The following is a 70,129-nucleotide window of genomic DNA, read 5'->3' on the forward strand; positions in this document are numbered from 1 at the left end:
CTAATCAATGAGTCACAATTGGGGACTGCTTACATGAGTACAGATGGGATTGGTACCAGTCAGTCCTTTTGAGGTGTGTTTGTATTATGAAGCTTTAAAAAAAACATGAACTTACATTCTGGTGGTGCAAAATAACTGTCACATATAATTGATATATTTGCTGAGATTACAGGCTTGTTGGTTAATACTTGTGACTCAACATTTTCTTTTGCCATGAGCCAAGATCTCCTAGTTTCAAAACTCTCTTTAGAACATCCTGGAACAAAGAAAATGTATTTCAAGACACTCCCTTACACTGACAGCAGTGTGTCACTGAGATAAGCAAGTACAAACCTCTCACTACAGTTTCATTTCATTAGGCCAACACTTGCTGTATCTGTTGGGGCACACACTGTTGGCTTGGTGTCAAGGTTGCGAGAGATCACAACCGCCAGATGTGGTTTGGTTTGTCCACTGCCCACATAGGCCGCTCCATCACCTGTGACTCATCACTGAAGTGCGTTATCCATGCTGGGCGTTATCCATGTTGGGTCTGGTATCGGGCTTGTAAGCAGCAATGTGTCCCTTCGTGAAATGATGGACAACATTAATAGAGCTGAAGAAAGACACCTTTTAGTAACACACTCATTTGCTGCAAAGCTTCTGCTCACCACCATCTCAGTTATGTATTCCAATGAAACGACACGAATATGATGAATGAATTAGAGTCCTATTTAGTCATTACAGAAACAGAAGTTAACTTCAGTGTAACACTCAGCAAGCTCTATATAATTTAAGCATGATTCAGACTTATCATGTGTGATGAAAATCGACGCTGAATTATGAATCAAAACCAAACTCTGGTATCAATCTTATGAGGATGTCGACCCCCTTTGCGTTTGCTTTATTAGTGAAATCCAATTAACACGTCGCGTTTCTCACTCTGGATGCGGCCACAGCTGGGTTTCTAGTGTCGTTAATTGTCTTGTTACGTGTCTTTCCTGCTCTGCCCCTCCCTACCCCGTTCGACCCCACCCACAGACCGGCCTTATCAAGGGGCAGCGGTTCCTCGTAATCAAGGCGCTGTGTTATCCAGATAAAATGTGTCCCTCATTCTGTTTGATAGCTCTGCCAGAAGGAAGGTGGTGAGAAGAGAGCGGGGGGGCACTGCACCAGCAATAAGGGATGCGTAACCTTTGCGTCGTCTCACCGAAGCAAACTCTTCTCTCAGTCAGGTGGTTGAGGTAGCACCTTGGGGAGTTACAGTCAATATAAGGAAGAGAATAAAATAACAAGAAATTGAGAGTCAAACCTCCCACATCCTTCCCTCCCTCTGTCAGATTGGGGGAAGCGAAGACAGACGAGGTATGAGTCACCAGCACAGCCCCCACCTCGGCTCCTCTGGGGGATTGTTAAAGAAAGGTATTGAAAGAGGAAATGTCAAAGCCCAGCTGACTGTCACTGTGCCTGCCTGAACCCACCACCAGCTCCAGTGTACCACCTCACATCAGCTTAATCAGAACCATCATTATGACAAACGGCCCTCATAATAGATGTACTGTATATATATGTGTGTGTGTTTGAGCGGGGCATCGCTGTGGCAATGACATTACACAATGCTTTCCCACCTACTGACAACCTGTCATAGAGTATTATGACATATTAAGTAAGTGAAATGTGGTTTTTCCTTTCTATTCACAAAATCGCTGCGTGAATGGTTTATTGATATATGTTTTAGGCCCCAAATGCAGTAGGTGGCATTAGATGTTTTTAAAAGCAGTCGCCAATATTTAATGTCAGCTTCTAAACACCGACATAGTAATTTGTGCCGTTACTAATTTTACTATTCCCCTTGACGGAAGGTCCATTAGGTAGCGTTTTGTTTTTTACATGGTAACACTTTCATATGCAAACAAACAACCCTAATCCTCTAGAAGGAAAAAATCCACCCTAAGACTACTGAAAAACTACTTTAGGTAATGCACCTTACATTTTTCTTTCCATTTTCTTGTTGTGTGTTGTTCGGCACCTGCTCCCAATGAACGTGTGTATTTATACAATGCTGTGTGTGACAGTAATGTCTATATAGGCCACCTACTTCATATGACGTGGGCACTCCCCAGTCGCCACCCGCTCCCAGCCCTCCTATCTATTACATCTTTCCATCTCTGCCTCTGTCTTTCCATCTGCTGAGTGGGAGAGCGTCTGTGTCAGTGTGTGAAGTGTGTGTGTGTGTGTGTGTGTGTGTGTGTGTGTGTGTGTGTGTGTGTGTGTGTGTGTGTGTGTGTGTGTGTGTGTGTGTGTGTGTGTGTGTGTGTGTGTGTGTGTGTGATTAAAGCGGAGCAGTGCAATCTGTAAGGTTCCAGTGAGTTTAATTCCAGCTGAGTGGATTTGGCTTTGTGCCTCCCACACAGGTGATGAGAGGGGAGGACGGGGAAACGGGGCTGGACAACAGGGGGATGAGAGAAGAGGGTGGAAGTGAAACAAAGACAGAGGGGGAGAGGGGGACAGACAGACAGAGGGGGGAGGGGTTGGAGTAGGCATGACTCTTAAGTTCCGGTCTTAAATAAATGAAAGAAAAAAAGAAATTCCCTTATCTCAGTGCATCTGTGCGGGGGAGGATTTCTGTCATGGCTTCTCATGAAGGTCACAAACTATTTGTTTCCACGATGAGCCATAGTCCTATTTATTATGTATAGATTGTGAGGTAAAACCCCACCGTGCACAGCTGGTTTGCAGCCACAAACTTGTATTTTCCCAGAGGACTAATGTCCACATTTAGCTACTATTCTTGATTTCAAGAGGTTGCATATTTAAATATTTGTTTTCTCAGTGTTGTATTTGTTGTATAATATACTTCTTGCCGTCTTTATATCGCATTCTTCTCTGTGCAATGCAGCACTATATTATCTCCATTGGTATTAAGATACATCCTGTATTGGACTGTTGAGGTGGTGAACCACATTAATGTCTGAAATACAAACAGTCTTGTTTACTGTAAACGCTCAGTGCTGATATGGCTTTCATCGCGCTGCACTTGCTGAGTCAGGTGTTCAATTGTGAAAGCGACAGGCTTTGTAATTTCAGGTGATCGCCCGCCAAATGACTGCACAACTGAATGTATGTTTCAATAGTTTGCAAGATATTTCTTCATGTGGATGCTACAATCACCTTACTGCTGCAAACTTTCACCTTTATGACACACACACACACACACAGCTGCAGATACAAACATTCGATTGTCTACAGGAATGTTTTTGAGCTTGCGAGAGAGCTTACTTCCTTGAACAACAAAGGCCGGTTTACCAGGCATCGGGAAATGTTCAGCAGAAGCCGAAGGCTGTTTTGACTGTAAATCAGTTTTTGCTTTGTGACAATGCCTGCAAAGTTATGAAAGAAGGAAATAATGTGAAACAAGCTCTCTAACCCTGCGGCTTAGTGAAAGTCCTGGGACTTTCGCAAACGTAACTACTTAAACTTGTTTTGCATTGTTTCCTGTATCCTGCATTAGTATATTCAACAACTATGTCGGTGACAAAGGTGACCTGGGACAAAGTTGTGTTCCATGATATTAAAAGCGTCAGTCTGCATTTAAACGTCCCGGATTATTTTGTCCTTCATGCAGAAAAGCTTGACGTACACAATCATACTAAGAGCATGTCAGGATTTACTCTGCAGGGCTCTGAGGTTGATGATCCATTGGCTGACTCACCGCCAAAGGCTTAAAGTGATATTCATTGCCTCCTCAGAGTAACATTAACACCCTCGGAGAGGCAAACGCCGCGCGGCACTGTCAGTGCTGCCCCTGCATGTATTTATCCTCTGGCTTCCTTCCTCGCTCTCCGCTGTGATCCACTGAAGTGAAGACGGAAAACAATATCGTGACATATATGTGTATTTATAGGCACTAAAATGAGTTAGAGAGCAAAGTGGAAAGCACATTGTTATATACAGTATAATGCTGTATGTAGAATAATGCAGCGCAGCAGGGTGATAGTACGTAAGGAGCTTATTCAGGCTTTTACCTTGATTGATTACGGAGGCTGTTTTCAGGTTGAATTTATTTATCCTGCTGGAAAAAAAGAGAACATGTGAACTATGTAGCACAAAAAAGATTACATCTGTAGCTAATGTCTGTGTTGCAAAAACACAGACATGTGAAATGTAGAAAAGAATAAAGAAACTAAATAAAAGAAATAAGCAGATGGAAGACAAAGACATTTCTATTAATGGTAATCTCACAAACATCAATGGGCAAAGAGAGAGATTTTATACTTTCCCATAATACAAAATAACCTCTGAAGCAGCCCAGTACCTGAAGGGGTTTGATAGCAATATTGATTAATACCAATTATAGCTCTTGTCTAAAAGATATAAAGATAAGGCTGTTGCCATATTTTTCTACATATTCCACATATACTTTCTGACTTCCTCCTGCCTGTGACACTCAGCCACAAGCCCATTTGCTCCCACACACATTTGTTAAAAAAAGCAAGTAACAAATACATAGTTTTCTTTTATAATAATTCTGTAGTTTTCAGCAAACGTTACCAAAATCGGAGTAAACGGTGCATTTTGTTGGGGAGTATTTTCAGCTGCGGATTAACACACACTGCTCTCGTGAATATTTCTGGCATCGGGAATGGGACTTAAAATAAACTACAGTGTCCATGTTCATGAAGGAATGTGTCACCCAGTGTCACGACGTGGCTCATTGGTGTGTTTTTAATACTTTTTGGACAACAGTGAAGTCCATGTGACATATATGAATATGATAAGGCTTTGGATAAACAGAAAGTATTTCTTACAAGGATCAATTAACTGTTGATCTTTTGTCTTGATCTTTTCAATCGATTTGTTGACAGTAAATACAGAATATCATCTGCCTCGTCCTTTAACGCTGCTTGTTTTGTCTTGGAACAAAGAGTAGCCATCGACTGGCCCTTCAAGACACTTTCTGCAGCCCTGCTCTCAATAGTAATAGAGCTCACTGCAGTGAGTAGTATCAGTATTGCAACACATTTTAGTGGCAAAAAGCCAAATATTGTTGTTGGCGAGCCAAATCAGGAAGTGTCCTCATTATTTTCTGCAGTGATTTATTATTTTACGACATTTCTGTTGGATCTCTGCAATGAATAACTTCCTTTTTTTCTGAGTAAGGGGCAGGAAGAAAGAACACAGAGTTCTTAAAGCAGTGATACATTTATGAGTTCACGAGCAGCTCTGACGGTAACACAGAACTGAGCGGCTTCCAGATGTAGAAGTGTGTGAGTGTGACTGCGAAGCAGCTGAAGAGCATGTAGTCACCTCTCCTAGATTGTCGTCCGTCGTGATGGTATACTCGTGGTATTTTAAGAGATGTAAACAAGACTCTTGCATAAAACTCCTCTATGATAACCAGGCCATGTTGTGGTTCACGGTACAGCACACAATGTTACTCGGCTCTCCTCGGAGTTACAGCGTCTCATCAACCGTGAATGATGTCTGTCTCGTGGAACAGCTGGACACACAATGACACCGTGGGTAAAAGCAATAACCAGATGTGTATGTAGTTCTTTATAGTTTACACGTCACAGAGGAGCACGGCGACGCCTCGAGCTCCACGGTGAATTCCCACGGCGCTCTCGCCTCTGCGGCATTAAACAGAGCAAGCCGCATTTATCACCACCTGAGGCCTCGACTATTTCTATGCGATGGAAAGTTCCCGCAGAGACCCAGGGTGAGTTTTCCTTTTGCTGGGCTCAGTTTAATCTCTCTCTCTCTCTCTCGCCCTCTCTCGCCTAAGAGTTTGCCTCAAAGCGTCCTGACATGACGGCGAGCGGTGGGTGGGAATCGTGGGGCGAGTCAAGCCTTTGAGGCGTTTTTGTGTGTAGCCTGTGTGTGTGTCTGTGTCTGAGTGTGTGTTCAGCATGTGTCATCTGGGCCGTCGTATCATGACTTGAGCTCAGGAATGCCAAACATCGCTGCTCCACATTGAATTTGGCCGCCACAGGTCGACTGGTGCTGTGGATGTGACATGAGGTGAGCGTGTGGTTACTCACAACGCTGACGTTTGTTTGTTGCTGTCTCTGCTCATAAACATAAATCGTGTGACTACACACCCTGAAATACTTCTACGACTTATTATTGTCTTGTGTGCTTCATTTAACGTTGTACTTGATTTTCTCCATATTGTAATTCTGTGACTTATATCAAACTTAAACTTTTTTTTCCCTATCGCTAATATTCTGTCATAGCGCTGTATTAAAGGACTAAAAGCTGATCTGTTCATTTGAGGGAACATTTTTACACTTTAATGTAATATTATCTGAAAGACTTTTAATAATAATTAGCTTAGCTGATTGTACTAATAAAACAGAAGACTGAGGCGGCACTAGCTCAGTCCGTGGGGACTTTTAATCGCCAGATTAAAGTCCCAACATGGACCAAGTCCAGGGTATGGAGAAATCGTGGAGACAGGAAAAAAATGTGTCAAACTTTTTCAAACTGGTAACACAGTTCAGAGGCTATTGGTTAATCAGTTTCTTTTGATGATTTTCCTTTGAATTCAGTAGGGGACATGCAAACTAGGAATTGTTGCTCAACACTGAAACTCCTTTGCGACATTTCTGGTGTACTCGGTGGTTACTGAGGTGAGATGAGTAATGTGGGCCTTATTAGGACACAGGGTCATCATCTGGAGGCTCAGTCAGCAAATCAGGAAACACCTGTGCTGCTGAGGGGGAAGGGAGGGAGATGTGGGGGGGGGGGGGCGTGTTACATGTCCCAGTGAAGGCAACCTATTGTGTTTTTGGAGCTTTTTATAAGTCACGTGGAAAAAAGGGGACATTCTGGGCAGGAAGTGACATGACGCACGTACATACCATAGCTAATGCAGTTTGGTCAACAGTAGTTGTCTGGTGCGAATAAAAAAATGAGTTACATGCATGCGGCACAAACAGACACATAACGATGGCTGCAGTATAAACTACTCTGCCTACAAATAATGTAAACATGCAAATAGTACGTTGTAACGGTTGGAGTGATCCCTCAGAATAAAAGACAGAGTGGTTCTTTCTAGATCCGCCATTTTAGATCCGTGTTCAATTACGAAACAGCAAGAAATCAATTATAGATGAAACAAAAGAATGGTTAGACCGGAAAACAGAACAAGACTTGAGTTTCTGTGTCTGTGAGTCATTGACAGTTAAAGGGGGTAGTTCTTCAAAAAGCAAATAGGAAATTGCAAAACGTTTTACTTGGAAATGGACAAAGCAGGTCAATTGAAAGCAGGCCCCAAACCAAACAACTAAACTGCAACATTTCACATAATAAAACTCTTGGAAAGCACTAATCATCACATATTACTGACGTTACTCACACTTTCTTGCGTCCATGCTCCTTTGTGAACATTCTCAAACTCATCCATCCTGCTGCTATTTTTATTCCCTGGAGGAGTGAGAACTGTCCTTCCATGTTATGTTGATGAGAACAGTAGCGCAGGTGAAAACAACAGTCCGTGATGTTGTGACTCAGATGGAATAATTATGTAAGATCTCTTCAGCACATGATGTGGAGTTGATATATGTCGCATACATTCCCACAGAATGTGGATATAATCCACAGTTAAATCAGGATCATTCTTACGTGTTACTAAACACGTGGTTAACATAAAAAGTTGACCTGATTCTATAACGAGGATCACATGAGTCTCACATGTTTAACAGTACTTTCCTCCCTTCAAGGCTGTAGCTAATCATTATTTTCATCATTGATGAATCGTTACCTATACAGAATGTCAGCAAAGAGGAAAAAAATGGCCATCATTTACACAAGTTCCCAGAGCCCATAGTGATGTCAGTCCAAAACCCAAAGATATTCAAAATACATCCAAATTGACCTGTTGCACTTGTGACCCGATGACATCACCACACAGATGACACACGTTGCGAACACACCGCGTTTGACACCAGTTGCGGCCCGAGACAACAGTCCTAGTAGCCGACCAGCTGACTGCAGGACGCTGCGCAAGCAGGATTGTGGCCGGCTTAAAAACCGCCTGCCTGCTTCCTAAATATATCAGCAACACTACAGAGCCGCTGATACACTGAGGCCGTCCTGTTAGAGAGACACGCGTGGGCTCAAACCAGTAATGTTAGAGCGGAGAAGGGGAGCAATGGGAGGAAAGAGAGATAGAAAAAGAGGGCAGATATTTAGAAATAAACGACTGGAGTGAGAAGCCAGTTGGACATCTTGTTTGTCTGGCTCATCTGGGCCTACTGTTATTATTTACTGCTGACACTAACAAACCCTATAATTAAATGAGGGCTAGGAAACGGATGGGCCTCCCCGCTCATCAGCCATGATGTCACAAACCCAGATTAGACTGGACCATATGACACGCTGGCTGCTGTCCCTCTAATCCTCAGCCACCGTCCACTGCCAGGCATCTACTGTATCCGTCTATCTCTCTGTCTGTCTTTTCTGTCGGGGCTTTTTTGTGCGTGTTTTCTTTTGTCTGGTCTCTTTCCATCTGTGTCTGTCACTGTGTTTGTCTCGCTTTCTATCCATTTGTCACAACTCTGCTCTGTTGTTCAGTGCCTCTCTCACTCTGTTCTGCTCTTATCGTTCCCACGCATTCATGCAGCACAAACAACGTGACGTAACACATTATATGTTGGACTCAGTTCACCAAACAGGCTTTCAGGGCCTTTTGTTTACACTATGTTTCGGCTACATTTTAAGCGTGGTTTGACCTTTGAACCTTGATCTTTCGTCACACTCGAAGTAGGAAACCCTACCAGTAAAACCAAAATAATTTCAGTACATATATGGGTCAGTGATTGACATGAACAGTAACAGTCAAATCATCTAATGAGCGAGGAGTCCCAGGAGCGACTGTAATGGCTGCTTCACTAAGTTCAGTACGCAGCCAATCTCATTAAAATACATTAATGTTAGCACGGTCAACATTTTAGGGAATACGCTTTGCTTTCTTGCTAAAAGTTAGATGAGAATATTGATACCGCTCTCTTGCTCTTTTGGGTGAGTTCAAAATGGTTTCAGTTGGATTAAGAGCTAAAGTTACATATTTACAGTGAATCCTAACAGCACCCAAACACAGTCCCGCACTGCGTGTTAGGATCGACTGCACCTCGTGTGAGAACACGCAGTGTGACGTTTAAACCTGTTAATTCATTTGGGGGATTAGGCTTACACGCTGAGTGATATAAGGCCGGTTCACTGGGCTATACATGGGATGCGGAAGTTAGAGGTTGCTTTTGTCAGCTACTTGTCGTCCAGCCAATGAGTTCTCCCTGAAAGTCCCCACAATACTGAGTACTACATGCAAGAATATTCATAAGTAGCCTTAGTAAAAAAGAAAACACCTTTAGGGATTTACAGTACTCAGAGTGTGGTACTTACTATGTGAACAAAACATTATATGGCATTTTTATTTGCTATTATATCATTGGGAGTGTTGTTCCTGAAAGACCTGCAGTTTATCATGGGGGCTGTGTACATTTGTGTGTTGGTGTACGGTGCGTTTGCGTGTATGACGCACAATAATATGATTATATACAACAATTAGTTGATTAATTGATTGAAAGACGGGTAACATTAGCCCCTAGACGTAGGCATAATCAGCAACTATTCCAATAATTAATTAATTGTTTCATGAAAAACATTCCCATGTTTCCTTCTTCTTAATTGGGAAGGTTTTAAGCTTCCCTCTGTTTTGTCTCATTACAAATTTGAATCATATTTCACTATCTTCTGACGTTTTCAGTACCAATAATCCGAGAGTCAGCAGATAAATCAATATAAAAAATCAATGGGGTCCATTTCAGTCCTATTTCATGTGGTAGCCCTATTATATCCGTGTCACACTTCCTTCTGGATATGTATTTGTGTGAGGCTCTTCTTCCTTATTCATCTAATAGCGTAGTATCGCTATTACGTGTTGTTATTGTGCCTTCGATGTTTGATAGCATTCAAAAAACATCCTTCTTTTTTTTTTTTTAGTCCGGGGGATGTCCAGTATTGTTTGCTGCCTTATCAAAGCACTCTGGATTGTATGTTGGAAGCTGAAATTGAAAGGACTTGTGTGCAGCAGGCGCCTGCAGAGGACACACAGTGAGTAATAGTTGAATCAAACACACTGCAGTAGCGGGGTTATTATTTACCACGACCAGGGGTGGAGTCACAGGCCAGTCATAGATGTGGGCGGGCTTCTTGCTGCGATCACACCTCGCCGGTGTCCATATATGGTTCGTGGCGTCACGCGCCGGAGGTCGCGTTCACATAAAACCGATTGGCCGGGATCCCCTTGGAGGACATGTAGACACAGACGCGCACGGGACTCCTCGCTCGCCTGTATCCGCCGTTTCGGAGTAATCCAGTTGAATTCTTCAGGCAATAACATCAACTCCTCGGCGTCAAGATGAAAGTATCCAGCGTAGACTGCCGGCGTGTGAGGAAAATCATCAGGAAGGAGAGCGGGAGCTGCCTTATTGTGGATTGCAGACCTTATCTCTCATTCACGAACTCCAACATCAAAGGCTCTGTCAATGTCAATCTCAACTCAGTGGTGGTGCGGAGGTCCCGAGGAGGGCCGGTGCCTCTGCACTTTGTCATCCCGGATGAGAGTTCCCTGCTTCGGCTGCGGGAGGGGAGCATATCGGCTATCGTAGCTCTGGATGACCGGACGTCCCACTGGCAAAAACTGAAGAAGGACAGCGTAGCACAAATAGTAATAAACACTCTCTCTCATCTTGCGAGCGGGGCGAACATCTGTTTCCTCAAAGGTGAGAGCTTCGTGAAATTAAACTGTTTGTAATCTAGAAAGGAACAAAATAAAGAGAGACTATCTGTCTGTTTAGTTGTTGTCTCAAGAACAGGAGGGATTGTAATTGGAAGAAAGCCAGTACGGTTATTTAGAGTTTAAATATTTTACATTTTATTTTTTATTTTTACGAGAGGGCCTTTTAATCACACACACTTCGCGTCTTTTCTGCCCCACAAACGTAAAAGTAGTAGAAAGTAATATTTTATGAATTCAAATCTTCATAAACCGCAGTCAGTGACGCATAAAGAAATTATTGTCCACTTTGTTTCTCAGAGCTATTTCATCGTCGGTCCATATTTTTAAGGTCTAACCGTGTGTTTCTTACATTTTATTTGACTTCTCTTTATAATCAAGATACATTTTAACTCACATTTCCCTCAATATCATTCTCGCCTGTGTTGAAAGCTGCTTACATTCTTCTCTCACTTTTTGGAGAGACGAATGTCCGGCGTGCGTCAACGGAGCGGATGAGTCAGTGCGAGAGAAACGCATGCAAATTGGTGTTGCAATGACTTTGTTGATAAAGAAAGAAAGAAGGAAAGAAAACCCAACCTAACCTTTTCTGTTAGTTAAATAAAACCCCCCTGGGTTGTGATAATGTGTTGAAACACCTCCATTTCCGCCTGTCACCTCTGCGTCCCTAGGATGTTAGAAGGATTACCGGTCTTTCAACCGAAGGCTCCAGTAATTAATTAGGCGTTTATAATCAGGTTATAAATGTTGTAATCCGCTGCTAAGACATGTTTCATAAACGCTGCCGTTTCACAAGACGTGTTAGGCCTGTGTGTGTGTGTGTGTGTGTGTTTGTTAGGAGGGAGGCAGAATTATTGTAAGTTTAGCCTATATATTACAGTGTGTGCTCACGGGTTTTCCCCCCTTCTCTCAGGAGGATACGAGAACTTCCACTCTCAATACCCTGAACTTTGCACTGAGGTGAAAACCATCGACCAGAGCGGAACTGAAACTGAGAAAAGAGTCAACAGCAGCAGTGAGAAGCTTTCTCACCGCAAACCAGATTACGATCAGGTACGGAAACACCCTTCACAATACACATAGGCCTACTTCCTACTCTCCACATCCATCCACTGACAGTTCATTTTTTATTTTTAACCTTATCCAAAAATAAAAAAAGGAAATATAAATCCGCACATCCAAGTCCTGCTGACATCAGAGACTTATATTTAGCATCAGCCCATCAAAACATTTTCTCATCATACATATATTCTGTGACCTTCACTGCTCCCCAGACATCTCATATTTGAGGCCATGATGCCCATCTGACACCCCGTAGAGAAAAACACTCTTTCATCTCTGACCTTTCTTCTGTCTCCTCCACTGCCCAAACAGAAAGCATGTGGCTGCTTCACATCTCAGAGAGTGCTCTATTGTGTCTCGTTGACATATTGTGGGTTATTCAACATTAATGGTTGACATAATAGGGGAAATCCATCCATCGTGCATGCTCCATGCGTCCTGCTTGCGTTTAGTCTGCAGCTGAACGTAATGTTCTGCTCTGCAGTTTATTGAGCCGACAGGTGTTTGGATGTTGTGGCTCCGACGCTTTTTCTCAGGGGTGGATTATGGGTGGATTAAAGCAGATGCATTGAGTTCTGGGGTCCAGTATTATGTCTTGTTATAGGTGGCTGTGAAATCACACTGTGTGTTTTCTGTATATTCTAATCCTTATCGGAATGAACTGACGTCTCGTTCTCCCTCCCTCTCCCTCTCAGGGTAAACCTGTGGAGATCCTGCCTTTCCTCTACCTCGGTAGTGCCTATCACGCCTCCAGACAGGACTATCTCAGCGACCTTCACATCACAGCCTTGCTCAATGTGTCGCGCAGGGACCTGCAGCCGGCCAAGGGCCACTACGACTACAAGTGGATCCCAGTGGAGGACAGCCACATGGCCGACATCAGCTCCCATTTCCAGGAGGCCATAGATTTTATTGGTGAGTTGGAGGAAATTAAACAATTTTTCCATCAAGAGGGTTCGCACTCCTGGGTTTGCGTCTGAATCTGAATGTGGAAAAAAAAGTCACCGCCTTCTCCTGCAACATCAAGTTCTGTATATTTAGAGTGCAGCGTCACTCTAAGTAGTCTCCTCAGACAAACCCCCTTTGTCTAAGCCTCTCACCTGCCACCATTCACAAATAGAGGGCTATAAACTGTAATCAGTTTAACTTGACCGCCTTCCTTCAATCCTCCACCAGCATATCCAGCCAGCCTGCTTTCATTCAGGACTTGCCCCCCCCCCCCCCCCCGGGCCCCTTCATCCCTCTCTCCCTTCCTCCCCCATCTTTACTTGAAAAAGACACTCCCATGCCGTCATCGCCTCCCAGGCCTAATCTCGGTGGCTTACTCTGCCGGGTGTGGCCAGTCAGTGTGACAACTGGGTGAGCTGTCCGAGTTTAGTAATAGCCGGGTGGAGGAGGTTGGGGGCTGACTGATACACACACACACACACACACACACAGTTGTTTATGATGGTTGGGTGGAGGATAAAAGCCAGCTGACTGACACATAATGAGAGAGCATATATTGGTGATTGCTCGCAGTTGGGAATTGTTGACGGAACCGAGGGCAGCGGGGCAATGAATGTGTCACTGAGGCAGAGAGAGTGTGTGGGAGAGAGGAGAGAGGTGCTGGATAATAACAGCAGCAGCAAAAGATGTACATGGTGTGCTATTGGCTATTTATAGCCAGGCACAACCGAGGCCGAAAATCACCCACGAGCAGCTTGGCCGGCCAGTAGCGCTATTGTTGGTATTGTGCATTGTTTGGGGATGCAGCCTACAATTAGGGTGTCAGCCCGTCTATTATTACATAAGGCCGATAATCGTTCCAGGGGCAGGTTTAGCCCACATTCAGAGAGGGCCACTAAACTGTTTCAACCATGCAAAGCGATTAGAAATGCAGAGCAGGCTAAATAATCACCAAACTGCAGCTGGCCCCCCCCAAACCAAAATCAATCACCAATCGGAGACCCTTTCGACGTGGCTACTGATGCACAGTCAGGGAAGAGATGATGAATATTATTGATCCACTGTTGCCGTCACTCCTTCTTTTGACCCGACCACCCTCCACACCAGATGGGAAGTTCATCCGTCATTCATGCGGTTTATAAAGAGGCTGCCAGAAGGCATCGTTGTTCCGCCTACAGTGGCTCTCAGGACCAGACAGAAGTGTTTCTATTGTTATAAATGTTTCTATTTAGTGCGTAAAGAGACAGAGAGAGAGAGAGAGAGAGAGAGAGAGAGAGACATGTGTCTGCAGTGGCTTGAATTTGCACACGAGACAGACAGAAAAGGAGACGTGTAGGTGTTTGCAGTAGTTCTAGGAGTTAGCAAAATCTCAAAATGTCTCGCGAGCGACACTTGTACAGATGACAGAAAGTAGATATCTGTGTGGGCATTAGAACACACAGATAGGCGTGTAGGAGTGCTGCAGCTCCAAATTAGAACGCCGCAGCAGCACCCAGCGCCCCCACAGCAGTGTAGGAGAAAGAAAAGTCTCATGTACAGCTGCACTCTGTGACTCAGACAAGCCTCACAAGTGTCTGTGCGTGTCCAACTGAAACTGGTAGAAGATGTGCGCACATTTCCGCGTCGCTATAAATGAGGCGCGCTGACAGGGTTCAGCGTGAGTGCGTGAGTGAGAAAGACACTACGAAGCGTTTGCATTAATTAGTGAGTGGGAGTGAGGAGTAGACAATGATTACACTGTTAAAATGTGATTTTTTTTTCATTTGTTATTATTCACTGTTTCAAACTCCCTGTTGATTCATTGCAACCTCTCCACCAACGTAACTTGACTTTTAAAATATCAATTACAGACACACAAAACAAAATGAGGAATAAAACCTGACACACCACCATGGCCTTTAATTTAAATTGAGCATTTCTTTCAAAAAAATAATTATAATAATGCAAGCTTTGACTCACATCATTTTGTGGATGATCACAGAAAGAAAGTCAAACGGTGCCACCATCTCAGCACACATCATTAACCTTGTCTTCTTCTTCTTCTTCTTCTCCTTCCAGATCACGTGAAGCAATCAGGGGGAAAGGTTCTGGTCCACTGCGAAGCAGGCATCTCCCGCTCACCCACCATCTGCATGGCCTACATCATGAGGACGCAGCAGCTGCGGCTGGACGCGGCCTTCGACATCATCAAGCAGCGCCGGGCGGTCATCTCACCCAACTTCAGTTTCATGGGTCAGCTGCTGCAGTTTGAGTCAGAGGTCCTCTCCATGGCCCCGGCTCATGCCGCCACGCCTGAACCTGCCACACCCTGCGCCCAGGAGTCCGCCTTCTTTTTTGCCAACGACTTCAACACCACCTTCAACACCAAAAACTTTGAGCCATCCGTGTTCACCCTCCCTACCTCTTGCCTGCAGTCCCCGGTCCACCACCAGTTAAAACTGAGCCCAATAACTGCACTGCCTTAAAATGAAGCGTGACTGCTTGTAGTCTTACTTGAAGAAAAAAAAAATGAATAAAAAAGTAATGGTCTCTGTGTGCCTGGTGTTGAAACCAGCCGAGCAGATGGACAGAAACAGAAGAGTCAAGATAATAGTATTCACTTCATGAGACTTGAAAACTATGGGGTATAGACATTGATGTTGTTCTCCTGTCTTCTGAACTGCTATGATGAAACGACACGTCACAGTGATGAACTGCAATATACATGCCTTAGGTTGATATTGTGATTCATGCCTATTCACAAATACAGTCAGGCATTTAAACCTAATTTATTTGAAAATTACAGTCTGTCTGTCTGAATTTTTTCAATAATGTGGATGTTAATATGTGTTTAATAAATGTTTTCACCGCAAAAATAACTCTGTTGTCACGTCATCATTCTAGCATTATGTTTGAAGAGTTATAGGCTAACTGGGAAGTCAAATGGGATTAAAAGTGGACTTTTTTCCAAGTACTTTACTGCAGGACTAAATCTATGAGAGCGTTTACATGCACATTAGCATCCTGTTTTTTTCTAAGCCTGATCCTGGTTTAGATCTTATCCAGGATATGTTTAAACCTGCAAACCATAAAGGAGCACTTAATCCTAAATTCAACAGAAAAAAATATTTAAAATTCCACAAATTTGGATATGTAACTGGTAAATAAAAACTGAAAGTCAAATGGAAATAAATAGGCGTACAGCTTTATTGAAACACTGCAAGTCATATCCTGGTTTCTACCGGAGTACTCTAGATAGCTCATCCAGGTGTCTGAAAGCAGGATGTTTACATTCGCAACAATAAACCGGGACAGGCCTAAATACAGCAGAAGAGGCAACAGTGACACCTGCAGTGACAGAGACAGACACATGACTAGACTCTTCATCGTCAAAGTGTAACCCACTGCAATCTAAACAAACTATTAACGGAAACAAATGAAAACCAATTTCAGTCAAAATTGCTTTTTGAAACAGAGTGACGTTCAAGAATAAAACGTGTAGTTGTGAGGAGTATCAGTAGACAGCAGTCTTTGTCGATTAACAAGATAGTTTTTACCATCGTTTTCTAGCACTTTGCCGCTTCTAGCAGGCTACTCAGCGCTATCGACTCTTTTCTGTCTTTGGCGCCTAGAAGACAGGCAGCTAGACTGTACCAACTGTACAAATGGGGAGGTAAGTACATAGCAAACGTGTTTTACATGTTATTTACACACAAACACATAAGACCAAAGGTTAAAGACACAGTAATGTTGGGTGATTTTGTTAATTTTGTATGGTTAATTTATCTACCACACTTCATTTCGCGTAATGGTTATTGCTGCCATCCTGTTTTCACATAATGGTATGGTCCATGATATCCCGCCCCCGCCGCCATTTTCCATGTTATTCTCTTATCCCACACAGTGTTTCACCAATTTTTAATGCATCGATTTCTATTATTTTGTTCAGTTTGGGGTTATTAAATTCCTGGCTTCTTATAGTGGAGGAGGGAGCTTATCTCCAAATTCATCCGAGGAGACGCCTTGTTTAGACCGCCATGTACATCAAACAGGTGAGCTAACGGCCCCCAGACTTGTGTGTGTAGCCAACTCTTCACGTTATTTCACTATATGGTTGTGCCCGGGATACTCAGGTTTTGCACACATTTTAACGTCAATTAGATTGCAAGGCTATGCTACATTACACAAACGACAGCTATAAGTTAAATAGCGTATTTGCTAAGCTAGTTAAGGCTACCTGGCTGGATTAATCTCGAGTTGAATTGCCCGTCCACTCTACTCGGGATGCTAAGCTAACGCTACAAGGCTAACGTTATGTTAGCGGATTTATCACTTTTCAATTCATGTTGCACGATATCATATTCCAGTCGATTTTATCATATGTAAACACGAGCTGTGATAGTATTGCAGTGTGTCTAACGTAGGGTTTATTTTGTTTGCAAACTTGCAAACCCGTTGCCGTCCTGAATGAACACTGGCACAAACCGCAGCGGCCAGTCAAGGCCCCGTTAATGACACATTGGATGCTGAGCAAACACGTTTTCAACGTTGCGTCTAGTTTATGTAGGTAGCAATGTTGCTGCATTCAGAAATAGTTGCTGGCTTGCTTCTTAAGTCACTTTACGTAACTTCATGTTAAGTTCGTCCTTTCCTAAAAGAGGAGGATGTGATGCTCACGGTGGTGTCTGGCTTCTTGTGCAGGTCATCATCCAGGGGTTCCGAAGCTACAGGGACCAGACTGTGGTGGACCCGTTCAGTCCAAAGCACAATGTCATCGGTGAGTGCGCGCTCATCCCCACGTCTCACTCGTGTTTTGTTGTGTTATCTCGTACTTTTCGCTATGTTGGTGTAAGGGGATATACTTTGAAGGAAGGCACCTTACTAACATAACTTTCCAGAAAACTTGGTGTGCCACAGACTCACTTTGGTGGGCTCACTACTTATATCACCGTGTTGTCACATTGTGTGTGTTTTTGTCTGTTACAGTTGGAAGAAATGGCTCAGGAAAAAGTAACTTTTTCTATGGTACGTCTCCCTCAATGATTTTTTTTTTTTTACCACACAGCAGTCAAACATCCCCCCGTCTGTGTAATGTTGGTTATTTGTGTTGTCTAAAGCCGTTTCTCTGCTCTGCTTCTTTAGCCATCCAGTTTGTGCTCAGTGATGAGTTCAGCCACTTGCGACCTGAACAGCGCCTGGCGCTGCTCCATGTGAGTTCAGTCAAATGTCACACTGCAGATCATTGGTACTGTTTGAAAACGGTCATGTGACACATTGAGTGGTTGTGTAGAAATGTCTTGTTGGACATGTTTACGCTGACAGACGCTCTTGTAGCTTCCTAATAACTGATGGATCACAAAAGTCTACATAGGATTACTGTAATTGCATTTCTGTTAAAATATGAAGTTTTGTAAGAGATTGAAATTATTAAATGGCATTCAATAATACATTGTGATTTTTTTTCCCTCCCTTGTCATTGTAGGAGGGAACTGGTCCTCGTGTCATTTCGGCTTTTGTGGAGATTATATTTGACAACTCTGACAACCGGCTGCCGGTAGGAATGGCAAACATTTCATATTGATCCTATTACAATGTCGTTGTAGACAAACTGATTCATTCTTTCCAACTTGATTTGTACCAAGACTCTTAACAATGTGCATCAAAAGTACCAGATACTGGTATCACCTTTTTAAAATAACTCTTAACAACAACAACATCCTTATTCCAGGCTTCCAGGCGAAATGGTACATTATCACGATATTATGTTGTTCATGTTGTACTGTCTTCCTAGGTTGCTGATGTAGTCACACTGCCTTCAGTACACACAGTGCTTATTATTCTGATGATGAAGGCCGGATGTTTGCACCACTCTAGAAATCCAAACATTTGATAACACTGATAATACTGTGACATAACCAGCTGCTGTGTATGGTTCTCCTCTTCACCGCTGGTAACGGTCTCTCCCTCCAGATCGACAAAGAGGAAGTCTCCCTTCGCCGCGTCATTGGCGCAAAGAAGGACCAGTACTTCTTAGACAAGAAGATGGTGACGTAAGTATTGTCTGTGGATTGACCGTTCATTTAATCACAGGAAATGACAACTCTGCGAATCCATGTAATCACTTGTTTGATGGTGACGGCGACTGTTGCAGGAAGAACGACGTCATGAACCTTCTGGAGAGCGCTGGCTTCTCCCGCAGCAACCCGTACTACATCGTGAAGCAGGGAAAGGTGAGAAAGGAGTGGGTGCCAAACTCACACTGGTTAAAGACGTACTAGTTCATTTCACAGTGTCGTCTAATGCGTTCTAATGCGTATTCAAACAGAGCTGTAAAAAGAGCACCAGCTGTACTTACGCTGGACGTCTTGGCCTGATTTAAGGATTAGTGTTAAATAAGAAATCGTCATCTGCTAAAATATATTCAAAGTGTCATAATTTGTCAGGCAGGAAAATCTCAGCGCTGCTTTGAACAGCAGTGTGTTTTGTGTTGGGCCGATTTTGAAGTTCTCTTGCCGACAGTATTGCTTTAGGAAAAATAAGATAAAAATGGTTTCCTCTTAATTATCATGATAGTCATGCAGCAATCCAACACTACCATTAATTCCATTCATAGAACCACAATTTCACAAAATCAGACGTATGCCTGCATGTTGGTACTTTTTTTGATTCACTACTTGAATACAGCGCAAAACTAATAACGGGCGTCGCATAATTGAATATTGTTTTTTTCAGCACGGACAAGTTGTGGCCTGCAATTATCGTCTTGATCGATAATCTCGTCACATCGTCCAAGACTAAATGCGTTTCATCTCACGCGTTATAATTTCAATGTTCATGCAGATCAACCAAATGGCCACAGCGCCCGACTCCCAGCGTCTGAAGCTGCTCAGAGAGGTGGCAGGAACACGGGTGTACGATGAGCGCAAAGAGGAGAGTATTTCGCTGATGAAGGAGACGGGTATGTCATTATTCACCATTACATCATAGTTATCGAAGCAATTCCAGTCCTAGGAAGTTGAGTGTGCAGTTAGTAATGATTTACACGTTTAAAAAAACAACAACAACCTGGTGTGTGTGTGTGTGTGTGTGTGTGTTCCTCAGAGGGGAAGCGAGAGAAGATCAACGAGCTGTTGAAGTACATCGAGGAGCGTCTTCACACCCTGGAGGATGAGAAAGAGGAGCTGGCTCAGTACCAGAAGTGGGACAAGATGAGAAGAGCCCTGGAGTACACCATCTACAACCAGGAGCTGAATGAAACCCGCGCCAAACTGGATGAGGTAACATACCGAAAAAAACAAATGGTATAATGTGTGTACAGCAAGTAAAAGACTGAACTTTATGATCAACATCTGTTTTGGTACCTGGGTGGGAAATGATCACTGCCCTTATTACTATATAACGTGTATATGTTGTATAATAATAACAGGCAGCTAATATTAATATTCTGTTTTATCTTGTGTGAGACATTTTGGCTGTTTTTTTTTTTTCTAGCTGTCCAGCAAGAGAGAGACCTGTGGAGACAAATCCAGACAGCTGCGCGACGCTCAGCAAGATGCCCGAGACAAAGTAGAGGTAAAGACTTCCACCTCGCAGCAGAAGCTTTAACATCTGGGATAAAGGATTGGTGAAAATATACACTGACTATCATCACAGCATTCTCTCTAAAAATAACTCACAATATTTTGTTTATTGTTTAAATCACCCGGGTCAAATTTCAGGTGTTCAGTGTTCGATTCATTCAAATCAAATAGTTGAGAAGTGATTTATTCATTTTAAAGTCCAGAATTTATTACGCTTGACTATTTCCCTCTGTGACAGATTTCAGCAAGATTGAACTCTCTCATCATACGGCCTTGTTTTGCGAATCATTAGCGTCACTAATCCAGAACGTAAATCCATCCAACAAACGTAAGGCATCACAAACAGAATTAATCTACAGAAACCACTACTTTTGAGTAGTTTGCTCACGTCATCGTGGTCCTTGTTTACATGTCCTGTTGTAGGCAGCCTACCAAATGAGTACATGCATAATTCATTTAACATAACATTGTTATAGGACTAATGTATCCAACTCTCCTGACAGTTAAATACACGCAGAGTCGATAAATCACCGAAGAGGAAGTAAGTCGTTGCATTTACGCTCCTTTTTGAATTAAATCTCACAGCCGGTGTCTTTTTATTTTTGTCTGGCCTTCTGCAGGAGACGGAGCGCGTTGTGCGAGAGCTGAAGTCCAAGATCTCCGCCATGAAGGAGGAGAAAGAGCAGCTGTCGGCTGAGCGCCAGGAGCAGATCAAGCAGAGGACCAAGCTCGAGCTGAAGACCAAGGACCTGCAGGACGAGCTGGCAGGCAACAGCGAACAGAGGGTACGGAAGCCTCCCATCTGCGTCACTCTGCACACGTGATGCTGCACCAGCAACATTCCCCCCCTCCCCCTCCCCTCCCCCCTGCACCATCCTTGTCTGTAGAGAAGGATGCTTGTCTGTTTCTCTACCTCCCCGCGAGTAAAGCCTCACAGTTTGTGAACACCCAAACCAGCATTTGTTTAGTAAAAAAGCAGTTCGGGCCTAACGATACAGTTGAAATATTAGCGCTGAATCTTTCAGAATAACGTTTTGCTGATCCAATAGTTGGATGAATTGAGAGCCGAAACAGAGGAGGCACCAGCCTGTGCATCAGACTCTTTGCCCTCAGCTCCACTGTACATCATTCCTGGCGGGAGTTTGTGTGTACAGAGCTGGCATGAATCGCTCTCCGTATGGCCGCGTGTTCAGTTTGTGTGCACGTGTGAGTACGAGGATGATAATCATATATAGCGGCTTTATTGTGTGTGTGTGTGTGTGTGTGTGTGTGTGTGTGTGTGTGTGTGTGTGTGTGTGTGTGTGTGTGTGTGTGTGTGTGTGTGTGTGTGTGTGTGAGTGAGTGAGTGAGTGAGTGAGTGAGTGAGTGAGTGAGTGAGTGAGTGAGTGAGTGAGTGAGTGAGTGAGTGAGTGAGTGAGTGAGTGAGTGAGTGAGTGAGTGAGTGAGTGAGTGAGTGAGTGAGTGAGTGAGTGAGTGAGTGAGTGAGTGAGTGAGTGACCCGTGATGGGCCCCAGGCAGCATGCTGGCTGTTGGCTGGATTAAGCCCACCTGGCTATGGCTGGCAGAGCATCGGCCAAAACTTACTGGAGCAAAATGAAACGCGAGGGAAGCAGAACTGCGTCACGAGCCGCTGACGGTTCTGATTTGAGATGGCGTGGACACACGAGTACAGATTTTCATTCCTACGTGGGGGGGGGGGGGGGTCAACCCACCATCACCATCACCACTCACACTGTCAACACCAGGAGTCACTGAGCACTAATGCAGTGTAGGATGTAGTGTCCCATTTTTCAGTTGTGATTGTGGCTTACAGGCGCAGTCAGTTTAGTGATGGGAACTGTGAATTTATGGTCATTCATTACGGCGTTTGGTTCATACATATTTACTTTAGTATGCTATAACTAAATGCATGCTAATTATGCTGAATAAATTAGAAATCTAAACATTTTAACACTCATTTTAAGAGATTGCCTCCGTCTCCAAAGCTGTGCATCACTGCACCTCGAATTCCACGACCGTCTGTTTCTAATTTATATCTGTCTCACACCACGAAACACACCGAGATCTGTTCTGTTCGCTTCTTATGTTGCGTTAAACACGAAAGTCAACAGTTAAATCATTATATTACAATATGAATATTTGATCCAAGCTGAGTAACCCAGGATAATATTTGTTGAACCATTTTGGATGAATCATAAATGTACAATGTATATTTCTTTCTCTTCTTTTCTTCCTCTGCCCACCTCTTTTTGTTGTAAAATCCCCAATCTTGCTCTTCCAGAAACGCCTGCTGAAGGAGCGGCAGAAGCTGCTGGAGAAAATCGAGGAGAAGCAAAAAGAGCTGCAGGAGACCGAACCCAAATTCAACATGGTGAAGGAGAAAGAGGAGCGGGGCATATCCAGGTAGGGATGACTCATTCTCAGCCACGGCCCCTTGAGCAGCCGGTGACCAGGTATAACTCGATGAGTCAGCCATGCCATTTTGAATTCATTTGGGTAGCGAGAGATCGACAGGTGGATGCTCACGAGACATCTGTGGGTTCTCCCACAAAGCCGCTTGTTGCAGGTGTCGTGCGAACATGTGGAACCCTAAATTGAAGGGAGGTGACCCTGAAGAATCAGTCGCACCTGTACGACACTGTGGCTGTAAATGATCAATGATCTCCTTCTGTGGTTTGCGCCTCCCTCCAGACTGGCCCAGGCCACGCAGGAGAGGACCGACCTGTATGCCAAGCAGGGCCGTGGCAGCCAGTTCACCTCGAAAGAAGAGAGGGACAAGTGGATTAAGAAGGAGCTGAAGTCTCTGGACCAGGCCATCAATGATAAGAAGAGGCAGATCGCAGCCATCCACAAAGACCTGGAGGACACGGAGACCAGCAAGGAGAAGAACCTCGAGCAGTACAGTGTATGTTTTGAAGATGATATCAAAGTGATAATCTATCCCTCCGGTGAATACTTGGTTTATTTTACAGGGACGTTTTACCTGATCAACCTTCAACTTGTCTCTTTTAGAAACTCGATCAAGATCTAAATGAAGTCAAGACCCGCGTTGAGGAGCTCGACAAGAAGTATTACGAAGTCAAGAACAGGAAAGATGAGCTGCAGAGCGAAAGAAAGTAAGACGCTCGTCTTTCCCAGTTTAAAGTTCAGCCTAGTTTTGTGCTTATTTTTAGTTTAGCATCGCTTGATTTATATCGTTCAAAGCTTTATTCACAGTGATTTAATGATCCAGATCGTCATTGTTTATTATTTTATTGATTAGTCGATTACAAAATTGTGAAAAATGTAAATCGGTGTTTCCCGGAGCCCAAGATGACGTCCTCAAATTTCTTTTTTTCACAACTCAAAGACACTTGTTTTCTGTCAAAGAGGAGTACAAATAAAAAACAGAAAATATTCACATTTCAGAAGCTGGAGTCACAGAATTTTGACCAAAACAAATACTCAAACCAATAAGTCGACTATCACAGTATTTGTAATCATCATACTATTTGTAGATTTGGATTCAGTGATGGCTGCCTAGGATTGTGTCCGACTCATTTCCAATAACTCAGGGGCGTAAAGTCCAGAAGTCAAAATGTATTGAAAAAAAGATAGATGTAATCATATCCAAAATTCACAACATGTTTTTATCAAACAAAATACTTTGCTTCACTCCATATTTGTTTCCATTTAGCATTTCAAAAACAAAGAGAGGCAGCACTGAAGAGTTATATTCCTCAAATAAAGTTGATTCAATAACAAAAGACGAACTCATTTAACCTGATGAATCACTTAACTTCAAATGTAGGATTTAGTTCCAGGATGTTAAATGTTATTTAGGCTCGTATCATAAAATATGACGACAGACCTTCAAAGCTTCATCCGAAATCCTCAGTTGAAGCTTCTAATTGAAAAATAAACTGACATTCGTTCCAGCCCTAATTTAGTTGATTCTTTCGACGAGTCATTCCTGCATCTCGCTTTCAGCTGAACGTTTTGAGTTGTTCACTCTTCCCTTAAACCGATATGCTGATTCAGCAGAATATTGTGTGCTGTGATTGTCAACAACAAGCTTTATTTATGCGACGGTGAGCTCTGATCTCTGCTGCCAGACACCTTTTTGCTCAAAGTGCGTCCTGCGGGGGGGATGAATCGTGTTGTGAGTTAGTTGTGAAAATGTAGTCGAGGCAGCTGCTTCCTGACGGCACACTCGAGGCAAAATGTGTGTTTTTTTTAAATAAACAAAAGAGGTTTCGGAACCTTTTTAATTTAATTCCATTAAATTGAATAGCTGGCCCTCGGTACAATAACTATATGAAACGGATTACATGAATAGGTTTGTCTGATATTGAATCCGCCCTCCAGTTCACTGTGATCCATTGTTCAGGTGCAGTGGGTGAAAAGGCAGCATAATGACATCTTTGATAAGAGGACGGGCGGACCCAACAGCTGCAAGCTATTACAAGTGTATCATCTACAAATATGAACAAATACAGAATTAGCCTAATGGAAGCAACGTTTTATTGCTTTCATTATTTAAATGTGATTATTTAACACAAATTCAGTGACTTTGTATGCGGATTGAAATAATGGGGTTGGGGGGGAATACTCTTATAATTCACTTAATATTGCAAATACTGAATCTGCATTTACTGACGACGAGTTGCATCGTTAAATAAACAGTTTCCTTATTTTTAGGAAGAGAAATACCATTTATATACAAATCAAATAAAGGACAACCCTTTCAGTGCAGTGTCCTCATTTTGGGATGCATTCTTTTCTTTTAATGACTGACTGACTTCTTCTTGTGCGAGCGTCATGGCTGCACTTGGCTTTTGGTCTTCCCGGTGACATAAGTGAACCGGCGTGTGACTGTCTGTGTCTGTCCAGCTACCTGTGGCGCGAGGAGAACGCAGAGCAGCAGGCGCTGGCGGCCAAACGAGAGGACCTGGAGAAGAAGCAGCAGCTCCTTCGAGCGGCCACCGGCAAGGTCCGTGTCACTGTTCACAAACTGCGTAATTATCGACTCGCATAATGCAGCCACGCGATACCTAATGCTTCCGTCTGGGGGAAAAGAGAAAGGTGTGTGTGTGTGAGAGATAGAGAGGGCTCTTGTACGCCAGAGGTAGAAACCGTCACACATGCACAGACTTGCCGGAGTTCTGTGAGAGAAGAAATGGGCGAGTGAAGATGAATCAAACCCCCGAGTGGATAAAGTGCCTCTTTTCCTCCATATGAGCCCACCTGCATACCGCGAAGGACTCGCTTTGTGACTCAGCCAGTTGTCAGGATAGGTACATCAAGTGGAATCATTCATCTGCCTCGCTACTGGCACCTAATCACAGCCAGCTAAATTTACATATGACTCACTCCTCGCTGCCTCGTCCAAGTGACTGCCAGTCGTTTCTTCTGGGCATGATACATCAATCAGATATCGCTTCTGAGTAATGGCTGCTGAGATGAAAGGAGGCTGTTTGTAGCTTCATGGACAAATGTCCTGCGTTTTTTATTTTTCTTTCATTGGTCCCAGCTGACTCATCCCGTCTCCAGAGCAGGCAACAGAGAACAGGATGGACTCCTCGCTCGCTTTTTTATGTTCATACTGTACAATTCATAGTGCTGCACAATATTAACAAAATACAAAGTCCATTTTTGTCTTTACCGCATGCAAAGTTTCACATATTCTTCACCGCACATTATTTCAACTGTTGAGAAATCCCTCTCTCATCATTTTCTACGTTAGAGAAGAGATCATGGCTGCTATTGTAATTTTATTTGGTATTTTTTTTATGCTTATTTTCCTCTCTAAAGTTTTAAAATGATAGATTTTTTTTTTGTTTCCCACTTGAAGTGAGACTCCGTTAATCTTCGTCTTTCTCTTGCGGTCATCCAGTCGATTCTGAACGGAATCGACAGCATCAACAAAGTCCTCGAGCATTTCCGTCGGAAGGGCATCAACCAGCATGTCATCAACGGTTACCACGGCATCGTCATGAATAACTTTGAGTGTGAGCCGGCCTTCTACACCTGTGTGGAGGTGACCGCTGGTACCCGGTGAGGACTGGCCTTCTACATTCAGTTTGCTCCTTGCAAAATGTCACAACAATGTGTCGCTACCAAACAAGGTCGACTAATAAAAGAAACGTGTCGTGTGTACTTTCACTGTTTACAATGACGCCTGTCTACCTGCTCTCATGTTTTCCCAGACTGTTCTATCACATTGTGGAGACTGACGAGGTCAGCACCAAAATACTGACTGAGTTCAACAAAATGAACCTTCCTGGAGAAGTCACATTCCTGCCCCTGACCAAGCTGGACGTCAGGGACACGGCCTACCCCGAGACCAACGTAAGGGACTGTAGGCAGTACATTTTGACCCCAAACAGTTCCCATGAAAGATCTTACTTTACAGACTTAAGGTGTAGTAATCATGCGCTATATGAATCGGATTTATTCCTATCATTAAAACTCTTAATCATCTTAATCACCCCTTGGGACATGAGGGCACAACAAGCTCCCTCAATTGTCCGAGTTACACGTATTACACTGCGGTAGACGGTTTGTTAATGGTGTGTGTGTGTGTGTGTGTGTGTGTGTGTGTGTGTGTGTGTGTGTGTGTGTGTGTGTGTGTGTGTGTGTGTGTGTGTGTGTGTGTGTGTGTGTGTGTGATATTCGCCACTGTGTTCATACCAACGTGTCTCCGCCCCGTTAGGACGCCATCCCCATGATCAGCAAGCTGCGCTACAGCAACACCTTCGACAAGGCCTTCAAGCACGTGTTTGGGAAGACTCTGATTTGTCGCAGCATGGAAGTTTCCACCCAGCTGGCCAGAGCGTTCACTATGGACTGTATAACTCTCGAGGGTAAGCGAACCTGTGATGCACCGCACTGAATGTACCACGAGAACATAGGAGGAAAGCAGCAGCAGCTCTCATGAAAATAAAAACAAAGAAAACATCAGCAGTATCTTGCTGATGCATCCCTTTTCAGAAAACACAGCTAATACTAGACTTTTGTGTGTAAAAGCCCACATGTTGTGTCCTCTGACACATTCTACTGGCACTATTCCATCATATACACTGATCATATTAATTGCACATTTTAATGAGTTGGCCTACCAGATTGTAAACGTATAGTGATTTATTGTAAAGGTGAATTACTGTGTTTTTTAGCCCGTAAATAGATATTATTATTTAAAACCATGCCTAACTTTTTTTAAATTAAGAATCATTATACCGTATTTATTTATTGACTGTAAGGTTTAGGCCTCAATGATGGTTAAAGCTAGGGTAGGTACCATATTTTAGAAATTGTTGAAATTCTTCTCGAAATTAAATGCTCTGAAAAACAAAACAAAAAAATAAAATCTGCAATCTCTAGCTGTCGCAAGACTGTATTAAGCCCGTCCAACCGTTTCATGTGGGCCGATACGTCATTATGCGTCAGCTCCAGTACTGTAGAAGCCCTTTATCTCTTATATGCAGTACATTGTGTCGTGACCTTCTAGGTGACCAGGTGAGCCACCGGGGAGCTCTGACGGGAGGCTACTACGACACCAGGAAGTCCCGCCTGGAGCTGCAGAAAGACATGAGGAAGGCTGAGGAGGAGCTGGGCGAGCTGGAGGCCAAGCTCAATGAGAACCTGCGCAGGAACATCGAACATATCCTTCCAGTTACATCTCACCGAGACGGTGTTACGTCATTGATGTCCACATGTTGGTGTCGTGTGCTCTACATTGGGAAGTCAGAACAGTCATTGTCACTGTAAAAGACGTCACCATGTGATCACACTCCACTGAGTTGTATTTGCTGTGTCTCAATTCAGATACCTCCGTTAGTACACTTCCATTTAGTACACCGTGTACACTATGTTCTTAATTGCATAGTGCAAGTTTTGTCAGAAATGTAACTAAGCCAGTGTAAAGACCTCAGAAGTGGAGTGATCCACATTCTTGGACTCGAGCATCAGCGTTCTACATCAAAAGCAGCCGTCTCGTCCATTTTTTGGGAAGGCCTGTGAAGACGCTGTTGCAGTAGCCGAGTCTACTGAAAATAGATGTATGGACAAGTTTCTCCAAGTCCTGCGGAGACACAAGTTCTCTTATCATTGATGTATTGTTCAGGTGATCGTAGGCTTACTTTGTAATTGTCTTACTTACTTACTACACCTAGATTTCTGGTTTGGTCTTAAACGTTGGTGATTGGATATGGTTATATATATTTTAAGGACAGCAGGCAGAGCAGGGCGAGCTTTAGATTATGTCTAAAACAGAAAGTGTGATAAACCGTAGGCACATGTGATATTGGTTTTCTGGAGAAATGGAGGAGGAAACATAGTCGAACGCAGTCAATATTTTCTTAAAGAGCGCGTTGGAGATGGAAAACTTCTCTTAGGACTGACATCCTCTGTTGATATATAAGTATTTTATTTCATTTGCCACCTTGCGCTGTACAGGAGACTCTCTCCTATCTAGGAGAGGAGTTATACCACCCCTGACACCGCCTCCGCTCAATTACAGTTTGATGTCACATGTCTTGAGTCTTTTGAATGTGGATTAGATCTATCTGGGTTATGTCGCCACTTCAGCCGGCAGGAGGCCGACTCGGCTGCAATGAGAGGGCCTGAGCAGGTCAAGAAGGATTAGTTTATGTTGATACCGGCCACAGCCATGACTCACTTCTGGACAGGCGGATCAGAGAGGATTTGGGTTTGCATCCGTGGTATCTTTATGAATATGGTCACTTCCGCTCAGTGTGTGTGCGTGTGTGTTTGCACACCTGTGTAATTGCGTGTAGCTTCTCACTCGCAGCCAGTACTGCGTTAACGTGTGCACCTGGTGATTACGTACATTTGTGAGTAGGCAGGGGAGACGCATGACTGAGCCGATGACATGGCGCTAGTCCTTCAGTCCTGCGGCGGTGAGTCAGACAACGGGTCAATTATTTAAAGCCTGTTGTTGTTCACTCTCCACCTCTGCCCCGTCCATGAGCACGACATGACACTGGTGCACCTCACCCATCCACCAGCACCAGGCTGCAGCGGAAGGATTGAGGTCTTGACGTTAGGGCACGCGACTGCTCGTAACTGCTACAACTCTTACTGACCTGCTTATGTGACAGGGTTAGGCCCCCCCCCCCCCCGCCATCAGTGTATGAATGTCGTGTTAAAGCGCTTTGAGAGGTCGGAAGACTAGAAAAAAAAAAGCTTTACAAGTCCATTTACCCTGATTTATATTGTATTCATGGTCATCACAGGGACTAATGCAGGTTTATAAATCCTTTCATTCAGCGCAGTTAGTGACCCGATGACAGCTTGTTCCCATTAAAGACAATGATCAGATGACCTTCAACCATCTATTTCCTCCGTCTGCTCAGGCAGGGCAGTCCTCTGACTTTCAGCAGATTTATTGGCTTCAGTGTTAATTGAGTTCTGTTAAACCTCAAAGGCCCACGTTGTAGTCCTGGTCGATCAATAAGCTTCTCTGTTAGATTAGATTAACGATGTGACGTGAAGCCCTCTTTAATCCTCTGCCTTGATATCAATGAGGACACAGCTAATCCTGTTATTTACGCACTCTTGAGTTCACTAAAAAGCCTACAAGTTAGTCGTCCTCTGACCTTTTTATTATCTAACCCTCTACAAAACAGCTCTCTGTTGCGTCGGTTATTTGTGTATAAAGCTTTTTTTTGTCCTACTCCATACTGATGGTAAGGACAGAATACAGCTTCAGCAGCGCAAGTCATGTGCACTCATTCTTCATATGTTTGCAATCTATTTCCTTATCTGAATTAAGGGATGGAGGATTTGTGATATTTGACTTGACTCGCACTACTAGAAGTCTGACTTGTCAACTTAACTTGAAACGTCTTTGCTCAGTTACTGCTGAGAGAAAATGAAAATGCTCATCTGTAATGCTCATTGGCTTGCACTTCCTTAATCACCGCCTCCACGCATCAACAATGAGATCGACCAGCTGATGAACCAGATGCAGCAGATCGAGACCCAGCAGCGGAAGTTCAAGGCATCCAGGGACAGTATTCTGTCCGAGATGAAGATGCTGAAGGAGAAGAGGCAGCAGTCGGAGAAGACGTTCATGCCCAAGGTATCATGAAGCCGATGTTGTCACAATATCATCATTCAACGTACATACAAGCCCAGAGTTTGCATGATCTGTCGCCCCGGGGTTCAGCTTGTTCCCTGCACACAGTCCGTGCTGTCCACTGATGTCCGACTCTTCCTCTTTAGCAACGCAGTCTCCAAAGTCTTGAGGCCAGTCTCCATGCCATGGAGTCCACCAGGGAGTCGCTGAAGGCCGAGCTCGGCACAGATCTGCTCTCTCAGCTCAGCCTGGAGGACCAGAGGCGCGTTGATGACCTCAACGACGAGATCCGTCAACTCCAGCAGGTGGGTGGGAGGGTTGGACAGAGATGGTGGTCCGTGTCGGGTGTTAGACACGGTTTTTCACACCTTGAAATAACTGACAGTCGCAGGTTCTATGGACTTGCCTTGGGTCGAGGAAAAATCTGAAAATGTTTTGTAGTGAGGTGGTCAGTGAGTTACATCGATACAGCACCCAATGAACTACGTCACCGCCACACAGCTTGTACCGTCGATGGAGACATACTGGCTCCCGCCGTTTGGTAATGTCAGCTCTTGCTTTCCTCAAAGGGTTAAATTATTTTAAGTGTAATGTAATTCCCGTTGTGGCGGTGGGGAAAAGAGGAGAGAAAACTTTAATAAAACAGTAATGTGGATTTTCTTTTAAACATTCATATTGCTTGGATCCAGGTTGCTCAGCAATACAGCTCCCTCACGAAACAGCATGACTGTTTCTGCTAACTCTGAATAAATCACATTACATCACGTGTACATGTGTACACCTCATTTTCATACTTATTTGGAGCCAATAAACACATCTGTTAACAAATATGTTCCCTTACATTGACAATAGTGACAACTGGTAGAATCATGTTTTAAGTGGAGTACTTTTTTTTTTTTTATTTTGAGAATACTGTCAACGCAAAAAAATCAAACAAATATAAGGTGATTATACATTTTTATTATACACCCACCCCTAGTTATATGGAGTGGCAACAGACTCAGTGTTTGATTTGAATGGATTCAACCCTTTCTGAGGGGCCCCTGTTGAGCTGAATTCGTGGATGCGTTCATAAACCTCCAGCTGCTTTTCATGTAGTTCACACAATACGCCAGTTATCCTCCATGTTGTTGTCTCTCTGTCCCCGCCCCCCCCCCCCCCCCTCCCTCTCCGCCTCCGCCTCCTCCTCCTCCTCCGAGTGTTCGCTGTGCTCACGTGTAGTGTTCCAATAAACCTGACTGAGGTGAGAGTAGCAGGCAGCTTCTACGCGTGGGTTGTTTCCTGCGATCCAGCGTTGCCCCCTCGTTCTCTTTCAACACCAGCTGCACTCCGCTCTCATCTCAACGATCTCTCAGCCGTCCCCGCTACGGTTGCGCAACAACTCCGCCCCTGCAACACGGAGCCTTTCATGTTCGGTTCTGCCGTGTTGGTGGTTGTCAAATCCCATTGCTCGCGACATCACACTTAGTTAGGAGTTACTGTTAATAAGACTGAAGTGAATGCACACACGGAGATTAATAGTCACCAGAGACTTGCTTATTCTCGATTTCCAAACAGAAGTGGATATTGTTGTCACATTACAGCAGAGTGTGTACAATACCAAAGGCCGATATCATTCAAAATTGCAATATTGAGTTGCTGAGAATGTGCCAACGTCTCGTCTGTCTGCACAGAGGCAAAGAGTAACCCATTGTATTTTGATCCCTCTATCCACCCGCAGGACAACAGGCAGTTGTTGAACGAGAGGATTAAGCTGGAGGGCATAATGACCAGAGTGGAAACCTATCTCAACGAGAACTTGCGTAAGCGTCTTGACCAAGTGGAGCAGGTACACGGTCTTCTTTACACTCCTCAGAAACCTGTCGCAGTACGGCTCTACATACAGGATCATCGAGTGTGTAATGTCAGATGTATGTGTGGCTGCACTGCAGTGTAGTTCTTTTCTTGTTATTCTTAAGGGAAATTATACAAACCTGCGTAACCAAGTTCAAGGTTTTTTGTCTGCAGCTGTTGTATATGGAGAGTTGTGGATAAAATGCTTTCATACATACAAGTCAGGAAAGAGGTGTTTTGAATTTGAATGACCCTCTTTCTCTTTTCTTTTCCGATGTGGCCTTATTTGCATCGACACAGGAGCTAAATGAGCTGCGAGAGACGGAGGGAGGCACGGTGCTCACAGCCACAACATCTGAGCTGGACGGCATCAACAAACGTGTGAAGGACACTTTGGCGCGATCGGAAGGTACGCATCGTACCCCAGACACAGCACTGGGGCGGTGTGGGCAGCAGAACGTTTAGAGAAGCTAAAGCTTGTAACTAGAAGGTTTAAACAACAAATCATGCACACACACACACACACTTTCCCCTCAGGACCCTGAAACAAAGAATAATATCTGATAATTCATCCAGATCACCACATACACACATATATATATATATATATATATATATATATATATATATATATATATATATATATATATATATATATATATATATATATATATATATATATATATATATATATATATATATATATATATATATATATATAGACTCATTATTTCATAAAGGCATGTTAAAATGCATCAAGAGACAAACATAACGGTTTTCGGAGCCTTTTAATGTAGTACTGGTCACCGGTTTATAGACCGTATCATTTCTAGCAACTAACAAATCAAAGTGTATCGCTATTGTCTGATATCAGTAATCTTAACTGATTTATTGTCGGTTGAGTCCGAAAATAGCAGTTGGGGAATCTAAATGCAGAAACTGTAGACCGTCCTGGTTTGTACCAGCAGCAGATGGCGAGAGCTGCTGTGATGTGATCGACTGTGTGTGTTAACATCCTGTTTCAGAGACAGCCTGCCCGCTGCTCCTGTTCTGTTCTAGCGGTGCTGTGACTCAGAGGATGGAAGGCAGTTGTCCTGAATAGATTTAATTTGCATGAATTCCTATTTAATCATTGTCACTAATTAATTAAAGACATATTAAACAGCACGGCCTTAGTCTGCATTATACACAGTCCTTTGTTCTAAAGTAGGCTCGTGCTGAACGGCGATCGGGTTGGATAACAGTTGATTTTAAGGCAATTTAAACCCGCTCACTATCAGAACTAAGATGTTGTGAAGTAATCTCCAGACTCTGCACCCTACAGTGCATTTGGAGATGTTTCTGGTGGAGCCCTGTTAATCAGCATGAGTGTCGAGTTCATTTGAATCCTTAATTACAAACCAGTTTGCCTCCTTCTCCACAAATCTGTCTCCCCGCATCTCCGTTCTTCATATGCCTGCTCACCAGAGCTTTGCTCTGCGCTCCACCGTTATGGATAGGGCTGTATTGAGAGTTTATGAGTGAAGGGAATAACTTTACCATCACCCTCCAATGTCTTTTCCCAGATCTGGATACTCTGGTTGACAAGACGGAGGTGGAGATCAAGGACTACATAAAGAGCATGGAGCGCTGGAAGAACATTGAGAAGGACCAGAACGACGCCATCAACCACGACACCAAGGAGCTGGAGAAGATGACCAACAGGCAGGGCATGCTGCTCAAGAAGAAGGAAGAGTGCATGAAGAAGATCAGAGAGCTCGGCTCGCTGCCTCAGGAGGCCTTTGAGAAGTACCAGACCCTCACACTCAAACAGGTACACACACACACACAGTGCGGAATGACGATGACGCATGATGAGTTGTTGCTTTAACCCTCTGAACCCCAAAACCCGCCACTCTTTCCTCGCTAAGCTACAGTGAAGGGACAATAAAGCAATGGTCACTGCAAGACACACACAGACACACAGATAGAGCCAGCTCTCCTAAGGAATAAGACCCAGGGCCATCACATCCCACCCACTCACCAGTGACTCACTGGTTAGTGCTCTGTCTCTGAATCTTTTTAATTAACTTTTTAACCAGCTGCCTCTGGGAGACTGTGAGTTGAGTGGATTTGGCTGCATCTTTCACAAGTGCGTGCGTGCGTTTGTGCGTGCGTGCGTGCGATCTCCCCTCCTTGACAATGCTGAAAATAGCTGCACACTTTCTCATAAGCACTCCACATAGTTAGCCGCTCTCCACAGGACACTGCTCAGGGGGCAAGACGGCGCCATTGATTGCAGAAGTGGGAGCGAGGGCCAAGTAATGATGGCACTCGCTCGTGTTCCCTCGGTCGTTAGTGATTCAGATGGATGCATTTATAGTTTGAGAGTCTGTGGAGTACACGTCACTTTTGATCCAGACTAAGCTGCTTCTTAATCAGGTCATCTTCAGACATGAATAGAATGTAGCAACATACTTTTAAATACCGAAATGAAGGATCTGAAGTGGTGTCACGGCACACTCCGATGCTCGCGAGATGTAGCTAACTTTTCTAGCTTTGCAAAGCTTCAAGATGCAGACACACGGGTTTGTTGGCAGAATTCTGCTTCCATATTTTGGTGGGACGATAAAATATCTGAAAATAATCAAAGGGCCGTGCAGTTGTAACAGCAAAAATGCTAAATGAAGAAATTATGATTTCAGAAGTTTCCAAAAAATTCAGATAGCAATGTTAAAATCGAGCGTGCATGCCTTATATAGTTAATTATGATAAGTTTAGGTTTTTATTGTGTATTTTAAAGCCTCTTTACCAGGAAAAATAAAAGTGAATAATATTTTCGACAGTCTGCCAGCCTGATTTACCAATAAGGCAACGATGATTCACCTTTTTAACTTTTTCTTCTTCTCCAACAGTTGTTCCGAAAACTGGAGCAGTGCAACACGGAGCTGAAGAAGTACAGTCACGTCAACAAGAAAGCTCTGGACCAGTTCGTCAACTTCTCTGAGCAGAAGGAGAAGCTGATCAAGCGTCAGGACGAGTTGGACCGCGGCCACAAATCCATCATGGAGCTCATGAACGTCCTGGAGCTGCGCAAGTACGAGGCCATCCAGCTCACCTTCAAGCAGGTACGTGGCTCGATGCAATGTTACGAATGAAATATGGTCCCTGGAGTTAAACGGATCAATATCCAACCAGTGTGAAACACCATTAGTGTCTGTCAGCATTTAATAGTGATTTAACTGTTGTGGAAAACATCCTTTGACGTCCTCTGGTGATCGCAGACACTTTGAAACGCTGTACTGTTAGTACAATTACAATAATGAATCTCTACTGGTGGAAAATACTACTGCAGTACCAAAGCGCATGGAAACAGTACAGCAAATGTAATGCTTGCTGCAAATAGGCAACATTTTATCAGTGTTAATATATATATTCTTGGTCAATCTGGTAAACTACTTCACTTAATATTCATTCTCCTAGTTGTACTTTTAGAAATGTTTTGTTTTGTTTCAGCGTTAGGTTATATGAACACATTTTCTAACGTGACTGACATTCACCTTGTTTGTTCCCTTCATGTTTTTTTTGTTGTTTTTTTTTTAACTCCTCAGGTGTCAAAGAACTTCAGTGAGGTTTTCCTGAAGCTGGTCCCGGGGGGCAAAGCTACGTTGGTGATGAAGAAGGGTGACGCTGAAGGCAGCCAGTCTCAAGATGAGGGGGAGGGAGGTGCAGACGGCGAGAGGGGCTCCGGTTCACAGAGCAGCGTTCCTTCCGTGGACCAGTTCACCGGAGTCGGCATCCGGGTACGAGATCTAATTCATTTTATCCCGTTGGAACAGTTGATGAACGTCATTTATTACGATAATCATTACAATGATAGCGATGTCACCGTGTAGTATGTGCCATAAGTATCATCATCATCATAAGCTCTCATAACGGCACAGAAGTATATCTGTCGCAAAACAGAGAATATAAAAAACTGAAGCAGCCATCGGGTTAAAATATGAAGTGTCTCTTGCGTGTGTTCTGGGTTCTGACGCGCAGCCTCCCTTGTCGTGTGTAGGTGTCGTTCACAGGCAAGCAGGGCGAGATGAGAGAGATGCAGCAGCTTTCTGGAGGCCAGAAGTCTCTGGTGGCTCTGGCCTTGATATTCGCCATCCAAAAGTGTGACCCGGCTCCTTTCTACCTGTTTGACGAGATCGACCAGGCCCTTGATGCCCAGCACAGGAAGGCTGTCTCAGGTAAAAAGAGCGAGTGGAGTAGAGTGAATACTTGCGCAGAACCGTCGCTGTTCGTTACCTGCAGCCGCACAGTCTGCGCGGTCAAGTGATGCGCGTAATGCCGAGTCAAATTTAACAAGCGTGAGCTCTGCTTGGAAACTTTTAGCTGTACGCCATCAGCAACATGTGCTAAGGTTCTCGAACAACAAGTTTCTTTTTCTGCTGCTGGACCAAACCCGCACCGAGCCTTGAAACCGGGATGTAAACGCAACTGTGACGTCTGTGTACAGCTACACCCCCTCAGTCTGTGTTGTCATTGTGTCAGACGGGTTGTACTGTTTGTATTGGATAAATAAAATACAAATGTAACCGATGATCGTAACAGAAAATGGTGGTTTCCATTCTTTGGGAGAAAGCTTTGTCCTAGTCTCTTGTCTCCTTGTTCCAGACATGATCGTGGAGCTAGCAGGCCACGCCCAGTTCATCACCACCACCTTCAGGCCTGAGCTGCTGGAGTCCGCTGACAAGTTCTACGGCGTCAAATTCAGAAACAAGGTGAGTCGTCTGCTAAAGGGAGGATTTGCGCAGCTGTTTCAATCTTCTATGCATTGGTTGCAACAGTGCCATGATATTTTGTTTCCTCCTGGTTATATGGAAATGTTGGTCATTGTTATATAATTTTACAATCATCAACAATCTCCCTGAAGAGTTCAAAACCAACAGTGACTTTAATCTAACGAGCACTGCCTCTGCAACCACAGCCCGGTGAATAATTCGCCTCTGTGGCATTCTAAGTCCAGTTTTGTCCAAAAATCTTTTAATTAAACGTCATGTTATTCCATTAGCTGGCATAATCCGTACCATGTTTCTGAGCATCAGATCCAACATGCAGTGGCAGATTTGTTTAATATTACGGCTTTAGTCATAGCTGTGAAATCCATAAAGAGCAGGTTCTACTCTAACCTCTGCCAGTGTGTCGTCATCGGTTTTTAAATATGAAATGAAAATCAATATAACGGAAAATAAATCCTATCCCTTTAAGGACGTTTTCCACAGGACGGTCATTGTTTCCTGTAAATTAAGGTTGAACAGACCAACAGCCACCATGTTTCTTTCAGTCCATTGGTTCCCTGTTTTTCAGGTCGGTTTTCTGAGCTTTCTTAGTGAAAAGAACATGTTTCCTCTTGAGTGTTTGTGGTTTGATAACATAAGTGATCACTGCTTAGTCACAGACGCTAAAATGGGGCATTGATTGGTCATTAACTTGTGTGTGTGTGTTTTTTAGGTGAGTCACATTGATGTGATCACAGCGGAGCAGGCTAAAGACTTTGTGGAGGATGACACCACCCATGGTTAATAGTCCTCAGCTCTTCATCCTCCTCCTCCTCCTCCTCTACGCTGCCCTGCGTAGTTTGAAACCTTCCACAACGGAGCCCAAAGACAGAAATCTCTCACTCAATCCACCTTTTATTAGTCTCAGCCATGCAGACCGTCCTCAGCTTCTCACACCATCTCCAAAGGGTGGAAGAGGTTTGATTGGATTTACACCATAGCTCCAAATAACTCATATTTGCTGTTTACCTTTTGACATCATTCCAGGCTGGTAAAACTACAAATTTGAGGAAAAAAAACCATTTTTTTTCACTTCGGGAGACATTTGTTTTCGGCACACTTTCCAGCATTGCCGTGTCTCTGTGTGCTTCACCCACGCTGGATCTGACGACTAACACAAGTGTAATTGTTTTACACTGAAAAAAAAAAAAAAAAAAAAAGATTCCTCTTTTGCCTAAAAAGGTCCTGAAGAGAACAAAACCTTTTTGTGCTACTGTATTCATTTTTATCTGGCAAACTATAGAGTTTTGGTTTTCTGTCATTTAAAATGCGGAGTGCCAGATTAAACCTTCAGGACCTTTTGAGGAAGATCAATCATCTTGTGTACAGTTGAGTGTTTTGTTATGACTTAGATGAAGATTGTGACAGCTCAGTGGAGATGGGAGCGTCTCAAGCTCTTCTGCATTCTTATTTTTGTTGCCCCCCCCCCCTTGGTAAAAGAGTCTTTGTTCACACCGAGGTTTCTGTAATGTATCCTCTTTATACTCGTTGAAACAATGCTAACTTGTATCTGTCATAACCAGCCACATGGTTTAAAATGTTCAAAGGTTGTGGTTCCTTTTTATGGTTGTTACTGTATTGTGTAATTTCCTGTTTTTAGGTAATTTAAATATATGAAAGTTTTAATTCCATAACACCAGATATCCATTGTGGAAATCAACGCAACTTCCTGAACTTTATCAGTCAACATATTAAAAGTCAAAGTGGTTCCGAGATGGAGAACCAGATCTCTTTGGGTCCTGAAATTACTGAAGTAGTAGTTGCGCTTTTGTGGAACGCCAAGTTGTAATTTATCATTTCTTTATTTCCTTACTGGATATTTAGTTTGGGATTGAACTCCTCATATGTTGCACCTAGTTTTACACGCTTTCTAAATGTTTTGGTTCATTTCTATGTAACAAGAAAACTTAAAAAAATAATAAAAGATTTGAAAACAAACACCGTCAGTGTTTCGCTCCACGTAGTTAGACCACAAGGTGGTGCTGTGCCACCGATACCCGACATCCTCACGTCACCAAGAAGCTTTCATGAAGAGGAACGGTTTGTACGGTTGAACTCTCGAGGAAATGTACAATATTCAAGAGGATTTTACAGAGTAAGTATTTCAAAATGTATCAAACATTGTGTTGCTGAAAATGATGCATAGATAGAAATAATCCTATTTTTATTGGTTTTTACACATATTTTAAAAACTACTTCACATGTTAACCAAAAAAATGAACATTTGTGCTTTATACTTATGATTGTATTCTATTTTTTTTAATCATGTCTATATTTTATTTCCTTATTTCTTTTCATCATGTCTATTCCTGTATTTAGTCCTAAACTGTTTTGAGATATCTAAGGAAGGAAGATTCAGCTTCAAGGCACATCAGACACAAGGTCAGTGACTCTCATCGCGCCGCCCTTACACCTCGGTCACATTGTGCTTGTGATATCGATGATCCTGTTGGTCACACATGCGTGGCTGTTGACTGTAACTTCAACTTGCTCTGGCAGGCCTGTCTGAAAGGTGACCTCCTGAGATGGATCGTAGGCCCCTGTTGTAACACCACAGACCTCCTGAATATCTCGGCCTGGTGCCTTCGCCAGCACTCACATGGTGTTAAGACGTCGCCTAAAGCAGAAATGCATGTCTGGCCTGCTGCTGGAGGGAGATAACTGGTATATTTTTGCTTGATACTGCCTAGACCTACTTTATCTTGGTAACCATTGCTTTACATCACACTCTCTCTGCTGTACTGCTCTCCTGCTGCTTCCTCCACAACATATTCACACGTATGAAGGGAAAAATAGAAATAACCATCTCACACCTTAGCTGTTATTGCGCTGACATTTTTCTCTACCAACCCATTATTCTGGTATAGAAGGAGCATTTATTTACATGTATAGTACTTTTCCGTTCCTGTTCGGCTGTCAGAAATGTATTTCACGATAGCAATGATTGATGAAGGTATTGTTGACATAATGGTCATAGTACAATTCAACATCCTTTCCTTCTGAAAGAGAGATTTCAGATGTAAAACATAGGCGTCAAAGTGTTGGTGTTTTATTGATGTGTGCTACTCGAAACTCACCAGTATATACAATATTACAATATTACGGATAGTAGCGTGGTGTTTATGCCAGACGTGTTATAGAGCAATTTAGTTGTTTGTGTTAAGGAGAGTGAATGTTAAATTTAAAGAAACAATTGAGATGTAAAAACAGGAATTCAAGAAGGGACATAATGATACGCATTATGTGTCCTGACTGACGTCATTTTACGCCGTTGTTGTGTTTTTCCTGGACCTCCCTGCATATGCAGTTATCACCCATACAGTCTGCACTCAATGTTTTCCTGCTAACATTAAATGTGAGCCACACTGACCTCAAAGTCAGTTGGTTAAAAGAACTGCCAACACGTCAGTGAGCCTGGTGTGACACGGACACCTCATCCCTCTGGGCCTGCCAGCAGAGAGCAGATCTGTTGCTCTGCCAGATATTAACAACCCTGCACACAATCTGTCTCCAAGTCAGCTGATGATGAAAGATCAGCCATGTTCTCGTAACTCATCTCCTACAGGTTTCAATTCCCTTTTAATCCGCTGACTTCGCTTACAGTATGTGTACGATGTGAACCTAAAAGTAAGAGCTCATATTTATTTTGTTTTGTTTGTTTTGTCATCTTAAAAGACAGGAAAAGTGTTTTCTGCACCATTTGTGGTTGACAATTCATCCCATAAAATCAAGTGCAGCCCAGCCATGCAGAATAGAGTGGTGCAGGGCTGACGTATATTCGCAGGCCGGCCCCGGAAGTTAGTGCCCCAGGGGTTCCCTCCACAAAAAAGCCAATTGGATTTTTTTTTTTTCATTGGATGTACAAAAAAAAAAGAAGCTCTCTGGCAAACACAAGTTTATGATACCTACACGTTTTGTTCAGCAACATAATCTTCACAAATTAACACCACTTCTATGATTGACATGCCAGAAGCAAAAAGCCAAAGGCTATAAATGAACTTCTCTGCGGTCACATGAGCACGAGTTTACACAGCAATCTGTGAAGGCGAACTAGTTGGTGACATTTAGTATTCACATTTAGCCACTTGTTAGCAACCGCCTTTTTTATGACACGTAAGAGCTTCAAAAATTCAATCTACTGACGTATTTTACATGTGTATTATATATGCCATTGAATCGTCTTTGACTTGTGTTAAACACAGACCTAATTTACAACTGGAAGTAAAAAAAAAATGTTTAGGACTCATTCCAGCATGCTGCATGCTGCATACCAGGACCCTGAAACTGAAACGGCTAAATGGAATCCAGCCATCATCAATGTTAATATTTACACCTGTGCTTCTCCTACTGTGACCTGTCCAAATGTCCTCTGGCCCTTTGAAGCTTATTTAGAGACCAATCGATCTTGTAACTTTTGAGCTAGTAACCTTCTTAGCGTTGGCTAGTAAGATAACTAGTTAGCCAAACTGTAACCATCTTGGTGAACTAACATTACTCGGCTGTCCTTATGACCTTCCAACATAATACTGTAGGTTTGCTCATCATATTAAGAGGAAATTAATGTCTTTGGCCGATTGTAGCACTTTTAAGTTCCGCTCTCGTAACTTTTTAAATGTAGACAATTGTTGCTCTACAGGCTGAAAGCTAAGTTGATCACCTTTTTACCCATCTGCCCTTTTTACTAATCAGATGAACCAGTGAACTTAGTACAATACAGCACCAATTAAGCAAAAACTGAGAAAAAACTCTATAGTTAAAAGTTGTATTTTGTTAAAGGCATACATCAGGGGCCTACATTTCCTCTAAACCTGTAATTTGATGAATCATTTCTATTTCTACCCCAAAAATATGCTATATATGTCAGTCTTCAACCATTGCTTGAGATATGTGGATCTGTTAATGTGTAAGTTTTGCTTTTTAACGAGGACACCTTCTCTTCTCGGCCAGATAATATTGCCTTCGCTGCGTAATGTACCCCTCCCTCCTTGACATCCCCTCTTTTCCCCTCGTTCTCGGACAATAAACACCACGTCTTTTCAACCATCCACTTGCCCTTCTGCCCTTCGGTACCAGAATGTGGAGTACAGTAAATGAACAGTTAATACTAGCTCCGGTAATCAAGCGCCTAATCATAGAAAACATGCATAAAACTGTTTTTTTTTACAGTCAACAAGTTAATTTGTTGTCTAACAGGTGGTTATTAACTGCGGTGGGAGGAGGAGGAGGAGGAGGAGGAGGAGGAGGAGGAGGTTTGCCCTGTGAACAGACTGGCTCTGTCCTTGCACTTCATGGTGGTCCATCTGCTGTGCAGGCCTGACCGTCTGACTGGCTGTCTCTTTTTTGCTGCTCCAAAGTCATCTCCATACCCGTCTGTTTAATCAGCCAGATGATCAGTCTGTCGGTCATCTGTCTGCTTGTCTCACCGTCTTTCACAGACATGTGATTCTAGTCAAACATGTTTCTGTCCCAAAGCCTGAGCTGGAGCCCGAAAGTGGCGTTGACTGATGAGTTGCAGGCTGCAAAGCAAAGGATCACTGATTAGAGTTGTGTTTTTATGGGCTTTTTTTTTTTTTTCATAGCTTCATACATAGTTATATCTCAATAAGTAGTCTTTCTGACTGGTTGAATTGTCTTGGCTTGCAGTGGTGATATGTCTATGGTAGGGGTGACATGAGAGACCCCTCCACAATAACAATATGCTGTAATGTAAGTAACTTCCGTTAGGACCGGTTAGGATGCATCGCAACTAAACTGAACTCTCCAGTTATCAAACGTGAGAATTCGCAAAAAGTCCCCCCTTTGTTGTAATCTCCTAAACTATTCAGACAATTTTAATCAATTTAAAGTGTTACTTGGTGTAGATGAACTTGCCGTGAGGAACTTGAAATGTACAGAAGCGTTATCAGAACACCTGCCAGTTGGACTACAAAAGAGCATGTTGGGTTGTTGGCACACAAAAAGAAATGTCGACGTTTTAGCTAACATATCTATTAGCCAGTCTAGCCACACTATCCTGTAAGTGTGTTGACAAACTATTTAGCTAGCCACTGACCTATTATGATGCATTGCCAGCTAACTGCTAGTTAGCCACAGTAGCCTATAACTGTCTAGGCGAGTAGTTAGCTAGTCTTATGACCCGTCCAAGATTATGCTTGCTAATTAAGTAAGCTAGCTAGACACAATAGCCATATATATGTGTGTGTGTGTGTGTGTGTGTGTGTGAGAGACTGTTGAGGTAAAGTATTTAGATTGACTTTTGACCCTCCAAGGTTGATCTGATTTCTCACAATGTTGTCAAAATAAGCACGAAGCTTAAAGTCAATTCTATATGAACATGTGTGTTATTCACATGGATAGAAATACAGAGTAGGATTCAAATTAAAGACCAATATTAGTATTCACTCCATGGTAATGTTTATTTAGCTGACACCAAGCTGCCAAAGAGACGGACATTAACCCCTGTTGGTCTGCTGTTGAGCTGGTGGAGCCCTGCAGGAGGCCCCGGCTCAGACTGTGTGGAACCAAGGTCACCCGCTGATCTGGCCCCTGATTTCTCTACGTGACCCAAGCCGCTGGCCTGAGGCAAAGTGTGATATGCTCAAGATAGATCAGTGTTGTTTTGATAGCTTATGTTGTGATCCAAATGGGTTTTCAACCTGAATTGCTTTAAAATCTTTAACAAAACAATGTTCTTTAAGCAACAGTTATTCATTTATGTTATTTTTCATTCAAATAGCATACAATAGACCACATTGTTGTGGTGTTTCTGCACCTGATCGTCGCAAGACTTTTGATAAACTAGGAATATGTGGATTAATTAAATAAACTTAAACAGTGTCTTTATGAATTCTGTAGACTAATATTCAAAAATATGACTTCGAAAGGCTCAAAGTCCACTGTTAGGGATTTCTATATGCCTGGTAATAATACTTTATTAGTAAACAATTATAACTAGTGTCATTATGACTGAGAGTCTTTTTCATTAGTTGAGTGCATTTTGAAATCTGAATTTCTACTTTCCGTCACCTCTAAGTCGATTCTTGAGTTGTATTTTACTCAGTAAACCTGAAAGGTGAAAACGATGACTTACAATGAGGATTCCACTCTGATGGTGTCGTTGAAATCACGTGTAACTAAAACTGTAACTGGAAGCAGCCGAATTTAAGTCAAGTAATAGTTCTTCTTCTTCAGTACATGATACCCTTTTTATCCCTTCGACTGAGTAAGCTGTCTTTACTCGCTTTTGCCCATCAAAGGATAATTATGGCAATTGTAAAAGTTAGACGACTAATTTATTTACAAGAATCTGTTCAATCCGTTTTACGAGACTTGCCACTTAGTTGTGTGCGAGTGAGTGGAGGAGCTGTTCAAGTCTGTAAAATGTGAACATGTTGACGAACTCTTTTATAATCTCAGCTGTTTAAAGCTTCTCAGGTCTGCGACTAAATCCATGTACGGATCAGATGCAGGTTCTGCTGATGGGGTTAGGGTCGTTCAGGTCTATAAAACGTTAACTGTTTATGAACTTGCTTCTATTTTCGACTGTTTAAAAACGGCTTTTTTTCCGGCCGGCGCTCCGCGGGGCCAGTAACATGATTGGACGATAGCAATTCTGCATGCTGTGCCGTGGCTTTGTGTCACTGTGTAATTTTAGTTCAACAATAAAATAAAAGTTGCAACTGTTGTCAAAGGAATTTACAGGCTGCTGTTAGTGATTGCTGGTGCCTCATTCCTTTTTAAAGCTGGTTTTATGAGGTCACATGTTCTCTGGATCCTTGGCCAAATGCTGATCGCTGGTCATAACTTCTCTCTAGTCCGGGTTTGCCAGATGGACACCAATTTTTATACTGCAAATCACAAACAAAGGTTTGTGTCTTTGTCTTCCTGACTGTAGGTGTACAGCACGTGCTTGGGTTGCACAGATCTGTCGATCGATCAATTCGCCTCTCCTGAAACGAGGGAAGTGAAGCTATGTTTCAAGTCAAGCAGCTTCATGACTTAAACAGCTGCAACGAAATCTGCACGCCCTTTAATGAGATAGCATGGGATTAATGGTGAATTTGTGTCAATAAGATAAGATATAGGGAAATTTGTCTTGAAATGCTTTATCAGAGGCTTCTTCTACCTGCAAAGTATACGCTTCTGAATGCTTTTAAATCCAATGACATTTTTCTTCTGCTTGACAAAAATGAATCATTTAAAAAGTGGAGTGCCTGCTCAAAACCTACCCGTTCAGAACGGGCTGCACGCTTGGGCCCGTGGTGTTGCTGCTTGCAGCTTTCTCGAGAACCAACCACGCAAACAACTTCATACTCAACACTGCGCTTCCTTGGGTCTTGAGCAATACACCTGGCATGACATGAATACGTCATAAATCAAAGTCTCACGGTCAGAAACACACTCTGGTTCACCGGGAAGGAAACACGAGGGGGAGACTTTGCTGTTACCCCACGAGGGCCCCCAACAGCTTTACATTTATGATGATGTTTATATATGAAATATATCATCTTACTATTCTAACTCTAACTCAACATATATTACTTTTCTAACTCATTGTAAGCTGAAATACCCCAAAGCACTTACAAATATGCAACTGAACTGTTTTCTTCGACTTCAGCAGAACATTTTGCATATAGTGCTACGTTTAGACATGCCAGACCCGCCGAGTGTGAAGTAAATTAGAATGAGCGGTTCTCCAGATATGCGAAGGACAGACAGAGATTCCTTGCTTTTTAGTTGGATACAATTGTCTTAAAGAGCTTTAACCGAAAGCCAGATAAACACGACGTTATGTTTTTTTGTATGTTCTTGGTGATAGCTGGTGCGCCTGTAAAAGAGGCCTGCTGAAACAGACACCTTCTCATGCAATGACCATAACTACATTTGACCTTCAGTGTGTGTGTGTGTGTGTGTGTGTGTGTGTGTGTGTGTGTGTGTGTGTGTGTGTGTGTGTCTCTCTGTGTGTGTAAGTGTGTCACATGTGTTGGTGAATGAATCTGTGAGCTTTGGTTTGTCACATGCGATAGCCTGCTCAGTTTTCAACATAGAGGTCTCAGTCTAATGAGGCTAAAGGTAGAATATTAGAATGGCTTTAATTAACAGACTAAGCCTGCTTAGTGGCTTCACACATGTAATAAACATTCCCCTCTTCATGGGAATGCTCAGCTCCAGAGCGGCATTCTCAGCTGCACCGGGAGCGTTTTCTGGAAAACTGATCGCCTAGAAAGGGAGTTGCTCTTGCTTAGCACAGTCTCACATTGGCATTCGGCCAATGGCATGAATTGTTATGGTTGTCTTTGTTTCACTGAATTACTGTCTGAAATTATAATGGAGATACTGATACAGGGAAGTTGTGGTGTCATTACATTTTTCATCCAACAAGATTAGCACAAGGGACAAACCATTTCCCTGTTCCCTTTATCCCCGTAAAACGACAGACTCACTAAATACCTCTTCATTTACTGATCATGACTGCATGCATGGTAAGATGTACTGTACTGCTCCCGGATCCACACATAACACGCCGTAAGCTTAAGCACCGACACACACACACACACCTACACACATTCACAGTTCTGTTGATACACACATGTTCTGTAGCACTGACGAATCTTTTTAAAATGAGATTTTATTTTTCAAAATACTAATTCCCACAACATTTCGAGTTCATGATTTCAAATGTAAAACAACACAATGCATCAAAAGTCTTAAACCTTTTCATCAATATATGCACCAAGAAGTGAAAAACGGACACAAATTAAAACAAATAGAAATATGTTGATGACGAACAAAGCACAAGAGTAGTAAAGGACAACCACTTCTTCACTTGTAGCTTCAGTCAAATCGTTTTGTTGCTGAGAGTTGTCAGACCTGGCATGGTGAGAAGTTGTGACACAGACTTCCACACTTTGTCATGGGTCAGTTCTCTGCAAGGCCGCTTGCTGCCGCTCTCAATCATCAAAAATGTCTTTTCATCACTCAGCTCTTGAACCACAGGTGGCTACACCGAATATGACGGATCACTTCTCAGCATGTTCTCAGTTCACACAAATGCGCTAATGTTAGCTGGTGAGGCAGCATTGATGACTTATGGGAAATGTGGTTTGATGGCACACTTTTTGTGCAGTGAGAAGGCTTCACTGATATTCAGATTGGCCACAAATACCATAATGGTTAGAGCTAGACGGCATTTGTAACATAGTCGGCACGGCACACACACACACACACACACACACACACATACTCAGACGCATGATTGTGAAGTTCTTTCATATGGGTGTCACTGAAATCATTTTTAAAGTCTTGGATTAGCGGAGCAATATCTTATGTGCATGTTTGTTTTTCAAAAAATGTTTTATTCCCTCAATTACTGTGGCATCAGCTGAGTGGCTCATCTTTTTTTAAATATCATAGGACGGTGATGTGCGAGAATGGAACTGTGAAACTATATTTACAAGAAACATCCTTTCGGAGCCTTTGTGGGGGTAACTATTGTTCTGTGGATGTGGAGTTTGATGGTTTTGAAAGATTGCAGGAAACTCACTGGACCAACAGTTTAATTGTAATTCACTATTATTAGCGCCAGGCTCGACATTGAGTAATTCAAACTTGCACCATTATAGAAACAACTTCACGCTACAGTGGTATCTGCTTTCTCAACGAGCCTAAAATAAGTGTGTGTGTGTGTGTGTGTGTGTGTGTGTGTGTGTGTGTGTGGGGGGGGGGGATTGTTATGTAGATCTGTCATGTGAATATGTGCACGTGCTTGCAGACGCACAATGCTTAGCGAGAGTTTCCCGGTGGTTGTCAGCAAGAAATGTGTCGGATAAGTTTGTTGAAGCAGACAATGTGAAGATGGAGTAAAAGCATCCTCTCTTGGTAGATTAGGGAAGTGCCCCCACGATTTATAATCCAGGTCCCTGTGCAGCACTGGGACAGAGGCAGCATGTCAGCTGAGATATAAAGTGATCAACGATATCCCTCTGTGGACAGTAACACAACTATTTGATAGGTTGAGTCTGTGCGTGTGTTTGACTGATCTCAGAGCTTACCAGGAACTTCTTTTTTATGTTCCTCTCTCTTTCCCTTTTTCATTTATGAAGCAGATTAATAAAGGATAAATCAAAATGTCTGATCACAAAATATGAATGCTTGAGTTATAAAAAAAAATAAAACTATGGCCACTCCAGGGTTCGTGATGGAACATTATGTAAAAATCCATTCATTGACTTTAGGCTACAGTAAAGAAGCCAAATGTCTTTGTGTTTTGTGAACAGATGGGTGATATATCTATCCTTGCTATTATTTATCTTTTTCATTTGTCATCTTTTCTGGTAACCTTTAAAAGGAGTCACAATTTGCTGTAAATCCTAAATCTACTTTGCGGACAGAGTTCAAGTTTCCGGAAATAACAACTCACACTCTCAGACTGATCCAGACAAATAATAAAAAATCCATCTGGCCACACCAAGCTATGCCCTGTCTCTTCCTTTTGAGGTGTTGTATATCCTTCAAGAACTGCTGACGTGCTCTCACTCAGTACTGTTCTTCCCCGATGGTAATTTATTACCAAACGCGCCCAACCGTTTGGCTCGCAGATGTGAAACCTCAGACTGCCAGACCATAACAAAATGTGAATAATCTGACACGGTGTACCAGACCCCCGCGATGATTCAGCAGCTAAATTGATCCCGACACCTACTGAGTGACTGATTGCATTCCCAGAACCCCAGTGCATCCCTTCACTGGCCAGACTATGTGGGCGTGCGTGTGCTAGTGGTTGTGTGTTTGAGTGGGAGCGTGGAGGTGATAATCAGTTGTGGCAGGAGGGACCTTCTTGTCCCTGTTGTTGTGCCGTGTGGAGCTGTCCCGGGCAGGGACTCCCAGTTGGTCTCTTTATACTCACCCCCCCTTTCTGTCGTCCCCTGAGCCCACCTCCTCTGTTATTCCCTCTTAAACTTCACTCAGTCAACCTCCTGTTTCCCTTTGAAGAGGCTCTGTTATCCCCATCTTTTGACACTTGCGAGAAGAGGGGAAGTGAAGGCACGTCTTGGAAGTGTACATTGCGTGGTTCATAGGGAAAGAGAGGGCTGGAGAGAAGAGGCGGAAGGACGCTTTGCTGCCTTTGCTGCTGTCGATCAGGAGTAGCTGAGTGGAAGAGCCCCTGCTGAAGTGCTTTTCTGCCTGCTGGCCTTTCTGTCATCTGTCTATACAGTAAGGGGAGAGAAAATCAGAGCGTGCTAGAGAGAGTTGACTCATCACGATAGCTGTCTTGGGACTGCGGTAGTTATTTTCGAGGGGGTGTGTGTTTGGGGAAGTTAGGGGTGTTAAGGCTGCAGGTGGTGCCAGGGAGTTTGTTTTGCCATGCGGCAAGCTTGGGATCAGACAAGTAGCACTGAGAGTGTCAAGAGAGGCCATACAAACATGCTGGGAAAAGGACAAAGTGGCGGATACCCCCCCGAGACAACAAGTGAACTCTTGCAGAGGTAAGAGAAAGTTATGTCCGCCACACAATCTGGAGGTGTAGTGAAGGCACGTGCATGGTGCTCACATGGCTGTATGAAAAATGAATTTCTTCCACTGGGATTTGGGGTGATGTCATTCATAATTACACTGTAACTTTCAAAAGTAGCTGTGGTGGTGGGAAGTGTTTCTGGAGGATGAATTGTACTGGAATGTCCGCCCGCACCAAATCTCCCGCAGCGCATCTGGTCTGAATTATGAGTCAATAAAACTATTACCCGCAGTAAGTCCCAAAACTAAGTATTTGGATATTTCCTATAAAGTAGCATTTCATTTAATTTAAGAAGTAATTCATTTCATGTTGTAGAAAACATACAGATGTTTGCATATAAGTAAAGACTTATTGCAGTAATTTGTATAATACATAAATATTTATATACATCCTTGCAACTAACAAGCATTGTACAATTAGTTAATTTTATTCCTCTTATTAAGTACCTACAATTTGTGACTTGTTTTTATGTAAACCAATACAATTTTAATTGGCTTTAAATTCTTTGTAATACAACTCACGTTTTTAACTTCATTAGCTTTAACTAAAATCAATAAATATAAAATATAATTACTATGACTATTTTCATTTAAAGCTATACAAATACAAACATGTTACAAGCACACTTTCTTTTTTACCTTTATCACATGATTTAAAAAGGTTAGATATTTGTATATTTCATATTATTAACTGAACTACTTGCTGCTATATTATCAATCTTAAAACCGGCATCTTTACCCGCAGGGGAAACATTTTTATTTTCTCAAAATAGTAATGTACATAATTGAATTGCTATAGCTTAGTTAAACTCAGGCAGTGTTTTTTAGGTGAATGTGGTTAACACAAATCATTTCCTGTTAGATAAATAGAAATGATGAGATCAAATCAGTTTATTTTCATGGTTCTATGCATTTCATTCATCGAACCACAAAATGTATTTGAACATACCATACCTTCTCTATAGCTGCCTACTTTTCTTGGAAATGTGTTGATTTGGAACTGGGAAATTTCAACGTTATGTGTCCAAAACAAAACGGCATCTGGTGAAGTAATTTAAGTCGGGCTTCATGCCGTGAAAGCATGTGAAAGCCTTATATTCAGTCTGTCTGCTCCGCTGCATAGCTGCATCTCAGCACCGGTTGAGGTTACGAGACGGTTTACATATCTCACAGCTAAACCCAATCCAACAAAAATGTGCTTTGCAACATCGTGTATTAAGTGAGGACTGAAAGGTTATTTCTTATCTTTATGAATTTGTATTTTTATCTACATTAGCAAGCAGTGATGGGGACAAGCCTGTTATTGGCCTTAAAGATTGAATATCAGATTTCAGACAGTTTAGGAATACACTGACTTAAATCTGAAATTCAATCAGCCTCACTGTACTGGAGGCTCCTTCATCTACTGGAAGCTGACTTTATTGGGCAAACATGTGTCATAGACCCAGGAGTGATAACGAATAAGAGCAAATGGCAAATATTGAGTCTCTGTATGTGTTTTTGGGGCAACATTTAATTAGTTTAGTTGTTAGCGACAAAGTAGGGTTCAGCAGTCCGTACATGGATTTTCAGTCCGCTGCTTATTTTAGATCATCAACTAATTAAGGATATACTGCCACACCTGATATCCAGCAGAGTTTTTCTGTTAGCCAATCAGATTTCTTCTGCGAAATATTTTAGTTTGAGGGTCTTTAAATACGCAACTGCTCAAAGCCATGTGAACCAGAATACATGTTTAGGCTATTATAATTATACGTTCGATCGAATGCCAAACAAATTATAGTTTCCGAATGCAGCTCCACGCAAGAAAGCACAGCATGTAATTATACTGTAATAATATACTAAGCCTATACAAGTTTTTTTCCCCCATTTTCTAATCAAGTCAAGTTCATTTATACAGCCCAATATGTGTTGGCCAATGTAACAGTAACAGTGGTACCTGGCCCAGCCCAAGCTTTCTAAGAAAAAGTCACTAAATAATGAATAATAATTCACCTAATGAATATGAAAATAATATATATATTTTTAGGGAGAAACAGTGGTCTAGACTACTCAATGAAAGATGGACAATCAGGGGTGCAATTGGTTCTGTAGGAAAAAGGCAATTACAAAATAACTAACAAAAAAACAACAAACAACATTAACATGAAGCGTAACTGTAACAGAAATACAGAGTCAAACAGTAGGATCATAGTAAGCCAAATTCAGATAGAACAAAACCAATAAAATAAGTCTAATCAAATATGCCCAGAGGAGTTGCATCGAACATAAACAAGTCCAATAGCAGGCCGCTTTCTTTCTTCAACACACTCATTCTTACAGTTTTCTTTTGTCCCTTTTTAATAGAATAACAATAACTTGTTGTTTGTTCCGTTTGACTCCGAGTTTCACATGTAATTGGTTGCCGTCTCAGCACCTGTCGTGGTCTTTGCAGTAATAATGTTACAGGATTACATTGTGGTCTTAAGTACTTCGGTTCTGATCATAAATGATGTAAAAACCTGTCCTTTGTTGTATGGTCTTTGTCTGGAAAGGGCATCAAATATTAAATCCAAGGTGTCAGTTGCAGCAACTACTCAGAGACAAATGATATGATGAATAATGATGGGACTGAAAGAAATGGCTAGAGTTGTATTTATTTTTTTGGGTTTGAGGAAGAATAGATTTGTAGTCAAATAGATTAGTTAAGCATGGTTAAAACATATATTGTCTCTTTATTTTCACTTGAGCGGTCATCCCTTCCCTCTCTTTCTGTATTTCACTTTCCTCATCTTACCGCTCTTTCCCACCTGCTGGCTCTATATCACTCTGGCAGCATGTTACAGAAGGAAAAGTGGTCTAAGCAAATTGTACCTTGTACCACAGTCCCTGCAGATCTTCATCAGCACACTGACGTGTGAAAATGCCACAGGAAAGGTAAATCCCACTGACTTGTGCTTTTCTGTCATTTATTCCGCTTTATAGAAGTTTCACGCTTCGTGTTCATGGGGTTGAGTTTTTGTCCCTCGCACTGTGGAGCCAGCAAAGCCGCAGCTACATTTAATGAAATAACCCGAAGGCACCAAACGTTGTTATATTGCCTTTCTGACACTTAAGTTTGTAAAGGAAACCTTTTTGCTGTGCCGCACTATAAAATAAATCCTTTAGATGTTGTCTTGCCTTTTCGTTTTGTTGCTAATTGTAAAGTTATTTAATTTCACTTCTGTCTTTGTCTTATGCCAATTACAACAGCATTAGAACAGATAAGTAATGATTGAGTAACGGTCATATAACAAAAATAACATTTGTTTTTATAATTCTTCACCCCGCCCTCTGGATTTATTTATTTTTTACCCAATATTTTCAGCCATGCTGACTGAAAACGAATATTGTGGTGGCATTGTGACTGATTTAATGGAAACAAGCTATTCATTTTGTGCAACTATCTTAAACATTCTTCAGCTAATAATATTTGTGAGTTGAATCTTGCACCTTTTAGGTTTGTTATCATGAAAGAGGATTTCCTGCTGCCTTAGAGCAGGAGTGTGTTTTTTTCACTGGGTGTGGTTATATATATATTTCAAAATATCAGGACAAATCTCCACAGCTAACTTAAACTGACTGGAGAAGTGAGATTTACAGTCCTATCCCACCGAAGGTCATTAACAAGAGCTAATCTGGTGGGCTTTCCCGCGCCTCATATGGCTCTGCCCAAATGCTTGTCTGGACTTAGCTGTGGCCATTGATTAGGGAGCTGCAGCTTTACAGCTCTGTGACATTGTGGGTCTCCTTTGAAATCCGTGGAATTTGTTTGAACTGGGCTGAGCAAAAGAAAAGCAGTCAGTATTTCATTTTGTTGTTTCAGAGAAGGACACAGCAGTGGTCGATAGTTTACCCATACAGGCGAGGGGTTAACAATGTATAAACAACTTGTCTATTGCCTCCTACAAAAAAGATTTTGAAATTAGGAGGATGTGTGTGCAATTAACATAAAATCATCACAGAGACTAGAAACAATTCTTCTCAGTACATTCAGCTACAGAAGGCATAGATTAGTTATTCCCTGGTCTTACTTGCAGGTGAGAAGACTGTTTTTTCTCCTTTTGCTTTAAAAGATTAATATTTATCGTCTCGCCTCCTGTAGTCTTACTACCATCAGCCTCCCCCACCTTAAGCATGTGTTCATTGCTGTGTTGACACGTAGCAGCAACTGTGGCTAATCCTGATGGTTAAATGGCTGACAGTTGCGTGGCACCAGGCTGGGGCCTCTGAGGCCTCATAGTTACCAGGGCCCTGTTGGCATCTTCTTTGGTGGTGACACAAGTCAAGTCTAGGGGCATCCTGTAATTAGATCAGTAAATCAGCATCAGATTGTTCTGAAAATAACACCCATGATATCAGCCGAAATCACAACGTTGGACTGTGAGAAGAAGAATGTACCATTCCCTCCAGCTCAGAGTGAAATGATCGAATTTGTTCAAATGAAATGCTGGTGGCCGGTTCATTAACCTTTCTGTGTACAATTCAAAGTGACATAACTTTTTTTTGCCGTACATTTATGAGGTGTGGCACTTCTAATTATGAATCGTTCAGCACCATGATTCCAAACTATTCAATGCAAAGTCTTAAACCATTTTAGCATACAGTCTGTAAATTATCCTTATAAAAAAGTACACTATTATACCCAGGGTTTGTGGAGACACCCCTCCAATGGTGAGAGAAAATATAAGAGAAGGTTGGTATTTAAATAGATATCTTGGTTACTGTATTTATAAAGGTGCTGTCACTCTTTTGCTTAGATTGCAGTGTTTCCCACGGGGATTTGTGAGGCTATGTTGGATGGATCTTGAACCCTCTAGTGGGGTCCAACGGCTTTTTGGAAATGTTATTCATCAATCTGGTGCACTTTGAGAGAATAAAGGGGCTAGACCTATGATGAACTTTTGTGTTATTGTTTAAGAGCTGGTAGAGTGTAACTAATTACATTTACTCAAGTACTGTCCTTAAGTACAATTTTAAGGTAAATGTATTTTACTTGAGTATTTCTATTTTTTCTGTAACTTTATGCTTCTGCTCCACAACATCTCATACATAACTACATTGAGTTGTCAATATTAGTTACTAGACTACTTTGGAGGTACAGATATACAAAATACAAATCAACTAATAAACTATGATGTAATATTAAGTAGCATATAGCCCAATTATTACGTATATAAAGTTGTGAAACCTAACTCCACGTTTACCAACACATTAATCCATCAATAATTCAAATCCATGGATACAGGGCCATTCTGCATAATCAGTATACTTTTGCTTTTGGTAGTATATTTTGATGCTAATACTTTTGTAATTTTACTGAAGTAACATTTTGAATGCAATGGACAAAGTGGACTTTTTAAACAATTATTAGGAAACACTGGATTGGTTGATTGGTTTTGGTTGGTTTGTTGTATTCATTTTGTTTTAATTTGATATTTTTTAATGTAACAGAAATTGTGCAACCTTGTGATGTAAGATTTCATTCCTAAAGATCAAGTACTGTTGATGTTTACCTTTGGTTCTCCTCCTGCAGCGTATTATTATGTCCTAGTGGAGAAGTGTTTACCGGCGTTGAGTTCTCAGACTTAGCAGGGCTAACTGTCTGGAACAATGAGAGTGGACAGAGTTAAAGAGGCTTAAATGTCTTCATACAGTGTAGCAACATTAAAAGATAGCAACGAGGAAAGAGTGTTGTCAAATATTTCCCTCTGGATATATTTACCAGTGAGATTTACACATACCTTGAACAGGCTTGAGTGGGATAAACCAGTTAATCCTGAACCATCACAGTTTTACGGTTTTGTTCTGGGGGCGCCATAAACGAAGCTGTAATGTGACTCGGTTGCAAAAATGTCAGCTTGTATAATAGTAATACAGCTTCGATGTAATGTTTGTAATGTCTACCACAAACCAATAAAGATTAGCAGGTTTATAAAGAGAGACAGCTACCATATTTAGATTGTTACAGTTTTGTTAGTACAAGGCTCCAAAAGCCTTTAGCTTCAATATCTTTCCATAGTGAGCTTTACTTGATTGCACTGAAATCGTTTGTCAGAGCAGGTGTGACATTTTCACATGGTAATTAAACTGTAAACAAATGTTCTTTTTTTGTTCTTTTACTCCCTCCAAAACCAAGCAGGAGTTGACCTTAGGTGAATCTACTGGACACAATCAATCAAGTGCTCTTCGTCACTACCTTCCCAGTCATTGATGCTTAAATATATGAGCTGGCAGACTTTAAAGGTCTCGGTGTAAGCACATCTAAATTTAAAGGGTTGTTCATATGAAACTAATGAAGTGCACTCCCACATGGTAAATATTAAGTGCAGGCAGTAAGACTCATGTGTGTGTTTGTTTGTTCTTGTGTATTTATGTAGGTTTTGTGTGTGCATGTTTTTCTATGTGCATGAAATTATAAGATTAGAAAATTCAGTACATTTTACACTTCCAAAATTACATAACGACGGCACAGACAAAACCTCGTCATTCTTGTATATCATTTTCAACTGGTTGACTTTTGGGAGAGATAGAAGGGAAAATGACATCATTGTGGTCCTTCACATATCAATTCTCGTGGACATTAGATGATCCCATATTTATGTGCATTAATCATTGCACGGTCACGCCCTTGGACTCTAATATGAAGGTCAGAAGCAAAAGACAAGATCTTAGAAATGGCAGACAATCATTTTGCACAAATCCAAATCATATGGCATAGATGTTCCTCATGCAGCATCCACAAACGTCACGCATTGCTTGATTAACGGAAACCAGAAGTCATTCATTTTTTGAATAGAGGGTGAATGACAGAGAATAACTGACTAGTGTTGCCCATGTGGCCGTTGTAACTTCGACACGTCGGATTTTCAACTCTTCGTTGAAACCGAACCGAGAAGCAGGAAGTGGATGACGGGAGCCATGCCTTAAACAAAATATTTGAACGTAATTTAGACAAAAGAAATCAATTTAAACTTTTCTTTTACCATCGAATTTGATAATAGTTTATATTGTACTATGTTACATTCCATCTATTTTTCAACCCGTGATCTCATAAACAATCACCAATCAATAAAACAAAGCTACATAAACTAGGCTTTGTGGTTTGGGTATGATTTCTGTCAAAAGGCAGAAATACGTGGTTACAGCAGGGTCTCTGCTGTCCTCCATGTTTTATTTTGACTGTTCCTTCCTATTCTGTTAAGCAAAGAGCTCTGCTGTGCTGCTGCTGGGATATCAGATGACCGCGGTGACAAAGTCAGGATGTAACTCTGTATATTCTTGACATTTACTTTCTTGAATGAATAGATGAATATGTTTGTGTACCTGAAATCAACACTGAGTCCAAGGTTTGTACATAAAGTTCTCCGATTGATTATTTATAGCGTTCTTCAGCAGGAGCCTCCTTGTCTTGCTTCTTTTATATTTAAATATGTAAATCTTGTATCCTTACCCCAAAGCCGGAGAGATCTGTGAGTGAAAGGATAGAGTTGGTCAACTATGTAGAAGAAGAAAAATATGCTCTCTCAAAAATGTCCACTTGAGTTTTTCACCATTCTGTTGATCAGGTACTGTAGGTTCTAGGTAGTGTAGGTAGACTGTGGTACGTGGGCACTTTGCTTGAATTCAGAATGATTAATTCCCATGTTAGGTTCTCTGAGTCACCATAAATGAGTCAGACACTGTTTTAAGCACCTGCCAATACTGCCACCGCTGCACTATTTTCGTCTGACAAGGCTAACATAAGTAGGAGGCCTCTGCTACTTGTTGTCAGTCAGATGCTTTTGGTATTTGTTCAAAAGATACTAAAGGGAGGGAAGAGGGAGGATTAAATGCTGCTGCTACTTTGCATGGCGCATGCAGAGTCGCTTTGTTTGACAGAAAAGTCCATACTGACATTTTTAGATGTGAGCTGCTTCACAGTAAAAACAAAACATTTTGGTTGCTTCTTAGCTGTCTAAGCCGAGTGCACAAAATGTACTTTATTTGCTATGTTATACACCAAAAAACAAAGGGGGCCTTGCTGAGCTGAGGGAACAGTGTTAAAGAATGAAGATATTTTGTCTCGCCAGGCTGCAGAGCTAATCATTTTTCGAACCAGAGTGAAGTTTTCTGCGTACAAAGACATGTTCAACAGTTGGCGAGCTTGTCAGCGTGGTCACAAATTCAGTCCAAACGGGGCATGTGGGCATGTGGGCATGTGCAAATGACAAAATTTCACGCCTTTTGACCCCCACGAACCCTCGTATCTACATAAACGCGAAAGTATAATGTATGCTTTAGCAAACAAAGCATTTAGAAAACAAAATAGTTTTCTGCAGGAGGGCTCCTTTACTATGAAAAGTGACCAAATAAACTAGCATTTAGATGTTTTTATGATGTCTTTATTCTCAGCTCTCTTGTTATGTAGAAGTATATAATGCTATGGTAAAAGCCTTTGGAGAATGTATTGAAAGCAGTTGCCCTCCTGGTTTAACAGTAAGAGAGTAGGGTTTTCTAAGTGACGCATTAACGCGCCCCCTGTTTTAAGTCTAACGCAGCCGCTCTGCTCTGTGAGGCTCCACCAACAGCTGAGGCCAGGGGAGATTGTAGCACGTGTGCTCACCCCAAAGGCATGTTGCTTTTGTCCGGGGGCCAGAACACAGTACATGAAATTTACAGTTCCTCTGCCACACACAGGTGCAGCACACACACACACACACACACACACACACACACACACCTACACACACACACACACACACACACACACACACACACACACACACACACACACACCTACACACACACGCACACACACACAGCCACAATGAATATATATTTTTCTAAAGCTAGATAAATGCTTTATTTGTTCTGCACAAGTAAGTAAATGAAATCATTTAAAACAGACTGGTTAAAAACAACACAGTTGGTCTTTCCAAATGGAAATGATGTGTGTTTATTTGAATAAAGAGTGGGGAAGTGACGTGCCACTGTAAGAGCATGGACATTGTGTATTACTAATGTCGGCTTTTTTAGGAGTTTTATGTGGGGCAGCTCCTCTGCAGGTGCGCTGCATTAGCATTTACTGGTCAGGGGAGTGAATGATATCTTACCCAGATTTGTATGGTATATTGAGCAAAAGTAATAATATTGAGTGTTTATTTATACAAACTGTGTGTGTGTGTATGTACTATTGTATGTCTGTGGGAGCCTGTGGTTGTCAACAAAACTGGCACAAACTAGTACGAACAATGACTTTGTATTTTTGTGAGGATCTCTTTAAACACAATCCCTTCTCAGGGCTCAAGAGGCAGGATTGGAGGCAGACGGACGACAAAAATAAATAGAAGACACATGACGTAAATACAGTCTGTCATAAGTCAAGGATTTGCTCTAAGTTTGTGTTTAGGATTTTAAATTAGTTGATTGGAAAAATCAAAAGAGCTAGACTGTTAGTGATTATGTTGAATTAGAGCTTGAGTTCTACCACTATCAAGTGGACCCCATCCCATCAGCAGGGCTGGCTATGTATAGGTCCCTCATAGCAGAGATGCCAGGCTCAGGCTCTAGAATAATAGGCAGGCAGAAGGAAAGCGTGGTGTTAATTACCTCCCTATAATTATTCATAATCGCCAGATAAATGATCACTTAGTGAAATATGATTCGTCCATTCTGACGTCAATGGGGAGGGAGGGGCAGTGCTTTGTGCCAGGGAGATGTTTATGTTTGTTAGGCCACAAAGCTTTCAATGATCTTGCCTTAGGGGAAAAGTCAGCTGGTCTCGGCTTTAGCTGTATCAAATGGTTAATATGATGTCAAGCCTACTCATAACTTTGTCAAGTGTTAAGATGTTTGATGTGGTAACAGTGTGATGCACTGTGTGCGAAGAACTTGGACCAAATTCAATGAGAAGGTTTTGTGCCTTCCTCTCACACTGAATTACATATGCCTTTGATAATCACAATGATACAGACCTAACCGTGCGACAAGGGGAAATTCTTTTTTTGGCTTAAGGTAAGCAAGTCATCTGTCTGTGGTAGGCTGGCCTTTAAGTCAAGGGAGTATGTGGCCGAAGGGTGAAGGTGATAAAACATTGGTATTTGACAGTGGTAGTATAATCTGGCCACAGGGTTAACAGTTTTATCCCCAGCACGTTGGCAACTTCTTAAAAAGCTAATTCATAAAGGTCACCAAGCCGTATTTGAATCCCCAAGTTGATCCACTATCACATCCCTGTAATAGAAAAACGTTGGAGTATTTAAAAGGGTTATGACATGTTATCTAATCCCATTTGTCCCATGTTCTTCGTCAATGTCATCCATCCAAATTAGGGGTTTTCAAACAATGTTATATGGACGCATGTCCTTGTAAATATAACAGCTTATGGCCTGCAGCAGTTCAGGGCCAGCCTACTTTAGAAGTAGCCTTAGTTGGAAACGCGGGCATTGCTGAACTCTGGTTGATTGGTAAATTTACCGTCACACACATTCCCTTGTACAGTGTGTGGTATGTATATTTTCTGTCAGTTTCCCCTTTTTGCACTGTTCATCCAAAAATGCCGTATTGGACATAGTAGAGTCTTGGATTTCTAGAAGTAGGTATGACAGTATTTAATTAAAATAGTATATCAGTGTAGTGGTTCCAGACCATGTGTGAATATTCAGTTTATTTATTTCACATGTCTATCGTGTGTGCAAAGCACTGAAGCAGTACCAAACTGACGCGTTTGTTGTTCGGGCAGTAAAGTAACATGTGCTGGTTCTAAAACAAGCTTTTATGTGTTTCGCTTGTCTTACACGTCCAGATTTATGGGTCTGGGGTCAGCAGTGTCCTGCAAGGAAATGGATGTTCTTTTCCATAACTATTACCACCATTAGTCTATACTCAATCTAATTAGTTGCCTGTGTGTTTTCACAGACTCTCGTAAACATGTAGCCGAGGAAAGATTATCAGCGCTGTTCACACTTCAATACCTTTTTGACCATGCGTGGCAATGAGTGGCAGCTCGAAGAAGCCTTGTGATTTGTGGCGGTGTTAAAATACAGTTAGACACGTTATAGGGCTGGCTCATGTTGCTTTTTTTTCTCCAACTTCTGAGGCAAAAGGAAAAGCAGGGCAGAGTCAGTCAGATGGTTAAGACTGCTCTCTGTCTGGCACATTCAGAAATGCTGTCTGTAGGGCACCAGTTGGGAAGTGTATAAATGATGAGACATGCCATATCCCCAACACACCCTCACCTGTCAGACCCGGAGGTTCCCCCTCAGTCCAGATAAATGGATGTTGTTGCTCCCGTGTGGCATGGTCGATAAATTAGAGGTGTCTGAAGTAGTTTTTTCTTTTTAAATGAATGAAGTTCTTTACTTTCAGTCCAGTCAGAAAGAATTGTGGCTGAAATACACATTTAAAATGAAACAGTTATGTTTGACGTTAACATGCTGACTTTCAGCTTTAAGGATGTTTGTGAGTGTTTGCGTACATATGAGGTGAGCAGCGAGCATGCATAGCCCTTTTTTAGCCCCTAATTTAAGGACAATCCAGCAGGACAATGTTCAGAATCGTAAGGAAAACACTTTAAGTTATGCTATTTCTAGGATATGTTAGGAAAGTTAATGTTGCGTCTTTTGCAATCAAGGTTGATTATTCTTACTGTTTGACACATTTTGCAACCCACTGTTTTGATATAGATTCCTTTAATGTGCTGAAAACTAGAGGTCATAATGAATGACAAATTAGGGCATATTTTCATGTAGTGTGATAATCTTTTTTGGCTCTTATCAGCCGTCTCTCTGTAAATAGGTACGGGTGAATTTGACTTGCGTAGTTGTTTTTGTTGGTAAAATGTTGATGATGTTGTCTACAGTGTCCGTCAGTTGCTGCGGCGAGAGTGTCGCAATTTGTGTTTCCTGGATCTGGTGCAACTTTTGCACCGGAGCACTGCAGCTACAGTTACACATTAACCTAACCACTTTTTCCTGAAGCTATTTCACACTTTAACCACAGATTTTACACCAGTGGGTTCCCACAGAACTTTGGAACAGAGTTACATTCAGGGATTAGATTTAAATGAGCTGAGCATGATGGCAATAGGAAAAGTGGCTCACAAGAGACCACATTACCACCAGTGAGAACCACTCAATCTGTCACCAAACCCACTTTGTATTATCTCTGCCTGTAATCAAAAACCACGGCACCATGCCGAACTCTCTGTGCCATAATAGTAAACAAATTAATGCCAGTTGATGATAATATATTTTCCAAGCAAAAAAAATGCCTTTACAGCAAAGAAAAGATTCCAGGTTGTTGAGAAATATACAGGAAAAGGAAATTAGAGAATGTGTTTACATACAGTGTAATAACATGATTATAACATGCGTTAACGCACAGTTGGTGAGTAATAAGGAAAGGGCATGTGCCTCCTTGATGTAAAAGCATATAGCTACCTTCAGTCTGCCGTCCTCCATCACACAGTCTGATCTGTGATGAAGCCCAACCTTCTCTTAAATTCGAGTGCCATTGAGTGTCTCAAAGTGTGGAGCAGCAGGGGAGCACATTTTGATATATTTTGGGTGTAGTGGTGAGTCATCTAAAGGTTTGTGGGTCTGGAGTGAGTGAGCACAAACCTTACATAACACTTTGGAAACTAGGACAGGTTATGCATCATCGTTTGTGTTGATGTAACAAGTTTGAAGCTCAAAGTAAAACATGTTTAGTTGGCATAGTGATGATTATTGAAATTGCTTGAGCACTTTAGCTTTAATAGCAATGTCATAATTGTTCTTATAGTTAATTGGAAAATGGAACGGTTAATGGAAAATAATTGAGTGAAAGCCAAATACTCCTCTTCGTTTTGCCATTACACTTGTATCATTACTGCTATTCATCTCTCGTGTCTTTCAGTCTGTCACACATTGTACTTTTTCCACTATTATCATCTTTTTCTCTCTTTATTAAGCAAGCCTGATGGACTTGGTCATAAGTTCAGCCTCTCTAGTCTTCATACTTGACAAGAGAAGTATATCATTCCAAACTCTCATGTTTGAGACTGATGAACTTAGGCCAACAACAATAACAGAAACTTTTTTCAGGAATTAGTTGGTGTCACGCTAGTTTGATAGCATTTGTCTAACCGACCAAACAACCTGACTTACACTAATGTACAGTATACTACACTGTAGCATCTTAACTCACTTAAACAATAAATGTTACGGCCACGACTCCCTAAGGATCTATTAATACGTCATGTGAAGGCACGAGATCTCCTCTTGAAGCCTTAACCTAATCCTTATCGATATTACCATCTTGTTATGAAATGGAGAACAAAACCAGAATACATCCAAGTTTTCAGCACACGGTGAAGATAATTCGGTCTCCTAGCTTGTAAACATTACTGCCCACACAACACTTGCCAATGTTGTACCATATTGAAAACAGGTGCCGTGATAACCAAATACATTTTTCAATACAGACACACATCATCAGTCATGACCCCATTTTCGTGATGGCTTAGGAGAAATATTATTAAATAATAGACGTTATCTTTTCCGTGGCGGCTAGCTCCATGCTAGCATCCACTAGTACATTCAGGTTATATCCATTTATAATAATGTAAGTTTTGCCAAAATGCTGCCAGACTTGACTTAACAGCAGTCATTGCCACTTTGACAGTGTGTGTTAAGGTTGCTTTTGTGCAGAATACAGCCATTTCTGCAAAGACGAGAACTTCCTGACTACCAAATATGTCCATGTTTAGTGACGTAGAGCGCATGGGGAGGGGACTGCGGATAAGGTCGTCCTTAAGGAGTTACTCATTTATGTCATAAAGACAACTTTGCATTCTTAACCTCCATTTCCAACATTAACTCTTGGTGCTGGCTCCAAGGTAGAGACAATGTCTATTCCTGGCCTCTGCTATCAGCCTCTACCATGCTGCTATCAGGGAGTGTCGGATGAAGAGATGTCTGTGTGTGTGTGTGTGTGTGTGTGTGTGTGTGTGTGTGTGTGTGTGTGTGTGTGTGTGTGTGTGTGTGTGTGTGTGTGTGTGTGTGTGTGTGTGTGTGTGTGTGTGTGTGTGTGTGTGTTATCTGGGGAGACACGGCCAAAGAGGAGAAGACAGTGGGAAGGCAGAGAGGGGGAAACAGAAAACACTTAAAATAGGGAGAGAGATGGCGAGAGAGGGGTGTAGATGCATACACAGACAGAAAGAGAAAATGATGCTGTCATGCCTGTCCGTTTGAGGAACAGATTAGGAATCGGGCATGCTGATGGGCCACCTAAAATACCCAGTGTGATGAGAGAAGTGGCTTAGAAGGTCTCCGTTTGTCAGCAGAAGGTCAAAACCCATATTGAAGGCCGATTCAACTCCCAAGTGACCTCAGGGAGGTGGGAGGGCACAGGTGGTGGCTACTGACTTCCTCTTTGAGATCGCCGTTATTAAGTAATTGGCTGTAATTGCACTGCTGATATGAATCTGTTCTCTCCCTTCCACTTTTCTTCTGAGTAACACAATCTGTTTTAGATAGAACCTGTAGAGTCAGAGTTTACACTGCAGATAAAATAAATAAAATTGTACTCATGGGACTCTGGTCTGGGACAGCTCTGGGAAAAGTCTCATCAATGTGAAGATAGGCAGTAACCTTCCTGCCTCCCTGCAGTGTGTGGATTTTCCCGTTTTCCCCCTTGCAGATAGTGAAGTGAAGATAAAACCTCTCTGTCTCAGATTGGCTCGGTGCGTTGTCTTGCACAGCCGTGCGAGTGCCTTCCATCTAATAGATTACTCTCTGAACGAAGTCAAATCCTACCATGTCATTTTTCCTCACATCTGACACGCTCGCCCCTACAGCTGGCAGCTCTGGTTTCCACGGTCTCAGATGCTGTGTGCAAAATAATGAATTTTTAGTTTAGTGTAGAAGGATCGCTGCACAAAACTAAAGCTAGATCCTGATACTGTCTATTTCTAGCCATACAATTACGAAACACAAAGTGTCTTAATTGTTTCTATTTTATGCGTGTGTATTATTTTAACAGTCACTAGGTTCTGCAGAGAAATCCCTTGTTGGTCATCACTCATTGGCATAGCCAACCCATTCTGCCCACCAGCTTTAAGGAGGATTTGTCACTTACATGGGGTTTTTCATGGACGACTTTTTCTTTTTCCCTTTTCCCCCTTTTTGTTTATTTTTCATTTTGGGGGTTCTGCCGAGCAGCTGTTGGAAAAGTTCTCTTGTTTCATTATTTGTGTAATTTGCTGTAATGACTATTTGAGCAGCCTGTGATGCCAGCGACTTCCAGCAGGATGAGACATGTTGAGCCATATGGCCACACTGCCCTCCCTGTCACTGTCAGACCTTTATTGTGTCCACCGTGTGTGTGTGTGTGTGTGTGTGTGTGTGTGTGTGTGTGTGTGTGTGTGTGTGTGTGTGTGTGTGTGTGTGTGTGTGTGTGTGTGTGTGTGTGTGTGTGTGAATGGGTGTTTTTTCACAAAATGTTTCACCCATGTATTGTTTTGAAGACATCATTTTGGATTGTGGTGTGCATATATCATGCTAACGTGATCGCATGAAACTGTATTTCAGCATTCCAAGACACTCGAGACAACCAGATTAATACATTTTTATTGTTAATTGATGAGCACTAAAATACACATTTTGGGTGCAATCTACCTGAACTGAGCAGTTGTCAGTATTGGAATTTTAGAAGAAAGGACCATCGAACATGTTCTTTATTGAACATCGAGTCGGCTAAATGTGCCCGATCTTGATTATTATATGGGACCAATATTACCAAGGAACATGGATACACATAGTAAAGACTGTCTACTATGTAATTTTCAAAGTAAAAGTTCAGTGCCGGTCACTATTTTGTTGAAATGAGGTACTATAATAATCCATAATGCAAATGTAACACAATGTATATACAGTATATCACTAGGTAAACCATTTTTTAAACTTGATAATTGATTTTGTACCAGCGGCTTCACAAAATTCAATAGCTTCAAATTGTTAACTATAGATATTGGGCATCTTTTGTCTCAAAGAGAACTGTAGGGACGAATAAAGCCACCCTGAAGCTGATGTTGTACCACAGGTCTTACACTATGGCTCATGCACATGGACATAATATAATGTAATTTCCCATGTAAGGGGATGGGAGTATGTGGAAGTCGGGGGTCATTTTAAAAAAAAACCCTTTAAAAGACTTTTTACTGTATGTTATGTTGTAAGCCTTAAGTAAGCACTCTTATCTGGTATTTATTACATTAACTGAACAGGAAAGCCCGCAGTAATTGCTGATGCAGGGGTTTTATTCGCAATTTCTTTTTTTTTTCCTGAACAGTCTCTTAAACCACGGGGCTTCCCTTGGCAATCAAGTTCAACCACCTGTCGCAGTGGTGCAGGGCTTGGACAGTTTGTTTACTTTCAGTACTATATGCTTGATTTGACTGTAGTTCTAATTCCCTATAAATGCACAATATTATACAAATATGACCGGTAACCCTAAGGCTGTAGCCTGATTATTGCTCAATTACACATTTGTTTTTTAAATGATAGGAGGTGAGAAGGGAATTCTACTGCCACTGGCTAGAAAGTCAGTGAGAGGGACAACACAACTGGGATTGATTGGTATTTGTAAGCATGACGACAGTGACAGATGGTAAAATGTAATGCTTGCTTTGGACAGAGATGGGGGAGAGTGAGAGTGAGGTAAGAACAGAGAGAGAGGGGGGGATATGAAAGAAAGGAGAGATGGTTCGAAGGAGGGGTTGTGGGAATCATCGCTACGTCACCTTGTACACCAAAATAGCTCCGATGTTGCCGACCACTGTCGGGGAAGACTCCAGTGAGATGTCCCCTTACTGTACCCTGCAGATGCTCATGAAGAGAACGACATAGTAGCAAGCCGAAAATGTAATGGTCCATTTTATATGTTTAGATTTATGTTAGAATTTCATAAAGAAGAATTATGGATTTTTATTGTGTCACTGGACAGCTCAGCAGCAACTAGTTATAGAAACATTTACTGTCTACACCCAGGCAGCAGCTATAAATAACAGTTTCAGTGCAGCAGGAAAAATGGCTGGTCAGACTCAGTTGTCATTAGCTAATACAATCCCTCCCCCACTCCTCATATTACTTCACCTCTTGTGACGCTTCCTGTGCTTCAATCACTACCTGGGACATATTTATTTCTCTAGTCCAATTTAAACAATACTACTTTCTTTACTTTTTTTACCTGATTTGGCTCACCTTTCTCCTGTAATTCTCCCTCTTATGTAGTTCCAGCACCCTCAGCTTATTGACTGATGGGGAAATTAAGGGACTCTTCTTCTGACAAACTATAGCTGCTGTACGTTTTAGATTCTCCTCTCAGCCTGTGCGGTCGCCATCCTTCTTTTTTGCCGGCTGCAACTTCGACAAGCCAGATGGTTCTATGGTGTCACTCTGTCAAAAGTCCAAGAAAACTGTTCGGCCACACAGTCACCTGGCCCCCAGCTCTCAGCACCCAGTTTGACACTCAATGTCAGCGGATCCCAGGTAACTTGAGGGCTTTTCTTAGCTCTTGTCAGCGCTCCCACATTAAATACTAACCACAGAACACCTGATACGTCAGAAAAGGCATGCAAGTGTTGATAATGTGTCGGAAAAAAACGTGGCGTTGGAATGTAGTGTTTGGAGTGTAGCTACAGAGCGCATAGTGAGCACAGTCTAGTCCAGGCGAGAAAAATATAATATGTGCGCTTCACGCTTTCTTCTCGAGTTTTGTTTCTTTATTTGAGGTTTGTCATTGAGCTTACAGGGATATTTAACATCTTAGCAAATGCCTCAAACAGGTGTCACTCTAAAGTCCTCACGTGGGCAGTGTGTCAGCAGAGCTCTAAAGACTAATTGCAGATTTCCTGCTCGGGGACCTATTTTTTGGAATGCTTTTAAAGTTTCACAGTTGGGCGACAGCTGTCAAGTCATAAGGTGCCTTTTGACATGTATGTTTCTCTGGGACCCTAATATCCCGTGTTACGCTCTCCTAATGGTTGAAACAAGATCACCTAGCTACCATGTGTGTGTGGGAGAGAGAAATGGAGAAAAAAACGTTTCTCCAGCGTATAGCTCTCTCAGGGTTTAGTTTCATGTCTGTGGGCCTAACGTGTGTGTTTGTGTGTGACTAAGTCAGTGACTTAAGGTCCGCAATGTAAACTTTAGGCACGTAAAATAGGTTTATTGGACAGTGATAAGCCAAGGCCGGGAACATGCGGTTCTAGTCACCTCACAAACTTAAGTTTACCTTTTGATGCTACTTCGTAAAACCCTGTGACTGATCCCGGCCATAAATCTGACCATTTTACAAGGATCATCGGAGATACAGGGCATGAACCACACCACGCCACCATTATGGTGGTCATGAGCGGCCAGACCATGTGTCTCTGTGGCCTGGATACCTCACCCATTGCAAGGGCGCCATAAATCAGGAACCACCCCCGTTTGCAACTGTGCCAAATGCGGAGCAAGGCAAGCTGACCCTGCTTCCTCACCCATACCTCGCCCCATGAAACCATCTCTTGTGGCACGATGGTGGCTATGTGTCTGATTTGTTGAAAAGTTAAATTAAGGCTCTGGAATGTCAGTAACTTTTTTCGCCTTAACGGGAAGCTTTAAGGGTCGCATGTCTCCGCTTGATTTGTGTCTTGAGTCTGAAGTTCATGTGTAATTGTACGCATAACTCTCTCTCTCTCGCCTGTGAATTTGTTATCTTCAATGAGCACTCTGTCTATATGTAAGATTGAGCAAATGATGTATTATGTAAAAGGACAAAAAAAAATATCTCTTAAGGACTTTCATTTCAAAGGTGAGTTACCAAAGTAACATTATAATATGAGTCACAGTATGTAAATGTAAGCATCGTGACTCCCATTCTATCAGGCTGAATAGGAACGGCTGTTCAAAATACACACAGTGCTCTCATATGGAAGGCTGATACATTCCTGTCAGACCTCCCGGGGACTGTTACAGCAATATGTGGCACCACCTAGTGGGCCGTGGGACGCGTGTTTTGTAAGACACCTGTGCTGTGTGACTGCGCTTTTCCCCTCTTCCCATGATCATAAACTCTGTCCTATCCTACCACACAGTGGCAGGAAACAGCAGACTTGATAAACAATAGAAAATATTAGACCAAAACAAATGTTGTGAAATCAACAAGGAGTCGAAAGGTTTTAGATAAACACCAGTGACTAGCTTGTTTCCAGTTGTAGAAATCCAACACTCGCTCACCAACACTTACATGCATGTACAGCTGTTCATCAAAGGAGGACGATTTTATAATGTCAAACCACTTCAGCTCCAAAAGTTAAATTTAATCTAAAAAACTAAATGACTGAATAACTAAAATACACATGACAAAACAGTGTGATTATCATGCATTGCGCAGTAACAGTATTCATTATTTAGTATGCCTGTTGGATGCCTTACTGGTCTCAACTTGAAATGTAGTTATGAAATGATTAACCTGGCACACATCATTATATATATATATATATATATATATATATATATATATATATATATAAATAGTATATATATTATAATCATATATTGGACATACAAGGGCCTACATTTTAATTATTTTTACATCAGTATTAATACTGGACAGACCGTGTGGTAATATCTGTGAGCCCTCGTAAAAAATACCTCTCTGGATTAGGGTTATGGATTATCTGTATGGCAGCAGATGCTGTTTTTGTTATTGATGTAACCTTACTCCTTTCCCAATGTTGGAATTAGTTCACTGCATTAGTGGCCAAAGAAATAATAATAATAATAATGATAGTAATAATATATATTCAGGTAACATCCCTTCAGATTATCTAATGGCACGTATGGTATTGGCACAGGATAAAAAACGTCTTGTTCTCTCTTTGCCGTCTGGGTGTAATGCTAACAGATGGAGTGACTGTAAATCTGTCAGGGCGATGCCTCTGTTGGCGCTCAATGCGTGTGTGATTATGTAAAGCACTCATTTACAGTTGCTAAAAATGGAGGCAGAAATGAAAAATTATTTATACAGTAGATGACATTGTTGGTGTGCATGTATTTTGTTGTAAGATATTTTGTTTTATGGGATACCTGTCTGTGTACTTTTTACTTTTGACTGCAAGAGACTGCAACAGTTCTGAATCATTTTTAATAATCTTTGTGAACGAGACTACAAGCTATAAAATAACGAAATAGACAAAAAGGTAATGAAAGGAAAGGAATGACATTAAATTCCATTTTTATTTTGTTGCCATCTTTAAGTTAGCTGAGCTGTGATAGAACATGAAAGTGAAATCCAAACACCATTTATGAAATGGTATTTTAAAAAGAGAAAAGGGAATTACAAATGCATGCAAACATGTTACATTATTATATTTTTGTAATTGTATTATATGAAAGTGGAAATATACATATATTTTGTTTTTATACACATAAAAAGGAGGAAATCTTTTCACTGTAGAAAGAACATTTAATGTGCTTAATTAATTGACGTTGTGCTTCAGTACGGGACAAATAAC

The 70,129-nt window shown here is 42.0% G+C and overlaps 2 protein-coding genes across 2 annotated transcripts; both read left to right on the forward strand.

Moving 5' to 3' along the window:
- Nucleotides 1–10,310: 10,310 nt before the first annotated feature.
- Nucleotides 10,311–15,640, forward strand: dusp5 (dual specificity phosphatase 5). Its single transcript, XM_079159555.1, has 4 exons — nucleotides 10,311–10,766; nucleotides 11,694–11,833; nucleotides 12,538–12,757; nucleotides 14,849–15,640. The coding sequence occupies exons 1-4, from the start codon at nucleotides 10,403–10,405 to the stop codon at nucleotides 15,253–15,255; spliced, it is 1,131 nt and encodes a 376-aa protein (XP_079015681.1). The 5' UTR covers nucleotides 10,311–10,402; the 3' UTR covers nucleotides 15,256–15,640.
- A 1,025-nt stretch (nucleotides 15,641–16,665) lies between these two features.
- Nucleotides 16,666–38,259, forward strand: smc3 (structural maintenance of chromosomes 3). Its single transcript, XM_079159234.1, has 29 exons — nucleotides 16,666–16,821; nucleotides 17,471–17,546; nucleotides 17,756–17,794; nucleotides 17,912–17,979; nucleotides 18,252–18,323; nucleotides 18,740–18,819; nucleotides 18,921–18,999; nucleotides 19,610–19,727; nucleotides 19,871–20,046; nucleotides 20,261–20,341; nucleotides 20,970–21,134; nucleotides 22,631–22,752; nucleotides 23,041–23,254; nucleotides 23,362–23,465; nucleotides 25,222–25,321; nucleotides 26,225–26,385; nucleotides 26,538–26,679; nucleotides 27,044–27,194; nucleotides 27,839–27,989; nucleotides 30,280–30,433; nucleotides 30,577–30,735; nucleotides 32,151–32,258; nucleotides 32,564–32,672; nucleotides 33,829–34,076; nucleotides 35,158–35,370; nucleotides 35,854–36,045; nucleotides 36,306–36,483; nucleotides 36,911–37,017; nucleotides 37,748–38,259. Exons 1-29 carry the CDS (start codon nucleotides 16,807–16,809, stop codon nucleotides 37,817–37,819), a joined length of 3,654 nt encoding a protein of 1,217 aa, XP_079015360.1. The 5' UTR covers nucleotides 16,666–16,806; the 3' UTR covers nucleotides 37,820–38,259.
- The last annotated feature ends 31,870 nt before the right edge of the window (nucleotides 38,260–70,129 follow it).

The sequence above is a fragment of the Pholis gunnellus genome, assembly GCF_910591455.1.
Source record: "Pholis gunnellus genome assembly, chromosome: 5".
Lineage (NCBI taxonomy): Eukaryota > Metazoa > Chordata > Actinopteri > Perciformes > Pholidae > Pholis > Pholis gunnellus.

Coding starts and splice junctions, on each gene's coding strand:
- dusp5 (XM_079159555.1), top strand. CDS start 10,403: ATGAAAGTATCCAGCGTAGACTGCCGGCGTGTGAGGAAAATCATCAGG. Junction 10,767..11,693: donor GAACATCTGTTTCCTCAAAG/GTGAGAGCTTCG, acceptor CCCTTCTCTCAG/GAGGATACGAGAACTTCCAC. Junction 12,758..14,848: donor GGAGGCCATAGATTTTATTG/GTGAGTTGGAGG, acceptor TTCTCCTTCCAG/ATCACGTGAAGCAATCAGGG.
- smc3 (XM_079159234.1), top strand. Junction 17,547..17,755: donor TCCAAAGCACAATGTCATCG/GTGAGTGCGCGC, acceptor TGTCTGTTACAG/TTGGAAGAAATGGCTCAGGA. Junction 32,259..32,563: donor GTCTTGACCAAGTGGAGCAG/GTACACGGTCTT, acceptor GCATCGACACAG/GAGCTAAATGAGCTGCGAGA.